The sequence below is a fragment of the Ascaphus truei genome, chromosome 2, assembly GCF_040206685.1.
Source record: "Ascaphus truei isolate aAscTru1 chromosome 2, aAscTru1.hap1, whole genome shotgun sequence".
In the NCBI taxonomy this organism is placed as follows: domain Eukaryota; kingdom Metazoa; phylum Chordata; class Amphibia; order Anura; family Ascaphidae; genus Ascaphus; species Ascaphus truei.
This window is the reverse complement of record NC_134484.1, coordinates 349,974,925-350,046,206: the sequence shown is the minus strand read 5'-3', so window position 1 is coordinate 350,046,206 and position 71,282 is coordinate 349,974,925. Positions and strand designations below refer to the sequence as shown.

Sequence of the window (71,282 nt, the reverse complement as noted above, 5' to 3'; positions counted from 1 at the left end):
GAACAACTAAAAGTATCACAGACCTGCAAAACATACCTGTGTGCAAAAGGTGTTTAACCTTTCTCATGCTTAAATTGACACCTTTGAATTGTATGCAATTACAAAGACCTTTTGGCCCTGAAAGACAAATAACCCTTCAACTTGCCAATTTTCTCGTCAATTAAACTAGTTATCAGTGTTTGTTACACGTGATCCCAGGCTGATTTTACTTATACCTGGTATGACGTTTTTTTGTTCTATTCTAGATGTTTCTTAGTTCCCCACGTGGTTTTATGATCTCTTATTTCCCTTTACTGGACAATATATTGATTCTACTGTTAATGAATAACAGCCGGATACAGAATACTCCACACAATGAAGGATCGGTATCTTAGGTATTAACCCCCCCCCCCCAATGCCATGTGAGACTCAACTACATAATTCATATTTTATGAGTAACTGTGTATTAAAAAAGCATTTTCAATAGATATTTTCTGTGGTGAAATGGATGCAGAGGTTGATGATTTCAATCTCATACGCTTCAACTGCTTTTACATTACAAGCACACAGACAATTGAAAGTATATTGAAATTATATTAAAAACAGATGTTCACCGATTTTACTACTTCAATTGTGTAGATAAGTCATAGATAAAATAGTAATAATGTACTATTTATTTAATTGGACAAACTCAGCTTTTGGTTAGCACATAGGACATGCACATTTCAAAGCTAAAGGAGCAATCCAGGAAATATCCTCCATGTGTGTTTTAAAAAAAAAAATACATTCTGTAGTATTAGATAATACTTACTACATTGTTTTTTTTTTAGCAACTCTTAATGCCATTTTAATTAGTTTTAATATACTGAGCATCCTTTGATTTCAATAGCAGGTTCAACTCACTTCCCCAGCAGTACAAGATATTTGCAACATTTTTCGTCTGTGATAATTTGTTGCCATTATTCCCAGCAGTTTGAGCTGCAAACTTTATGGTAGATATTGTTATCTAGAAATATCAGGATACATTGTAGCTGCTGAGTTACACTGACTGAAGGATTGATTGAAACTGAAAGGCGGCCATTTAGTGAACACTGGGAAGCAGGATCATTGCTGATCATTTGGAAGCTTAGGTAATTGTTTTTCAATAAAGGCAATCAAAGGCTAAATTTATTAAAACACTTTTAAAAACATTTTTTCTTAAAGTGCCGCTTGGACACAGAGCTCAAAAAGCCTTACACAGGGCTCAACATAGCCCTTTCAAATAAGTACATGTAAATGTAACACCAAATAAATAGAACATGACAAGAAAAAGGCATAATGTTGAAGTATAGTTTTTAAAAACTGTATATATAAGCATTGTATGGTTAGAGATTAAACAGAACATATTTGTAAAAATACAACAGTGTACATTTATTGGGGCATTATGTAATAAGCTTTGCATCCATTTTCTTGGTGCAAAATTGAAGCATGGAAATCTCATTAAAAAAAATTCACATTGTGCACCAAATTAAATTTAGTGTAAACCCTAAACCCTGTTTATACTCTTAGTGCCGAATGAAGTTTCTATGTATCAACGCCACACAGATGTTTCATTATGCAGGTTAACAAAATGTAATTATTGTCACAGTAGGGCTATTATACATAATATTACATTAATGATTATATATATATATATATATATATATATATATATATATATATAAATAAAAAGATACATACAGATATATACATATATATATATAAGTTATGGTGGGTGAAAAAGGTGATGAAAACCCCTCCACCGTAAAGCATCCTTTTTCACCCACCATAACTTATCTATTGTGTTGTGAAACCTATAAAGTGAAGATTGGAAAGTAGAATCGCCGAAGTCCAAAAAATTGCACCAAAAGCTCACCAAGTGGAGGGCTAAAAAAGTTTAATAAAGACTACATAAAATGAAAATGTGGAGACAAACAAAAAACTAATACATAACAACCCTACGCGTTTCAGGCACCTTAGTGCCCTTTCTCAAGGTACGTACTTCCGGCACTCGGGAACTCCGCACCACTGACGAGAGACCGTGCAGTGGATACCCAGGACGGCTTCGTTCCTTCTGCAGACAGGGCTGCGTATGAGGAGTGCTACAGGAGGGATTCATAGAGGCACCGACACAGGCTCTCTATACCCTGGATTTCAGGTAGCGGTTTCCATTGGAACTCCCCTTCCCTACACACGCAGTCCACAGTGTCTTCTCTATCTACCCCAAATTTCTTGTTACACCCACGTTGTGGAATTCCCTCGTTGCTTACCTCAGCAGTCCTACATTATTACTACTTATTATTGACTTTTTTTGAACTCTCTGTTTAGAGCTGTGAGTAGCTTTACCACTGAACAGTGTTGTGAAACCTACCCTGCCTTAAAATTGCAAAGCCAGTGTAACCAGCCTCACACTGATGAGACCCAAAAGGTCAAAACAGCTGTCTGTGAGTAGGTTTACTGGCTATGTAGCAAGCATAAGCCTATAAAGGTTCCATGTAAAATGGCTTTGAGGCAAAACGTGACACTGCATGCTCTTTTGCATGTCATTTCCCAGAAACCCTTGCTGCAGTGGAAACATTGTATGCTGGGTGATAATGGTGAAAAGCAGGGTTACAGACCTGTCTAAGACATGTAAATGTGCTCACAAGTGATCTTTTTAGTCTCTCTCTTTCTCTCCCCGCGGGCCTCCGGGCAAACATTTTTTCAGGGCCCCATTTATATTAATACTTTTTTTCTCCCTACCCCCATCCTCTTCCTGATCCTCTCTCTCATCATCTCTCCCCATCCCTCCTCATCATCAACCCTCATCATCTCTCCCCTTCACCCTCATCTCTCCCCCTCCTGATCATAATCTTCCTCTCTTCCCTCATCTCTCCCCCTCCTCATCTCTCCCCCTCTTCCACATCATCATCTCTCCCCCTCTTCCTCATAATCTCTCTCCCCCTCATCATGATCTCCCTCACCCACCATCATCATCTCTCTCCCTCATCATCACCACCATCAGATCTCCCATTCATCATCAAATCTCCACCTCATCATCATCAGCATCAAATCTCTCCCCCTCATCAGCATCATATCTCTCCCCTCATCAGCATCATATCTCTCCCCCTCCTCCTCATCATATCTCTCTCTCTCATCATCATCATCATCATCATCATCATCATCATCATCATCATCATCATCATCATCATCATCATGTCTCACCCTCATCATCTCCCCCCTCATCATCATCAGCTCTCCCCTTCATCATCAGCTCTCCCCCTCATCATCATCATCATCATCAGCTCACCCCTCATCAGCTTCATCTCTCTCCCCCTCATTATCATCATCTCTCTACCCTCATCATCATCAGCTCTCCCCCTCATCAGCTTCATCTCTCCCCCCTTCATCATATCATCTCTCTCCCTCGTCATCACCATAATCATCATCTCCCCCATCATCATCATCAGCTCTCCCCCTTATCATCAGATCTCCCGCTCATCATCATCATCATCATCAGCTCTCCCCCTCATCACCATCAGCTCTCACTCATCATCATCAGCTATCCCCCTCATCATCATCATCAGCTCTCCACTCATCATCATCATCATCATCAGCTCTCCCCCTCATCATATCTCCCCTCATCATCATATCTCCCCTCATCATCACCATCAGCTATCCTCCTCAACATCAGCTCTCCCCCTCATCATCATATCTCCCCTCATCATCATCATCTATCCCCCTCATCATTAGCTCTCCCCCTCATCATCATATCTCCCTCTCATCATCAGTTCTCCCTCTCATCATCAGTTCTCCCTTTCATCATCAGATCTCCCCCTCCTCCATACCTACCTATGATGGTAACTTGTAATAGAGACAGGAGGGGGGAGATGATATGCGGCGACCCCCTGGCGTTAAACAGAAGGTAAGCGGTAGAGGAATCAGCACTTGTTACACAGGCAGAGCAGGACAGCACGAGGTGAGGAGCGCGTTCTAGCAGCAGACACCGGAAGTAAGAAACACGTCAGGAGTGGACCGCTGGGGCGTGCTCCTCCCCTGCCATCCTGCTCTGCCTGCGTAACAAGCGCTGATTCCTCTACCAGCTTACCTTCTGTTTAACGCTAGGGGCCAGCCGCCTCATACCATCTCCCCCTTCCTGTCTCTAGGGGGGGGAGTGGACCCCCCAAGAGCGTGGGCTGCCCGGGCTATAGCCACGCCCCTGTATATATATATATATAACAGGTTTTTCCCCCACCTGAAGGGAAACTCAATGCTACCCAGTTTTCTTGTGCTGCTCACCTGCTAGGCTTACAGGATACTGAGTGTCCGCCGGTGTTAGTTGTGGACGGACAGGACAGGCTTTAGGAATTTTCACAGCTCTTCACTCGATGTTGCAGCGCCTCCATTCCCACAGGGCCTATAGGGATAGGTGCATTCCCCTGTGAAAAAAAAACTCACTCTCTCCCCGAAGAAACTGCAGCCTCAGGCAGGAGTATAAACAGTAATTTGTCTTTATTCTTCATAGTACACAGCAGTAAACCAACCTGTACACACCTAGTAAATTTAGCTCTGCAGCCCCTTTCGTACCTTTTTTTGCACTTTTTTACCCAGGGGGAGGGTCCTAGGTCTGAGCCCCTGATAGGGCAGTGCACAGGCCTTAAGCCCGCTCCCCTGTCACTCAAGGGAGTTGTTTATTGCAGTGCAACTCAGATTAACCCTAACACTGGTACCAGGGCTTATGTGTTAGGCAGGGCAGATTAGTGTTCAAGGGGATACATGGCTACATATATATTTAGTTTAAAATGTATCATTTGGGTATTCAACATGACACAATGTATCAAAATGAAGTTAAAAGAACAAACTATAGGGGTAGTGCCTAAGAAAGTTGTTAATTTGATAATATTATACTATCCCAATTTAATGTATCTATACCCGTAACGCATATCCCCAAAGGTGCTTAATGCTCCGATGTCCTGGCATTGTTCTTAAAAATAACGCATCCTTCAGTTTTAACAGTCGTTAGGTTTACTCACATGCAAACCATATGGTAAGGAGCAGCTTACCATTAACAGAGATCCTCAAACCTGCGTTAATGTTAGCACATGATAATAACACTGCGATATTTAGCTCCTTCCAAAAATCAGCCCTACTGACTTCCAGACGCTGATTATCATTGAGTTATTTCTTGGAATAGCCTAATATGTATGTATGTATGTATGTCTTTATTTATATAGCGCCATTAGTGTACATAGCGCTTCACATTAGTAATACACGTGACAATCAAAAGCAATGTAATGAGGATAGCACTTACCCCTTTCATTACAAAAAGTTACGTGTCATACAAATATCTATCTATCTATCTATCTATCTATCTATCTATCTATCTATCTATCTATCTATCTATCTATCTATCTATCTATCTATATTAGGGATCATATAAACGTCTGAAACACATCATAAATTAAATTATAGTTTTTAGAGAGTAAAGAGATATGTTGAGTGAACTAATATAGTATATAATGTAATAATTACTGTATTAAGTATACATGTACAATAATGTCTAGCCATACATATCTCAACAATATGAATTAATATTGTTGAGGTATGTATGGATAGACATTATTTTACACCCATACTTTATACAGCCATTATTACATTATATACCATATAATTAAGTGAAAAAGTTAATGTGTTTAAATGATAAATTGCTCAATATTATAACTAGATTTGCATTAGCTTTCGGTAACACACATGGACATTTCCATTAATAGCGCTGCCTTAATAACGCACCTTAAAGTTTGACCAATGCGCATGTGCAGTGAATTGGAAAACGATGTCTCAGCGCTACGATCATCCCCGTTCCTACAGGTAACATATGGATAGTGGTTTTGCTAATGGACTTTATATATGCATGTGATTAGCTTTGAGGATGTCTATTAAAGGAAAGAAAAATTAAGTATGCTACATAATTAGGTAACCTAATGTTATTTGCCCTTATTTAGCACACTTCTGAGGATCTACCCTGTTAATAAAGGAAAAATAAAGTTATTAAGGCAGCGTTATTAACTGAGATTTTCATGTGCTTTACCAAAAGCTAAAGCAAATATAGTTATAATATTGAGAAATGTATAATTTTTACAGTTATCTAATTATATATGTGGTATGTAATGTAATAATGACTGTATAAAGTTTGGTTGTTCAATAATGTAAATCCATACATACCTCAACAATATACATTCATATTGTTGAGGTATGTATGTATATACGTTATTGTGCACCCATATTTTATACAGTCATTATTACATTATATACCATATTAGTACTCACAAACATATCACTTTAATCACTAAAAAACATAATATAGTTTATGATGTGTTTCAGACGTTTATATGATTCCTAATACAGTATATATCTTTGTGTGACTTTTTGTAATGAAAGGGTTAAGTCCTATCCTCATTACTTTGCTTTTAGACTATTCCAAGAAATAACTCCATGATAATCAGGCTCTGGATGTAAGGGCAGCTTTTGGAAAGTGTTAAATAGCGCAGTGTTATTATCGTACGCTAACATTAACGCAGGTCTTAGGATCTCTGTTGTTAGTTAAGCTATCCCTAAGACCTGGAAAACTGCCAGAGTTGTCCCAATCTTCAAAAGTGGGCACAAAACACTGTCTCAAACTACAGGCCAATCTCACTTCTCCCAATTCTATCCAAAGTCGTGGAAAAATGTGTTCACTTTCAATTAAGCGATTACTATACCAAGACAAATTTCCCTAGCCAATTCCAATCTGGCTTTCAGCCCAAACACTCTACGGTAACTACCCTGCTAAAAGTTTGCAATGAAATCCAGTGTGGAATGGAACGGGGACAACTCACTGGTGCAATATTCCTGGATTTTGCAAAGGCTTTTGATACTGTTGATCATGTTATCTTGCTTAACAAACTCCAGTGCTCCGGAATAGGGAAGCATGCTTTAAACTGGTTTCATTCTTACCTATCAGGTAGATCCCAACATGTGTCTAACTCAGGCTCTAACTCCAACCCCCTGGATATCACCTGCGGTGTCCCGCAAGGCTCTGTTCTGGGGCCCGTACTCTTCTCTGTGTTCATCAATGATCTTCCCCCAGCTTGTATGGGAGCCTCAATACACATGTATGCAGATGACACAATCTTATATGCACACAGCCACAGCCTCTCCGACTTTAAACACATACTTCAATCTGACTTTCTGAGACTTGAAAATTGGATATCCCAAAAAAAACTGTTTTTAAACACTGACAAGACTGTAGCAATGGTACAGTATTTGGGACCAAGGCCAAATTTCTAAAGCTTCCAATGACTGAGCTCCAGATCAGAACCAACGCTAAAACCACCCTAACTCCCATTACTAGTTTTAAATACTTGGGAATATGGTTTGACTCCCATTTAACATTCGGGATGCACATTGATACCCTTACATCCAAAACATATGCCAAACTAGGTGTACTTTAAAGGAACAAATCCTCCCTAAGTCTGCGGGTCGGAAAGCGTATCGCACAGCAGCTGCTAATGCCAATTATCGAATATGGGGTCATAGTATATAGCTCATTACCCCAAACCCACCTCAGAAAACTTGACACCCTCTACAATTCAATATGTCGTTTTGTTCTCCAATGCAATACAAAGTATCCGGCTGCTCCTCCTTCTCTTACTGTGCACCCCAAAACTGGAACAATCTACCGAAGACTCTCACAGACACCGCCAGTCTAAGTTCTTTCAAAACTAAAGCTGTCTCACATTTTAATCTGGTCTGTAACTGTTACATACACCTATAATATATATTTTCTTTAACTGTGCATGCAGTGTCTTGTATATAATGTATACCCTGTTCATTTATGTAACTGTATTTGTAACCATGTCAGCATAATTTGTCAGCATAACTCTGTGCCCAGGACATACTTGAAAACGAGAGGTAACTCTCAAGGTATTACTTCCTGGTAAAACATTTTTAGAAATAAATAAATAAACTGCTTATTACTCTATTATTGTTTTTAGTGAAAATTAAATGATGGAAAAATAACGGCAGCTACCTAATTAGGTAAGATAATGTCATTTGCCCTTATTTAGCACACTTCTGAGGATGTGTATCAATCAAAAATGTATTTGATGCAGCACAGGTATTTCATTATATAGGTTAACAAAATGTATTACTTTTACAGTATGGCTATTTTAAATCAATATTGTAGCACATTCTAATCATATAAATATTAATAATAATATAACACTAATTATTTAAATGTACTAAAAGTAGCTATCAATAAAAAATACACATTATTCTGTCTTAATGCAAACGTGTCAATCGCATATTCAACATGACTCAACATGAAGCAATGTGTCAAACTTTAATTACAAACAACAAACTATGGGGGTTATGCACAAAGCAGTGATAAGTGTTTTTAAGTGAGATAACTGCATTTTGGCACAATTTATGGCGCAATTTTTTTAGCAATGACTGTGTTTTGATGATGAAAAGCCTTTTAAGCGTGATACTGCAGTGTTATCACTGCTTTGTGAATCGCACTGCACGCAATATTGAGAAATAAAGGCATTTATCTCACTTAAAAACACTATCACTGCTTTGTGCATAACCCCCTATGTGTCATATAAAGTCACATAACCACCTTAATATATACAATGTAAATGATGGATTGTAAAACTTTGTAGTACTAAAATGCTGACGCACAAAAAAGTGAAATTGATCTTAGTTCATAGGCCACAGACATTGTGATACTGGGGACACAAGGGGGGCTATTTACTAAAGTCTCCAGGCTGCAAAACCAGTGTAAAAGTATCGCACCAAAGGTTTTCTTTTCTTAGATAAAATATGGGGCCATTTCTTGCACTGGTTTCATCCCAGTTTTGCAGCCAGGAAACTTTAGTAAATAAACCCCAATGTGTCGTTCTCTTTGTTAAGGGAGTGGACCATGACTAAATCTGCTCATATACAGTATATATATATATATATATATATATATATATATATATATATATATATATATATATATATATATATATATATATATATATATATATATATATATAAAAGATATAGCAGTTGGCACACCTGTATAGAAACAGTCAATGGTAGGTGCATGTCCCATAAAAATAAAATAGGTATAAAAGTCTGGTGAGTAAGAGACAGCACGCAGGTGTAGTGATCAACACAATTCTATTGGTGAAGTGTGGTACATCTTAATCCCACACTTCACCCCAATACAATTGTGTTGATCACTACACCTGCGTTCTGTCTCTTACTTACCATACTTCGGATTGGTATTGTATATATACACATATATATATATATATATATATATATATAGTAGATCATAAAGAACAATAGGCACTCCATCTCAGAAATCAATAAGATGGGTGCAAATCCTGTATGGTATAATATATATATATTATATGTATATGTATAAATATACAATCCGAAGTCTGGTACATATATATATATATATATATATATATATACACACACACACACACACACACACACACACACACACACACACACACACACACACACACACACACACACACACACACACACACACACACACACACATATTTATATATATATATTGCAGAATAAATGAGTTCTTCAGTATTAGGTGATACCTTTTTTATTGGACTAACAATTTATATCATAGGACAAGCTTTCGAGAGTTCTCCTCTCTTCTTCAGGTCAAGCAGGTATCACCTAATATTGAAGAACTCATTTATTCTGCACTATCGCAACTGGACTAACACGGCTATTTTCTGCTTTATATATATATACCCCCACACACACACACATATATATATATATATGTACATATACAGTGTTCGACAAACCTATACATTTGCTCGCCCCGGGCGAGTGGATTTAACCCCCGGGCGAGTAAATATTGGCCCAAGCAGCACACGTTTGGTACTAGGTGGCGAGTAGATTTTTTTGTGTGGCGAGTAGATTTTTTGGTGATTTGTCAACCACTGTACATATATATACACACACATATATATATATATACACACACACACACACACACACACACACACACACACACACACACACACACAATGTTTTTTATTATTCTATATGCCAAGCCCTGAAGTGCCTGCTTATACTAACATTTTGTTGCTGTTTGCATCCAGGCAATATTTTCCTTACAGTGGTTTGTTGCCTCTACTGTTGGTCTGTATGTGTATATATCCTGTTTAAATAGAACCTTCCTTCTATATCTATTGGGCCTGTGGACCTGAGAATGCCCATGATTTCTACATTTTTATATATTAGTTGCTTTTAGTGCACCCAGGCAGCTGTGTCTATGTATGTGAGTGCCGTGTGTGTGTGTGTGTGTGTGTGTGTGTATATATACATAATGTGTGTGTGTGTGTGTGTGTGTGTGTGTGTGTGTGTGTGTGTGTGTGTGTGTGTGTGTGTGTGTGTGTGTGTGTGTGTGTGTGTGTGTGTGTGTGTGTGTGTGTGTGTGTGTGTGTGTGTGTGTGTGTGTGTGTGTGTGTGTGTGTGTGTGTGTGTGTGTGTGTGTGTGTGTGTGTTTATAAATTATAATTTCTGCGGAGGTATTATATCATAGAGATATGTATTATATTACTCTGTACCTTCCCCTTCGCAGTTACAAGACTATTGTTATCTTATCAGAAGCCTCCGACTGACCAAAGCCCGTGATGAACAAACTGCTGTCTTCTTGCGCCCCCATCTGCTTATGATCAGCAGAAATGACATCAGGTGAGGTCCTCTCCCTAGCAGCTGAATATTTCTCTCGGGTTGGGAATACACAGTTACAGAGTGATTATTCAACATGTTTGCCCTGCTGGATTGCAACTAAACGGGTTCTTGTTCTGTGAAGTAATATTTACACTGAAATTATTTCCAAATGGAAACTTGAATAAACCCCTTGTTTATAGCGTTTAAACAATTCAGTTAGTGAAGTTTAAACACACAGAACAAATCTGATGTCTTACAAGAAATCCTTTGTACTGTAATCAAGCTTACATATTTTCCAATTCAGAAGGATCACACATATATCAGACACGCACATGCGTGTATTAAAGGTGTTGCCTTTAATGGATGCATATTAAATGTTTCAAGTAGATATGATACATGTTTTAAGCATGTATGTTCCCTAAATAAACAATGTACCTTGTATATCCCCTTAATATAGATAGCCTTAGTGGAATAAATGAATCAACATCTATGCATGTGATTCTAATGACCTGGCCATGATGAGTAAGGCTACATTAAATACTTGGGACAAGGGACACTCAGATATTATTCTAGCGCCTGCATTTAATGCCATGGCTTCATATGGTGGTAAATGGGCTGTTTTTAGCACAATTCTGCCCCCACAATCACATGAAATATTTGCCATTTGAAATATAAACGTCTCTATTGGTGTGTGGGAACAAGTAGCTCATACTGTGAATCCCCAAGTGCAATGTCTTCAAATTGTGTATGCATATTGTTCTAATCATATAGCGATTGTTTTCATGATATATAACAAGTCCACAGTGGACTAGTGCACAGCACATAGGAATTTTACAGACACAGTCCCTGCCCAGATAAGCTTACAATCTATGTTTTTGGTGCCTGAGACACAGGGAGATAAATTAACTTTCCCAAAGTCACAAGAAGCCAACACCAAGAATTGAACCAGGTTCCCCTGATTCAAACAATGTCATTGTTGACAGAGTTGGTGTCTTTAGTCATTGGGCCCCTCCTATAATAATATATCATTATTACATGATTACATGATCACAGATGTTAAAATAATTATATTAAGTGCCCAATAGAAAATGTAATATTCTATTCCATAATATCATTATATCTAATTTCGGATTTGACCCAGTTTAGATGGTATTGCAAGATGTAATATATACAATTAAAATAAAAATACAGCTCAGATTTATCCCAAGACAGATTATTATCTGAATGTTTTTCTGCTGCCTAATTTCTTTATACCACAACATTAGATATTCACATTTAACAAATTCCTATACTGTATATATAAAATGGGCAACATTCAAATTAAAACATACACGTACCATCTAGCGACACGTATGTTTATAGAAGTTAATGTAACATTCAAAGATATATTTATATAACCATATACAAGTTGTAAAATTATCCACTTTTTTTTTTGTGGTTTTCCATTACTGCTGAACTATAAAAGTATTTAGATGTTAACCTGTCGCTGCCTTCATTCATTTGACATTTTTTAACTTCTCAAAGCTTCGTTAAGTTTCAGAACAGAACAGATATAAATAGAATAATCGGGGAAAATAGATAAATATTCTTAGAACAAAGCACTATATGAAAAGTTATTGTTAGCTTGGAGCAAGGATGTGGTAGAGAAACAAAAAAACAGGAAGGCAGATTTAAAACGTAGCAATTACCATCAACAGAGAGGACTGGTGACCTTGTAAAAGATTCAGTGATTAGGTGGTGCACCGTGTACTGGTGGGATCCTAGGAGATTTAATATTTCAGATTCCTCCTGCATTTTAATATCAATGAAATGATAAAAAGAAGAGTTGGAAAACGATCTCACCAACGCCATATGCGTAGCTAAACTTACCTGCAATGGCTATTGATGACTTAACTACAGTATGTGAAATAGCAGCAGCTCTGTAATACTTTAGGAGCCTGGCTTATGGTACAAAGGACAGAGCTTGTTACAGTGGTTGGAATTCTATTAGATTAGCAGAGGATGGGGTAGGAATGTGCAGAAAAGGGGTGTGCAGAAAAGAAACAGAGGTACTGCTAGACCTTAGTTCTAGGGTGGAAATGCCCACATTTACCAATTCACAAAGGCTCTACCAACAATATACATGGTTGCAATTATTTCTCCGAAGATGGATCAGTTGCATCAGAAACATTCACCTATATGCTATATGCCCCTTGGCAAATACTGTCAAATTAAGACACGGTTTCTCTTTTTTTGTGGGATCAGAATTACAACCCACAATGCTGCCAAAATGAGTCACATCCTGACATATACTTATCTAATAGAAGCAATGTGATATCATCTGTTTAGATCTTTTACACGTTCCTTAGGGGAAGTAAATCTCCATGACTTGGCAAGACCTTGAGATCTTTACTGATTAGTTCACCTGTATTTGGAGCTCTGGTCAAGGTCCAAAGGACAAGGAATTTGTCACAATGGCCCAACCCAAAGTACGAAGTATTTCTAGGTGTATTAAAGTTTTGACATTCAAGTACAACTGGGTTATTGTCAGTAAAAGAACAAAATGACAACAACCCTCCATCATCCTACATAGTAGAACAAAGACATTTATAATCTATCTACATACTGTATACATTTGCTTTATTTAAATAGTACCTATATTTGAAAAAAAAAAAAAAAGAGAGAGAGAGAGAGAGAGAGAGAGAGAGAGAGAGAGAGAGAGAGAGAGAGAGAGAGAGAGAGAGAGAGAGAGAGAGAGAGAGAGAGAGAGAGAGAGAGAAAACATTGTTTATAAAAAATACTCAGGTTTTGGTTCCATGCAGTGACGTTTGACCTCTGACAGCAGCACAAAAGTGTGAGGAGTGTCCACAGTGAGAGAAGATAGAATAGCAATCAGAAACTGTTTCCTCTGCGTTGGACACATGATCCCACACTCAGTGGGCTCCTCCTAATGGAGAGAAAAGGAAGAGGACAGAGTTGTCCTATTTGTCAAATCCTAGATGACTCATTGAACAATTTCGATTGTGTACTTCATTGTCACCGGTTTTTGTTTTTTTTTAACTTTGGAGTAATATTATAAACATATAAATAATATTGTGTGGACACCAAAAAGTCCCCACTATAGTGCATTTGGAATAAAATATTTAAAAAGTTGTAACAATGGCTAGAACCTGGGATTCATTTAGATATGATATTTAATAGTGCGAGGGTATCAAGAACAGGTATAGGACATTCTGTGGTAAACATTAACTATTGATCTTCCCTGTGCTGGATACCTTGCCATATAAAATGTATTTGTTTGTGAAATGCTTAAATAATAGTTGATTAATTTCAGGAAATAACTTGTCCAAACAGTTTGCAGAATTAGCCAATGCTATTTTTTTCCACCCAATAGAATAGTTTTTTGATGGAAAGTTCATTTCAATGTACAGTACCTATATGTTCTTTACCCTTCACAAAATGAACACATATAAATATAAAGAGATAGTGGTTAGTGGGTATTCCTATTTATTTCCAGCACCTTCTCCAAGGTGAACTTCCCTTTTGATCAAATGAGATTGAAAAAATTCCCTACATACACTTTCCAAGTGTACATTGTTGCTTTGGTGTACTGGTCATGCCTCTGGTTTCCGACCCACAATGAGTAAAAGACATGGCAATCTTTCATCAATGTTGCTGCAAAGTTTTCACATTCCCTATACTCTGTTATTCACATCATACTACAAAAAAAGTATGAAAGAGATGAAAGAACGCATAAAATATGAAGGATCTGTTGGCACAAGCGGATGTCTTAGGCTGCATCTATGGTACCTCAGATCGTGCGGATGCGTCCGCATGCTGAGCGAACAGACTGCCTTAAGGCAGTGTTCGCGTACATGCAGCGTGCGGGCGCATGCGCGCGGATTCAGGAGGGGGCGCGCGATGTGCGAGAAATCAGTTAAAACTGATTTCTCGCGTGACAGGGCGGTCACGTCAGCGGTTCGCCCAATGAGGGTGAACAAGCTCCATGACGTCACTAGGAACGCCCCCAGCAATGCCCCCCACGGCATGAGTACTATGGTCAGGGAAAGCACCTGCCTTCCCTCAGCCTCCGCGCGTCACCGCACGGGCTGCGGCACCATGTCCGCAGCCTTACAAAGACCACTAGAATGAAAGAAGAACATTTACTGTAATACATTGTAACCACCTAAAGCAAACAGGTCCTACAGGGAAAGGGAAAGATTACATCAGATGAAAGCTATATAAAATATAAAAGTACTACATCAAGTACATAACAAATGTGAACAGATCTCAAGGTGCTTATGCCCATGATGTACCATAAATATGCTGATCACAATTAAGTAAAAAATAATAAAGATATAAGGCAGCACATCTACTTCAAGTGAAAAAAGCAAAAAATTCCATCAAACTGGTTAAATGACGAATGTTATATGAAATACGTTTTAAAGTTACATAGTTACATAGTAAATGAGGTTGAAAAAAGACATACGTCTGTCGAGAAGGTTTCATGCCCTTGAGTCATCACTAAGGATGCCTTGCACCTATATTCCTCTGAGTGACATTGAACCATTATGAAAGAGTCCTGAGTGTTTTTTCCACTAAGCATGCTTGGTAAGGCTTGCTGCCTCATATCTTTACTATAAGTGTAGCAACAATAGATTCAATGGAATCGAGAGAGAAATCTCCAAAGAATAATGTGTGTGGGGGGCGGGGGGGTCCATTTGCTGCCAGAAAGAACAGCAATACAATGTACTTCTCTGCAATGTACTGCAGGCCGCAGAGGGGTTATTAACAGTGGAAAAAGAAGAGCGGGCACACAAGAGAAGGGCAAGTGATGGAGGAAGTCACACAAAGACTGGGATTGAGAAGAGGGTCACAAAATGTTTATTTTATTATACGTGGGTCAGAGAGTTTATTAATTTCCCGGGTGTGCCCTGCACCACATTACTGAAACTGACAAATACTTCATGCTTTGTAAAATGTTTTATTTATTGTGGGTTGCTTTGAATTTTAGTAATGGTAATTATATTTTAAATAGGTGTTCATGTAACTGAAAATGCTACACATCATTATAAACTTTCCACTGCCCCTCACCCAAATCTTCAACGTTTCCTAAAATGCTTTTTTAGTGCTCCATTTATACATGGCTCCTCCATATCTGATGCCCTTTACTCTCTGACCTCAAACCAAAAAATCAAATAAAAAATACTCCCGTGGCACATATGCAACATTTGTAAATAGACACAACTCTCAAAATTGTTATTTCAACATGTATAATATAAATATATATGCATATGTGATATTTCTTGTCTCAGGAAATGGCTCTGAACCTAAAGGTTAAGAAAGTTGCAACAGAGAAGTACAAATATTTTCAAAAGGAAAGGGAAAACATTTTCAATCCGAATATGCAACTTTATTGCTGCTGAGTTCTTCCCACTTGTGCTCATTCCAAAACTGTTCTCTCACAGGAAATGATTGCTAACTCTCAGCATCTTGCGCTGTTCTGCAATCTGACACTGTTTACAGTTAACTGCTCTGGTTCACAGAGCCTCACATTTAGTGGGCAGGGCAAAAAACTTCCTGCTCCCTGCTCAAAAAATATAAACCATTTGATCTCTTTCATCGACATACTATATACTGTACGCAATATTTCTGTGATTATAGATTCTGTTTTCATACAAAGTATTCCATCTATATTTTTAATATTCCAATTGACAATCCTAATTCTGCCGCTCGTCTCCTCTCCTTAACCTCCTTCTTTGGTGTCTCTCAGTAGAACAGGTCCTCTTACATATTGTGACGGTCTCCACTTGACATGACCATGTGTTTTCTCATCTATGCTCACTCTTTAATTTTTCTTACTCACAGTACCCTTCCTTTGATCACAATTTCCTCTCCTTCACCCTCACTCTACTTCCTGTCTCCTCCCTCTCACCAACCTCTTCTCACACCCACCAGAAGTTATGTAACATAGATATTTCTTAGCTTTCTACCTCTCTGAAAACCCTCCCCTCTCCTTTAAATAACCCCCCTCTGCTCTGACATGGCCACCTCCCTATAAATATAGTTCTCTCTCATCTACCCTTGACCAGATTGCTCCTGCCACAACTTGCTGCTTCTATCCCATCAAACTTCCACCATGGCATGCCAGCGAAACACGATCTCACCAGAGATGCTCTTGCAGGGCTGAACATCAATGGAGGAAATCTTGCTCTGCAGCAGATTTAAACGATTAAATATTAATTCTTTCAGCCTATAATGCTGCACTATTCCTTTCTCAACAAAATGACTTACCTCATATCTACCATGTCCTCCAATCCACACCAACTTTTTTTCCACTTTCAACTCTCTCCTTTGCCCATCCACGTCAGTTCCCTCCACTGCCTTTAAGGCTTGCTAAACAAGATAAAGTCGATGTTATTTGACATGACATAGCACTTTGTCCAGCCCCAAAACAGCCCCCGCCATGCTTCCAAAGCAATTCTAAGCTGCTTCCAACCAGTTACTGAGGAGGAAATCTCCCTTCTTCTCTCCTCATCCCCCTCTGCAACCTGCATGCTCGATGCTATCCCCTCACATCTCCTGTGCTCCCTCCCTCACAAATATTGCTACGCTAACTCATCTCTTAAACCTTTCTTGGAACACAGGTTAATTTCCTTCATCCTTAAGCATGCTTCTGCCATCCTGAAGAAACTTCTCTCGATCCTGCCTCCCCTTCCAGCTTCCATCCTATTTCCCTCTGCAATTTGTATCCATACTTCTTGAACAACTCATTTATAACTGCATGCTGGACTTTCTTTATATAATATCTTTTTTCTTGATACATGGTAGTCTGGATTCCAGCTTAACCACTCCCCTGAGACTGCCCTAAAAAAGTCACTAACGATCTAATCAAGGCCAAATCACAGGGGTAGTTCTCCTTACTTATTCTTTTCGACCTTTCTGCTGTTTTTGATACCGTTGAACATCCCTTCCTTCTGCACAATGTCAATTCTGTTGCCCTCTGTGACACTGCCCTCTCCTTGTTTACATCTGACACTTTGGGGCCTATGCATAAGCGGCGAAAAAAAAATCGCCAGGCTGTTTAAATCGCCAGTTTTGACAACGTTACTATCACGGTATGCAGATAGCCCTAAATACCTGTGGTAGCAACATTTCCAAAACTGGCGAGTAGCGGCGACGTGATGATCGCCTCTCTGAAAAGGGCTCACCCGGCAATTTTTTTCTGCTTCAGAGAGAGCCGGAAACAAAAAGAAAACAGCGCACAACGCCAAATAGTGAAGTAAGTAATAGAATGTATTACAATGTTAAAGGGGTAATAAATCTGGGTACATCAGATAGAAATAACATGTGCATTTAGTGCATAACACACTGGTTACCACTCTGTAGCTGTAAAACAGGACGGTCTGGCACTCAGCTGTCACTGCAGGAGCCTCTATGATGGTTCTGGGGCATGGGATCCTTCATGCACTCCTCACACAGCAGGACGCTGCTCACAAGGGGATTCCTTTCAAGCAGCCTGGTAATACTGCAGATTCAGACACTTAGTGGGACCGCTCCTCAACCGGTGATATACTGCCTCCAGGGGAATTCCCCTACAGTCCCCCGTCTCTCCTGTGTAGATTTGCTGCTTTTCCCAGCTGCTATGATCTTAGGGCAGTCCAGAGCTGTTGGAATTGCTCTGCAAACACTTCCGCAGCTGCAGGGGCTTACACAGCGTGCCACGATGCCGCTCCGTCACGTGGTGTAGCGGAGTGACGTCACAGTTCTCGTGGCAATGGAGGAATCAATAGGGAGGAAGAAGGAGAGTCCCTTACAGTCTCTTACCGGCGCAGAAATCGCTCAGTTAGCACGGTGGCAGCCAATATAAGCTGATAGTGATACAAATCCAAAGGATGAATATAGGCTAAATTATGGCATTAATACATCCAACATGTTTCGTAGATCTAACTACTTCTAGTATAGAAGTATATAAAGTATCTCCATTATTTATTTCTCGCACGTCACGTGACATGGACGCTTTAAAAATGGCGGCGACACTAACATCTGATGCCTCATACCAGGGCCTGTAACTCGGGAAGCAGGGGGTCCCTGTGGCAAAAATCAAAGCGCTTCAGCTCAGGATACCCCCGCTTCCGCACACTATTAATAAAAACTGCATTAAAGCAGCTTCATTACCTTAGGTATTGAAGGGGTTAAGGCAAATATCATGTTTATTGAGGGCAGAGGGGGTGAGTGAAGGGGGTACATATTCATTCTCTTACCCCTTCTGCCCCCAATAAACATTACAATATGTACTACCCACCAATACACAACCCACCCACCCCCTGTGCCCCCACATAAAAACATTTGTATTTTTTATGCACAGGATTGATGGCAGAAGCCAGTGGGGGTCCCCGCGAGTGTCTGTGGGCCTCCAGGTGGTTCTAGCGGGTGTTTGGAGCCCCACAGGGGTCCCCTGGTGGTCCCCTGGTGGTCCCCGCAGGTGTCTGGGTGTCCTCGGGTGGTCATCGCGGGTCCCCGCTGGCTTGCGGTACCAGTCATGTTGCCAAAAAAAAATGTGGAATACATTGCAATAAACAAACCTTCCCCCCCCAACACATACAGTACAGTAATGGGCAAAATTACTATTATCTAGATATGGATAATAGCTAATTTGTCCATTATAAAATCAAAGATTAGCCAGCCAGCATAAATAAAGTAAATAAAATGTTGAATTTACCCCTACCATCATGAAGGGCATCCTCATCAGCATACTGCAGGTCTATGTCCTTCTATTGACAGAAAGAATACAATAAATAATACAATCTAATGGCCCCTAACCCCTTAATCACCGTAACAGTTAATAACCGCTATAGTAATTAAGGGGTTAACCTCCATCCCCCGCTACCCACCCGTGAGGGCTAACCACCCACCCTGGACCCACTATACCCACCCTGTACCCATTGATTGGCACAGTGGTATATAATACCCATATAATATAGGCATGATAGGTCACTATATCATTCAATGGTCAACCTAATAAAAATAATTAAGGCCAAAAATACACAAAAATCACATAAATACAGAAGCACCTAAACACCCCAACAATAAAAGAACTAAATAGCCTAATAGAACACATCACAAATAATTATCTATCACCAAAATAGCAGAATTATTACAATTATGTTATTCCAAAACAATACAATTAAATAAACAACTATCCAAGCAAACTATTAAACAAATAAAACCATTTGCCAACAAAACAAATAATTAATTTACAACTCTAGCCAACAAATCAATTAATGAATTTAAACCAGTAGCCAACAAAACTAATAAATAATTAAAAATGCTAACCAATCCTAAAAAGTACTAAAAACAAGCCATCCAAATTCTAAACAATTTAATCCAAACAATAAACAGAAATAGAAAAAATAACAGTCAACAGAAAACAAGCATTTGCCAAAAAAAATGCGTTGGCTATAACTGTATTTATCTGTACCCAGGGGCACAGATTAATACATTATCAGTCAATGGGCAATGGAAAACATAGAAATAAAAAAATAAAATAAAAAAACCTGTAAAAATAAAATTACATACATTCAATATTTTTCTTACCTTTAGAAGCGTTGACCCTCCGAAACCCGGCATATCAGGAAGGTCTCCTACCGTGATGTCATCAAAGTCAATCCAACGCCATCCACCTTGAAGATCCGGAATAGGTAACAAAATTAGTCTTTCTTTTATCTTCTATCACCGTCTTCTTTCTTCATGTCATTATTTATTTATTTTCTTTAATCTTCTATTTTCATCTGTCAATCCAAAACCTAATGGTAAATCCAGAACAGGATGTTCTCTCGTCGTCTTCTTTCTGTTAAATGAGACGTACATGCCTTATTTATGGCCTGTGACATAACATTTTCAGGTCAGATGGTACAGCTCCAATCTGATTGGACGCTGTATTACGTGCCCACCTCCTTTTTTTTGTTAAGGATGTAACATCATCTCCAAGGGAGGTACGTCTCATCCTTAAAACCACATGGTTATATCACATGGTATTACAGCCAATGAGATTGAAGACAATCCCATTGGCTGCTGTACCATGTGATAGGCTACATTAGTTCAAAAGGCCTCTGGTATCAATCCTGTGTATAAAAAATAAAAAATGCTTTTATGTGGGGGCACAGGGGGTGGGTGGGTTGTGTATTGGTGGTTAGTACATATTGTAATATTTAATGGGGGGCATAGGAGGTGAGTGAAGGGCCAACTACCCCCTTCACTCACCCCCTCTGCCCCCAATAAAGCTGCTGTTGTTCCTTAACCCCTTCTTTGCCTTTGCGGTTAGCCGCTAAGGTAATGAAGTTGCATGTAAATGCATTTTTATTGCATGGGATTCATGCCGGGGGTCTCCGGTGCTGATATTTATGGGTATCAGCTCCGGAGACCCCCGGCATCAATTTGATGCAGGAAAATTGCATTTTTTTTTCTAAGTCCCTTCTCGACGCTTCTCGGTAGCCTCTCACCACCTTCCTGCCAACTTTTCCTGGCGGGAGGATTTTGAGAGGAAATCTCCATTCTAGAGCCATGATTAGCCACAATAAGCTAATCGGGGCTACTAGAATTGCACTTGCCGATAAGTGGCTTCTCGCCGCTCGTTTGGCAATTTTTTTCTTGGAGAAAAAAATGCAGAGAAGGGCTTTTATCTGCGACTTATCGGGTCTTACTGAATTGCAGTAGGCCTTTTTGGCAAAAAGGCCTCGATAAGTGGCTTATCAGCACTTAATGCATATGCCCCTTTATGTTTCCATTGCTGGCATATACTCCACTTTACTCCACTCACAGTTGGTGTACTCTAGGACAGGGGTGAGCAAACTTTTTATGCCGAGCCCACCTTTTCATTCATGAGATTTCTCGGGCCCCCCCTGCCTGATGTAATCAAAATCACATGGAAAAAAAAAACCTTTATTAAACGGTAAACAATGAATACAAATACGTCTAAATACTTACATATTTCAACAGCTCGCGCTTGCAAAATTAGACAGCGCCTATAGTGCCGGTGACGGCGACGTGTGACGTCACCGATCTCTGCAAGCAAAAGTTGTATTTCGCTTTGCGGCGGCGTCGTGGGCGACCAGGCTCCTGATTGGTTCAGGGGCTGTCACATGAGGCAACAGCAACTGAAAAATCAAATAATTACGGCTACCAAAAATCGCGTTGCCCCGTTGCTTTGTCGTCGTCACGTTTACTATAAGGGCACGCGGCGGAGACAATGCATTTGTTTTCGGGCGACGTCACGTTGCCGGCACACTAAGTGCAGCCTTAGGCTGCGTCCACACTGCCGCTGAGAGCGGTGCCATCACCAGCTGTAGGTTGCACAGGGTGTCCTGCATAATTTTGCAAGCACGAGCGGGGGGCGTGGATCGGGGCTATTTTTGTGTGTGTGTGTGTGTGTGTGGCTGTGTGTGTGTGTGTGTGCATTGACTGCTGCAGAACGTGCTTCAAAGTAAATTTTGTTTGTCTCCCAAAGCGCCAAGCTTGGGAGAGTGTAAGTGCACAAAGGCAATCCTTTTGGGGGGGGGGGGGGGCATTCATCCACCTCCCTTCCCTCTCCCCCCCCCCTTTTTTTTCCTTCCTCTCCCTTTTTTTCCTTCTCCCATTTGCCTTTTTATTCTCCCTGCTCTTTGGCTTGCTGCCCCCAGTGTCATCCAAACTCCTACCTACAGTATTATGTATTTTTTTTTTCCGTTTTCAATTGTGTTTTCACTTTTTTTTTTATTATTTCCGTACATTTATAGTATGATTGATAAAGTGGCAGCCTGCCCGTTCACTTGCAGAGGATCGCAGCGAAGCAGGTTGCCAGCGGAGGAGAGCAGGAACACAGCGCTATTGCAGGGCAGGCACCGGAAGGAGGGGCGTTTGACATCACAGCGCTGGGTTGTGCTCCTCCCCCGTACCTCCGAAGCCCCCCGCATGTGCACACACACACCATCACGTGGCCGCCACCTGCACTATCCTTTTCGGTCGCCTGCGCACAGCTTCTTCGCCTGCCCACACACGCACAGACTCTTTGCCTGCCCACCCGCGCACAGCTTCTTCGTCTGGCCGCCCGCACACAGCTTTTTCGCCTGCCTGCCCGCAGCTTTTTCCCCCCCCGGCACACACCAGGTTTCACCACACGTCACCTGCGCCCCCCATAAAGGGGGCTTGCCCCCCCGTTTGCTCACTGCTGCATTCAATCATAACACACACACACAATCACAACACAGACACAGCACACATACTCAATCATAACACACACACACACACAACAAACACTCAATCACAACAAACACACACACTCAATCACAACACACAGACACAACACACACACAACACACACGCAATCACAACACAGACACACAATCACAAAACACACACACACTCAATCACAACACACACAGGCACAACACACACAATCAATCACAACACACACACACAACACACAATCACAACAAACACAGACACAACACACATACACACAATCACAACACCCAAACACACACAGCACACATACTCAATCACAATACACACACTCAAACACAATCACAGACACAACACAAACACTCAATCAATCACAACACACACAACACAGACACAAAACACAATCATAACAGTCACACACTTTCACGTGGGGGGGGGGGGGTAGTACTAAGCATGCTCCGGTCCCGCGGTCCCCCGTGTGCTGCTGCAAACTGGAACGGGGAAACAGACAGGAGGAGGAGGGGCTCTCTGTGTGCAGGGAAGGCTCCACCCCCGCAGCAAGCAGAGAGCACAGAGAAGCCCCACCCCCGCAGCAAGCAGAGAGCACAGAGAAGCCCCACCCCCGCAGCAAGCAGAGAGCACAGAGAAGCCCCACCCCCGCAGCAAGCAGAGAGCACAGAGAAGCCCCACCCCCGCAGCAAGCAGAGAGCACAGAGAAGCCCCGCCCCCGCAGCAAGCAGAGAGCACAGAGAAGCCCCACCCCCGCAGCAAGCAGAGAGCACAGAGAAGCCCAGCCCCCGCAGCAAGCAGAGAGCACAGAGAAGCCCAGCCCCCGCAGCAAGCAGAGAGCACAGAGAAGCCCAGCCCCCGCAGCAAGCAGAGAGCACAGAGAAGCCCAGCCCCCGCAGCAAGCAGAGAGCACAGAGAAACCCAGCACCCGCAGCAAGCAGAGAGCACAGAGAAGCCCCGCCCCCGCAGCAAGCAGAGAGCACAGAGAAGCCCAGCCCCCGCAGCAAGCAGAGAGCACAGAGAAGCCCAGCCCCCGCAGCAAGCAGAGAGCACAGAGAAGCCCCGCCCCCGCAGCAAGCAGAGAGCACAGAGAAGCCCAGCCCCCGCAGCAAGCAGAGAGCACAGAGAAGCCCAGCCCCCGCAGCAAGCAGAGAGCACAGAGAAGCCCAGCCCCCGCAGCAAGCAGAGAGCACAGAGAAGCCCAGCCCCCGCAGCAAGCAGAGAGCACAGAGAAGCCCAGCCCCCGCAGCAAGCAGAGAGCACAGAGAAGCCCAGCCCCCGCAGCAAGCAGAGAGCACAGAGAAGCCCAGCCCCCGCAGCAAGCAGAGAGCACAGAGAAGCCCAGCCCCCGCAGCAAGCAGAGAGCACAGAGAAGCCCCGCCCCCGCAGCAAGCAGAGAGCACAGAGAAGCCCCGCCCCCACAGCAAGCAGAGAGCACAGAGAAGCCCCGCCCCCACAGCAAGCAGAGAGCACAGAGAAGCCCAGCCCCCACAGCAAGCAGAGAGCACAGAGAAGCCCCACCCCCGCAGCAAGCAGAGAGCACAGAGAAGCCCCACCCCCGCAGCAAGCAGAGAGCACAGAGAAGCCCCACCCCCGCAGCAAGCAGAGAGCACAGAGAAGCCCAGCCCCCGCAGCAAGCAGAGAGCACAGAGAAGCCCAGCCCCGCAGCAAGCAGAGAGCACAGAGAAGCCCCGCCCCCGCAGCAAGCAGAGAGCACAGAGAAGCCCCGCCCCCGCAGCAAGCAGAGAGCACAGAGAAGCCCAGCCCCCGCAGCAAGCAGAGAGCACAGAGAAGCCCAGCCCCCGCAGCAAGCAGAGAGCACAGAGAAGCCCAGCCCCCGCAGCAAGCAGAGAGCACAGAGAAGCCCAGCCCCCGCAGCAAGCAGAGAGCGCAGAGAATCCCCGCCCCCGCAGCAAGCAGAGAGCACAGAGAAGCCCAGCCCCCGCAGCAAGCAGAGAGCACAGAGAAGCCCCGCCCCCACAGCAAGCAGAGAGCACAGAGAAGCCCCGCCCCCGCAGCAAGCAGAGAGCACAGAGAAGCCCAGCCCCCGGAGCAAGCAGAGAGCACACAGAGAAGCCCAGCCCCCGCAGCAAGCAGAGAGCACAGAGAAGCCCAGCCCCCGCAGCAAGCAGAGAGCACAGAGAAGCCCAGCCCCCGCAGCAAGCAGAGAGCACAGAGAAGCCCAGCCCCCGCAGCAAGCAGAGAGCACAGAGAAGCCCAGCCCCCGCAGCAAGCAGAGAGCACAGAGAAGCCCCACCCCCGCAGCAAGCAGAGAGCACAGAGAAGCCCCGCCCCCGCAGCAAGCAGAGAGCACAGAGAAGCCCAGCCCCCGCAGCAAGCAGAGAGCACAGAGAAGCCCCGCCCCCACAGCAAGTAGAGAGCACAGAGAAGCCCCACCCCCGCAGCAAGCAGAGAGCACAGAGAAGCCCAGCCCCCGCAGCAAGCAGAGAGCACACAGAGAAGCCCAGCCCCCGCAGCAAGCAGAGAGCACACAGAGAAGCCCAGCCCCCGCAGCAAGCAGAGAGCACAGAGAAGCCCCGCCCCCGCAGCAAGCAGAGAGCACAGAGAAGCCCCGCCCCCGCAGCAAGCAGAGAGCACAGAGAAGCCCCACCCCCGCAGCAAGCAGAGAGCACAGAGAAGCCCAGCCCCCGCAGCAAGCAGAGAGCACAGAGAAGCCCAGCCCCCGCAGCAAGCAGAGAGCACAGAGAAGCCCCACCCCCGCAGCAAGCAGAGAGCACAGAGAAGCCCAGCCCCCGCAGCAAGCAGAGAGCACACAGAGAAGCCCAGCCCCCGCAGCAAGCAGAGAGCACAGAGAAGCCCCGCCCCCGCAGCAAGCAGAGAGCACAGAGAAGCCCAGCCCCCGCAGCAAGCAGAGAGCACAGAGAAGCCCAGCCCCCGCAGCAAGCAGAGAGCACAGAGAAGCCCCGCCCCCGCAGCAAGGAGAGAGCACAGAGAAGCCCCGCCCCCGCAGCAAGCAGAGAGCACAGAGAAGCCCCGCCCCCACAGCAAGCAGAGAGCACAGAGAAGCCCCACCCCCGCAGCAAGCAGAGAGCACACAGAGAAGCCCAGCCCCCGCAGCAAGCAGAGAGCACAGAGAAGCCCCGCCCCCGCAGCAAGCAGAGAGCACAGAGAAGCCCCGCCCCCGCAGCAAGCAGAGAGCACAGAGAAGCCCAGCCCCCGCAGCAAGCAGAGAGCACAGAGAAGCCCAGCCCCCGCAGCAAGCAGAGAGCACACAGAGAAGCCCCGCCCCCGCAGCAAGCAGAGAGCACAGAGAAGCCCAGCCCCCGCAGCAAGCAGAGAGCACACAGAGAAGCCCAGCCCCCGCAGCAAGCAGAGAGCACACAGAGAAGCCCAGCCCCCACAGCAAGCAGAGAGCACACAGAGAAGCCCAGCCCCCGCAGCAAGCAGAGAGCACACAGAGAAGCCCAGCCCCCGCAGCAAGCAGAGAGCACAGAGAAGCCCAGCCCCCGCAGCAAGCAGAGAGCACAGAGAAGCCCAGCCCCCGCAGCAAGCAGAGAGCACAGAGAAGCCCAGCCCCCGCAGCAAGCAGAGAGCACAGAGAAGCCCAGCCCCCGCAGCAAGCAGAGAGCACAGAGAAGCCCAGCCCCCGCAGCAAGCAGAGAGCACAGAGAAGCCCCGCCCCCGCAGCAAGCAGAGAGCACAGAGAAGCCCCGCCCCCACAGCAAGCAGAGAGCACAGAGAAGCCCCGCCCCCGCAGCAAGCAGAGAGCACAGAGAAGCCCACCCCCGCAGCAAGCAGAGAGCACACAGAGAAGCCCAGCCCCCGCAGCAAGCAGAGAGCACAGAGAAGCCCAGCCCCCGCAGCAAGCAGAGAGCACAGAGAAGCCCAGCCCCCGCAGCAAGCAGAGAGCACAGAGAAGCCCAGCACCCGCAGCAAGCAGAGAGCACAGAGAAGCCCCGCCCCCGCAGCAAGCAGAGAGCACAGAGAAGCCCAGCCCCCGCAGCAAGCAGAGAGCACAGAGAAGCCCAGCCCCCGCAGCAAGCAGAGAGCACAGAGAAGCCCCACCCCCGCAGCAAGCAGAGAGCACAGAGAAGCCCCGCCCCCGCAGCAAGCAGAGAGCACAGAGAAGCCCAGCCCCCGCAGCAAGCAGAGAGCACAGAGAAGCCCAGCCCCCGCAGCAAGCAGAGAGCACAGAGAAGCCCAGCCCCCGCAGCAATCAGAGAGCACAGAGAAGCCCCGCCCTGCAGCAAGCACAGATTAGCAGCAGCACGGAGCTTGAGATTCTTTGCCCTCCCGCACACAGTGTCTGTCAGCCTGCCCCCAGGTTTTGCCGCACGCCGCCTGGGCCCCCCTAAAGAATCTTGCTCCCCCCAAGGGGGCGCGCCCCCCAGTTTGCGTACCGCTGCGAGTCTAGGACTCTGTTATAGGACCTCTACTATTCTCCATTTACACTTGGTTGTCACTACCACCAATGCTGATGATACCCACGTCTCCACCCACAACTACACTATAATCCCAATACCCCAAATTAGATGCCCTGGTATAATTCTTTACTGCTCCCTCTCCTTTGTCCAACACATTTGACACGTCTCCAAATGATGTAGTGTCCACTTCAGCTAATATTGCTAAAGTTCGTCCCTTCCTCATGGAACAATCCACCAAAATTCTTACTCATGCACTTTTTAAATCCCAACGGCCCTACTGCAACTTACTTCTAGTTGGTCCCCCCGCACCGTCTGTCTCCTATCCAGTCCCTTCTAAATGCTACTGCCAGGCTCATTTACCTCACTAACTGCTCTTTTTCTACTGCACCTTATACAAATCACTACTTTGGCTACCCATACCCTACAGAGTAAGATTGAAGACACTTGTGATCACCAAAAAGCTATACATAACACAGCTCCTCTTTACATCTCTGACTTAATTTCTAAGTACTTTCCCACACACAGTGTATACTCTGCTCAATCTACGTCTCTCCACCTCCCTTATTACTTTCGCTCACTCCCACCTCCAAGACTCTTTCTATGCTGCATCACAACCCTGGAAATCTTTACCATGCACATCACTCTCTCCTACCATACATACATTTAAAGGTCCCTTAAAAACACAGTTTTTCACGGAGACCTATCCAACACTCTCCTGTCTTCTTTGTTTTACTTTCATCCTAGAACTGTATACTCATGGCCTGAGGTTGATAGCCAAACCATTGCTAAGAAACTCACACACACTATTCCTCGTTTCTCCTCCAATCCTCTCCTTCTGGATGGTAAACTCATTAGGGCAGGGACATATAAACATATGTACAAAGATTTAGCAGCCACGCCACTTTTTTGGTCGGGCACTGCCTCCCGCCCTTGGCCCACGGTACGTGGTTTCCCACGGCACAGACGGCAGAATACAGGTGCTGATGGTTTTGCCATCTCTTCTGATGGGGGTGGAGAGGAGAGAGTCTCAACAATTGGGATATCCCTGATGTGGTCAGGGACACCAGGGATTTACCTGGGGTACATAGCACTGAGGGGTATGGAAAGTGTCCAAGACCAGGTGAGCACATTTTCAGAGCCTGTTAACTTTGCAACACTGGTAATGACAGCTGTAGTGAGTTTTCTCATTGCCAAGAGCACTGTGATGCCTGCTCCCGCTGTCAGTGTGATTGCTCCTTTCTTTGAGCTCTGGCATCAATATGGCAAGATGATCCAAGATGTCTTCAAACGCTTCCCGCTGCATTTTAATTAGCAGACTGGTGCTCCAACAGTACTGCAGCATTAGAGACAGATGTTGGCTGTGTGGGTTAGCCCGAGAGGCAACTGAATGGACAGTCAGTTGAGCAGCAGGTGGGGTAGCCACAGCTTCATCTGGGGGAGGACAGACACAGTTTTAGCTGGTTTACCATGATCGTCTATGACCTCTGTGAGCAAGAGGGTCACTGTGGGCTGTTCCATCTCTTCAGCCTTGGCCTCTGCAGCCACAGATGCAGCCTGTTTGACCAAATGCTGATTGCATTTGCATGATGTTCCTGAAAAATATTAAATTATTTAATCAAATACATTAATACAAACCATGAGTACATGAAAACATATTTGGATACATCTGCATAGACCAAACAGTCATTTTTTAACATGTCTACTTACTTATATAACATTTTAGCAGTACAATATATAGAGGCCTTGATCCACAAACTGCTGCCAAACTTTATGTAGACACCCCATTGGGAATAGTATATAGCAGTGTTTCCCAACTAGGGTTCTGCGACACCCCGAGCTTCCGTTACAGGATCAAAAGGGTGTTGCTGGGTTTCCCCGATCTCCCAGAGCATGACAGTGTCTAGGGAGCTGGGCAGTTTCCTCCATTCTGATTGGCTGCTGCTGGATAATGCATAATGCAACCAATCAGGAGGTGGTGTGGCCAAGCAGAGGAGGAGGAAGCAGTTTAGGCCCCGAAAGAGGTGAGACTGTGTGTCTGTCTGTCCTGGTGTGTGTGTGTTCGGTCCTGTTGTATCTGTCTCCTGTGACTAGCTGTGCCCTGTGACCCCCTGCCCCCTGTCTCTTGCGACTCTCTGCCCCTGTCTACTATGACTCTCTGACCCCTTGTCCCCTGTGACGCCCTGACCCCTCTTTCTCCTGTGACTGTCTCTGTCCTGTGTCTTCAATGACTGTATATCCTGTTGTAGGGGGGCCTCAGCAACTGAACCCTGTGATTAGTGGCACCCGAGAGAAAAAAAAGGTTGAAAACCACTGGTATACGGGGTTAACAGCTTTAATGGGTTAACTATGTGGGATCACTCAGGTTACTCCCCTCCCAATATTGTGATGCAGGATGACTATGCTTAAAGGGATAGCCACTTATTTGTATGTCTTGGGACCAGTAATGTTACTATAGTGATATAGAAGGGTACCTTATATTCTAAAAGCAGGTTCCTCAGAGTTCAGACTAAAGCCTCACGGTGAGTCCTGTAAATAGGTTTGTGTGTATAGTTATGTGTTTTAAGGATGTCCTGTCACCATTTATTGTTTTCAGTTAAGGAATCTGCCCTATATAGTTAGAGCCCATAGTAATGGCCCAATATTGTTCTCTGACCAGAAGAAGAGTGAGCATGAGCTCAGCAGGGAGTTCTCAGAGTAGAAGCCCCAGAGCATAATCAGATCGGCCCCACGGAATGTCCTTAGTAAACTCCCTATCCGGCAAGTACCGACTAGAAATGCCATGCACCGAAACGGGATAGTGATCCCAGAGAATAGTGTGTGTCCCCCAACAAGGGTCAACCTGAGATAGGGCCTTATTGAAGCTAGGCAGGAGTTTACCAATCTAACTAATAGAACACAAAACCCCAGCAAGCTCTTTTTGGGAACCCCTGAGCCCCCACAAAATATATGTATGTATTTAAGTGTCAAAATGGAGAGCTATTGAGCGTGGCATATGTATACAACAGATGACAGAGAAGCCCAATGCTACATCCAACATGACAGAAATACAATAAAATACTTATATATTCTCTTGAAAAGGGGTCATTTAGTTTAACCCTTTGGCCAAAGCGTTGTAAACTTGTGAGCCACAACAAGGCAGACACCCGTTCGCAAGTCCTAACACTACCAGATAAAATACTAATATACCTCTATTAGGATTAAAATTCTCATTTACCTCTATTAGGAGGGAGAAAAACCATTAGATCTATATCCAGCAGAAGGAAAGGACCTACTAACTTGGGAAGTGGGGAGGGGAGGGGCGGGCTTAAAACCTGGGAAGGAGGAGCCACCAGCCCCCAACAGTTGAAACAGCTGAGAATAGGTTAACAGAACACAAAACCCCAGCAAGCTCTTTTTGGGAACCCCTGAGCCCCTACAAAATATATGTATGTTTTTAAGTGTCAAAATGGAGTGCTATTGAGCGTGGCATATGTATACAACATTACTTCATGTGATGTAACACCTTCATGATTGAACATGTTACATACAAATGTCATGATTGAGTCATTGTTTTCAAGCAATTACTCATATTGTGTCGCTGCGTGGCTTTCACTGTGGATTCAGGAATATTGTATATTTGATGATTACATCACATTTCATAATGTGTGTAACACATCTGAATTAAAATTGAATGAATTGCTGAATTACTACAATTCATATGTTCACTATACTATACAACACACATGTCATCATTTACAATCATGTGACTAATTAGTCTGCCTATTTAAACGATAGAAGGAGCGACTTACCTTACAGGGTGAAATGGATGTGGCACCAGATTTTGTGTTGTTTTTTTGCGAGGAGGAGGAGGGACATTATGTTGCAGAGGAGAGAGAGGAGAGAGAGGAGAGAGTGGAGAGAGTGGAGAGAGTGGAGAGAGAGGAGAGAGAGAGGAGAGAGAGGAGAGAGAGGAGAGAGAGGAGAGAGAGGAGAGAGAGGAGAGAGAGGAGAGAGAGGAGAGAAAGAAGAGAGAGACACACACACACAGATACACACACACACAAACACACACACATACAGAGAAACTCACACACACAAACACACACACACACAGAGACACACACACACACACAGAGACACACACACACAGAGACACACATACACTTCTACCACCCCGTCGGACAGCTGATAGTCGTGCGCGGGGGCTGGGAGGAATGGGAGATACAGCCGACGGCACTTCTACTGTCGCACCGCCCAGCTTATAGTCGCATAGGGAGGGGGGGGCAGACAGCTGTCAGTTATGCTGGGGAGGCAATGGGAGAAACAGCCAGCACTTCAACAAGCTGCCAATGACACCAGCTTTTGGTAAGCGCCCCTAGAAGTATGTTGTTTTTTTTAAACATCGATTCTAAGATGCATCCCAATTTCACACGGGTAAATGGGAAAAAAGGTACGTCTTAGAATCGAGGAAATATGGTATGTGTGTGTGTGTTTGTGTGAAGATCAGTAAGTGCTACATAAAACAATTACCAGATATATAAAAAAACACTCTAATACAGCGGTGCGCAAACTGGGGGGCGCAAGATTATTAAGGGGGGGCCGCGGGCTGGGGGCGGGCAGAGCTGTGCAAGGGCGGCCAGAAGCTCCGTGCTGAGGCTGGTTCTCTGCTCTGTGTCTGTGTTCGAGGGGGCGGGGCTTTCCTTCCCTGCACACAGACATCCCCTCCTTCTCTTCCTGTCTGTTTCCTGCACCTGTTTTCAGCAGCATGGGGGGTTGTGGGATCGGAGCATGTGCCCCCCCCCCCAGGTGAAATTGTGTGACATGTCTGATTATGTGTGAGTTCGTTGTGATTGAGTGTGTGTTGTCTGTGATTGAGTGTGTGTGTTGATTGAGTGTGTGTTGTGTCTGTGTTGGTTGTGATGTTCAGTTGGCTGTGATGTGTGTGTTGTCTGTGTTGGTTGTGATTGAGTGTGTGGTGATTATGTGTGTGTGTGTGCGTGCATGTGTGTGTGTGTGTGTTTGTGTGTGTGGTGATTGGTGATTGAGTGTGTGTGTGGTTGAGTGCATGTGTGGTGATTGAGTGTGTGTGTGTGTGTGTGGTGATTGAGTGTGTGTGTGGTTGAGTGTGTGTGTGTGGTGATTGAGTGTGTGTGTGTGGTGATTGAGTGTGTGGTGATTGATTGAGAGAGAGAGTGTGTGTGTTGTGATTGGGTGTGTGTGTTGTGATTGAGTATGTGTGTTGTGATTGAATGCAGTGATGCACAACAAACGGGGGGCAAGGAGGCGCAAGATTATTTAGGGGGGCGCAGGCGGCGTGCGGCAAAAACAAAAAAACAAACAAAATACAATAGAAAAAAACCTCCTACGCGTTTCAGGCTCTAAAAGCCCTTTCTCAAGGAGTATGGTAGTGTAGTGTGTAGGTGTAGTGTAGGTGGCAGCCACGTGATGGTGTGTGTACGCACGCGTGGGGGCTTCGTAGGTACGGGGAGGAGCACGCTCGAGCGTGGTGAAGTCAAACGTCCCTCCTTCCAGTGTCTGCCCTGCAATAGCGCTGTGTTCCTGCTCTCCTCCGCTGGCAACCTGCTTCGCTGCGATCCTCTGCAAGTGAAAGGATAGGCTGCCACTATATCAATCACACTATGAATGTACAGAAATAATGTAAAAAAACTGTGAAAACACAACATTGAAAACGGGAAAAAATAAATAATACTGTAGATAGGAGTTTGGATGACAATGGGGATAGCAAGCCAAAGAGCAGGGAGGGGAAGGAAGAAAAAAAAGGGGGGGAGAGGGAAGGAAGGTAGCAAAGAGGTGGATGAATGCCCCCCAAAAGTATTGACTGTGTGCACTTACGCTCTCCCAAGCTTGGCGCTTGGGGAGACAAACAAAATTGACTTTGAAGCGTGCTCAGCAGCAGTCAATACACACACACAGCCACACACAAACACACACACAAACACACACACAAATAGTTCCAATCCACGCTTGCAAAATTATGCAGGACACCCTGTGCTCATTCTTGGAGAGTTGGTGATGTCACCACTCTCAGCGGCAGTGTGGACGCAGCCTAATTTTGCAAGCGCGAGCTGTTGTAATGTGTAAGTATTTAGACATATTTGGATTTACATTGTATACCGTTTAATAAAGGTTTTTTTTGTACATTTCATGTACATTTCTACATGTGATTTTGATTACATCAGGCAGGGGGGGCCCGAGAAATGTATGGATGAAATGGGGGGCTCGGCATGAAAAGTTTGCTCACCCCTGCTCTAATACATGGAACATGTGATAGATAATCAATGAAAGGAGGTGCTAACCAGTGGCTATACTTTCCCTAATTAAATGCAGCCAATTAGTTCTTCAACCCCACACGAGTCGAGAGGAAATGGAGAGTGATGATGACCTAGGAGCAAAGAAAAAAGGAACGGGGAGCGAGAACATCGAGTATGTCTGGACTTGGCTTCTATAGGAGGGTAATGAATGCACTTACAATTAAGTAGAAAATAAACACTTTTCTCCAGAAACACTGGATCTGGAACAATGATGATATCAGCGTGGGATGGAGCCAAGGATTCTAATCCAAGATGTCGTCTTACTGCAGGATCCCTACTATTTTAACAGTACTTGGTACCAGGTCTCAGTGAAGCATCAAAGGGAAAGATAACCATGGAGAGCAGACATAGTGAAATACTGTTTAATAAAATGCATAACAACCCTAAAGCATATAGGTTATCAACTCACACGTTGGTAAAAAAAAAAATGCAGGCAGTGAGAGAATTGGGGCAGACTGAGGGGGCTATGCACTAAGCAGTGATAACTGCTTTTAAGACCAATAAATGGCTTTTAAGTCCGATCCTGCCTGCTGCGCGCCTCACTAAGCAGTGATAACAGTGCTTTATCAGCCTAAAAAGGCATTGTTTCAGCCATGGAAAAAAAATACGTCCGATTAGGTCGTTTTTTGCCAGTTCGCGTGATTCACTAAGCAGTGACAAATGAATCATACTTTAAAAGCACGCCAGATTTTGCACAGCTAAAGGCTGGCACAAAAGAGCTGGAGACAGCCTGAAAAGCATTGTTTACCTTTTTTCAGCACACCATTAATACAAAAATCAGGCGGGTGTCCCCGGGTGATTCCCGCGGGTGTCCAGGGCCCTCAGTGATCCCCGTGGGTGTCCAGGGCCCCCGGGTGTCAGGGGGTCCCCGCTGGCCTGCGGTACCAATCCTGTGCCCAAAAAAACCCCCAATACATTTCATTAAATACATTCCCCCCCCACCCCCTAACACAGTACAATAATGGCCAAAATTAATACTATTCAGATATGGATAATAGTGCATTAGACCATTAAAAATACAACATTAAGCAGCATAAATAAAATAAATAAATCTTGCACTCACCCCTGCCAGGCTGCCACGATGAAGGCCGTCCCCATCATGTCCTATGTTGCCACAAACAATACAGTACATAATAAACAACAAACTAATTTCCCTTAACCCCTTAATCACCTTAGCAGTTAGTAACCGCTATAGTAATTAAGAGGTTACCAATCCTCTGCCACTACCCACCCAGGAGGCCTAACCACCCACCCCAGGCAACTACCCCCACCCTTCACCCATTCATTGGTACAGTGGGCACATCATGCTCACATAATATGGGCATGATTTACCACTATAGCAAGAAATGGTGAAGGAATTAAAAAACAGGCCCAAATAAAACACATCACATTGCAAAATAAAACACATTACATTGCAAAATAAAATACATTGCATTGCCAACTAAATAGATAACAAAGGCCAATAAAACAATTGAATGGCATAGTGGGTACATGATGCCTATATAATATGGGCATCATTAAACACTATGCCAGTCAATGGTCAACCTAAAATACACAATCACAAATAAGATCCAATGCAATCAAAACAATCAGAAAATAAAAACAAATAAAGAAGTAAACAGAACAAAATTACCACCAATCAATTAATCCAATCCAAAATAAATACCAGAATTAACAATTAAAATACCAAAACAAAACCATGTATAAATAAAATAAATCTCCAAATAAACACAATCATTCAAATTCAAAATAGCAAATGAACCACTATTAAAAAGCAAACACCAAACAAAACACATCAATAAATAAATGAAAACTCAAATTAAACACCATAAGACACAATCAAAATACCAAAAAGAAGCCACTATTAAAAAGCATTCAGCAACCACCCCCCAAAATAAACAATTTAAAACACCACTAAAAATGCCATCATACTAAATTTAAAAAAAAATAGGCCAAACATTTCTAAACAAATAAGCAAAATACATTTAAAAATATAAAAGCAAGCATTTGGCAAAACAACCATTGCTTGTCCCTGTATGTATATGTAGCACTGTCTGCCCCCCTGCCCCCCCTCGGGAGATACACAGCCTAGGCTACCTAGTGTGTGGTGCAATACCTATTAGGGTCAGGAGAGCTGAGTCTGATCTGCGATGTAATGGAGATTAGGACAGGCTTAGGTTTGTTCTCTTGGTGTTCAGCGCCTCCAGCCATAGTGGGTTCCAGGGTATCCAGAAGTCAGCTCCCACTACTGCATTCTCTCCTTCCTGCCCAAGGACTGATACTTAGACATGAATATCATAACAAGGGTCTTTATTGTATGGCAGGCATCCACTGCAGATCTCAATACAGTGATGCAGAGTCTCAAAGGTCCTACACCTCTGGATGTGAGGGCCCCTGATCTTACAGGGCCTCTGTGGCTGAATCTGATGTTCCCCCAGCCAAAGGCTGAGGGTGAGCATGCTCATCCTGCCATAGGAGAGACTGACAGCTCTCTGCTTCCTCTCTCTTCCAGAGCCGGAGCAGGACTGAATTAAATTGGCCACTCCTTCCTAGGAGGAACAAGAAGGGATGGGCTCATGGTCTATACCTATACCAGACAGGCTTACACAGGCTATGAGTCACCACCTTACTTCTATCACTCATAGGAAGAGCATGAGGGGGGTCAAAAGCCCATAGATTTAACCTGTTAACAGGGAGGGGAAAGACAGACAGAAAAGACATATCCTGTTACATATACTGTATATATATATATATATATATATATATATATATATATATATATATATATATATATACTGCACCGACACACTTTATTCGAGCAAATACCCAGTATGTACCTGGCAGATACCTGGAATGCGCCGCTCCTCACCTCTGACAAGCCCCGTTGCGTTTGCCTTCCCAGCCTGGGTTCATGCCTGGCTGACGGGCGGCTGATCTGTTAAATGATAATGATTAGGATTTAATAGGCTGCAATGCTTCGCGTGTCTACCAGATGGCATAAATTCATGAATTGTAATGCAGTATATATATATATACTGTGCAGTATTGCAGCCAGCGGGAATAAAATGCTTCAATCCCTGCATGGAAAATACCTCAATGCACTCGGGCAGAAAACAGTCACAAACCTCAATACACCCGGGTATACCCGAATTTGTGGGACTAGCCGAGCTCGAATAAAGTGTGTCGCCAGTGTATATATATATATATATCCAGTGGTCGAAAAATCACCCAAAAATCTACTCGCCGAACAAAAAAAAATCTACTCGCCACCTAGCCCCGCCCCTAGTCCCGCCCCTAGTCCCGCCCCCAGCCCCTCCCCCAGGCCAATGAATAAATTCCTAGTAAGAACAACATTAGTTTTTGACATAAGTTTATTTATTGTAATACATTATACTACAATTAGTCCTTGTTACGTGTGTGTGTGTGTGTGTGTGTGTGTGTGTGTATATGTCGAATTTAGAAAAAAAAGCCAGATGTGAATGACTAGTTCCTGAACCCCATAACTAGTGCCTGGATGACCCCGCTTCACAATATCTAATGCAGCAATCCCACCTGGGATCTTACCTGATCCACAGTCCCTCAATGTCCAGGTACCCGCATTCCCGCAATGTTATACATTGGAGGGGAGGTGTTCCCTACCTGTCTTCTGGGTTAGAGGGGATTCCGATGTCTTCCGTGTGAAGCTCGAGAGTCAGATCTGGAAGAAAGCAGTGTAGGTTATTTTGGTGTAGTATAGGGCAGTTAAGATATATAGGGTAAATAAGAGATCCAGAGTGTGAGAGAGAGTGTGGGTGAGAGACAGACAGAGAGAGTGTGAGAGAGAGACAGAGACAGACTATGGGGGTCATGCACTAAGCAGTGATAAGTTGTTTTTCTGGGTGCTATGCACAAAGCAGTGATAAGTGCTTTTAAGTGAGATACATGCTTTATAGCGTGATACTGCCTGTTGTGAGATTCACAAAGCAGTGATAACACTGCAGAATCGTGCTATAATGGCATTTTTCCCACTTAAAAGCACTTATCACTGCTTTGTGAATCTCATAGCAGACAGTATCACGCTATAAAGGCATGTATCTCACTTAAAAGTCTTATCACTGTTTTGTGAATCTCACAGCAGGCAATATCACGCTATAATGGCTTTTTATCTCACTTAAAAGCACTTATCACTGCTTAGTGAGAGGGTGACACACTCAGACACACACTCACAGACACACACTCACAGACACACACACACTCACAGACACACACACTAATAGACACACACACACTCACAGACACACACACATACTCACAGACACACACACACACTCACAGACACACACTCACTCACAGACACACTCACTCACAGACACACACACTCACAGACACACACACTCACAGACACACACACTGGGTGGGTATTCATTGGAAGGGAGGTGGCCCACCTGTTCATCCAGGTTTTGTCCTCCACATGCCAGCTGCGGGCAGCCAGACAAGGGGGGGGGGGTCGGGCAGCCAGACGGGGTGTCTGCAGCCAGGCGGGGGGTTCGGACAGCCAATCGGGGGGAGGGGCAACTGGACAGGCAGGCGGGAGGTCGAGCAGACATGCGCGGGGGTCAGGCAGCCAGGCGGGAGGTCGGGCAGTGGGGGGGGGATCATGTGCATGCTGCAGCCATGGCGACTAGAGTTCGAGCTGCCAGCCTGCTTCCCCGCTCCCATTATCTGCGCATGTGCCAAAGGAGCGTGGGACGGAGGGGAAGCGCCTGGGCAGCAGCCGCGGGACCCCCCCAGCCTTCCTCCCGCCCTGAGCAGCAAGCGGTGATCGGGGGCAGGGGGGGTTGGGGCTGACCCAGAGCTGCCAGCCAGCCCTCTTCCCCGCGTCACACCAATCAGGGAGAGGGATTATTTATTTAAAAAAAAAAATTGGAGCAGAGGAATTCATAGAGCCACAGCACGGCTCGCCAGCGGCCTAAATCCACTCGCCACGGACGTGTGGTTATAACTATTTGTCGAACTCTGTATATATCCATAAAGAGACATACATAAATACAGTGGCAAGGAATGGTCATAAAAAAAATCCAATAACAAGAAAAATACAATGAAAAAACCTGAAAAAGAAAAATAACATATATTCCATTTTTTCCCTTTGCTTAGATGTCTTCACCCTCCGATTCCCGTGGCTCTCGAACCAATCCACGATCCCAAACAGCAACGGGCCACAGGTAAAAAAAATCCAAAGTCCTTTTCTTCTTTCTTTTTCTTCATCTGCAAATTGTAATCCAATTTTTGGGTCTTTCGGGGTCTACTGTGGTCTTCGGTGTTCTTCTATCTTCTTCTTGTTTTTAATTCCTTCACCATTTCTTGCTATAGTAAAAAATCATTATATATTATATGAGCATGATGTACCCACTGTACCAATGAATGGGTGAAGGGTGGGGGTAGTTGCCTGGGGAGGGTGGTTAGGCCACCTGGGTGGGTAGTGGGAGAGGGTGGGTTAACCCAGGGGTGCGCAAAGTTTTTCTATTGCGCTCCCCGTGTGCCGGCTCTGGAGCTCGCGCCCCCCCTCCCCAGTGACCTGGCGTCAAATGAAGCGCTTTTCAATGCCGACACGTCACATGCACCGCAGCATCATTTGACGCCATGTTGTCATGGCGACGTGACCAGAAGCCGGCTCAATCAGGTAAGTTGAGGTTGGAGAGAACTCACGTGGTCCCCTGGCATATAATTAAAATGCCTCAGGGAAAAGTGCAGGGTCTTTGCAACCCGGCCGCACCCCCAAGTTTGTGCACCGTTAGGTGAACCCCTTAATTACTATGGCGGTTACTAACCGCTAAGGTGATTAAGGGGTTAGGGGACATTAGATTGTATTTTTTTATTGTACTGTATTGTTTGTGGCAATGGAGGACATGGACGGTGATGAGGATGAGGATGGCCTTCATCGTGGCAGCTTGGCAGGGGTGAATGCAAATGTCATTTAGTTTTTTTCAGCTTGTTAATGTTGTATTTTAAATGAGCAAATGCACTGTTATCCATATGTGGATAATATTAATTTTGGCCATTATTGTACGGTATGTGTTAGGGGGCAGGGGAGGGAGGGTGCTGTATTTATAAGTATAAGTATATATATATATATATATATATATATACTTATAAATACACCACCCTCCCTCCCCTGCCCCCTAACACATACAGTACAATAATGGCCAAAATTAATATTATCCACATATGGATAACAGTGCATTTGCTCATTTAAAAAATATATATATATATATATATATATATATATATATATATATTTTTTTTTTTTTAAATCAATGCGGTTCAGCTTAGGAGACCCCCAGCTCCCGCACAATATTAATTCAAATTATATTAAAGCAGCTTAATTACCATAGCGGATAGCCGCTACAGTAATTAATTATGTTTTATTGTGAGGTGTGTTTTGATACTAGTGGAGATGAGCAGGGGGTCTCCTGAGCTGAACCGCATTGGTTTCAGCCTCGGGGACCCCCTACTTCATGAGCTATAGGCCTGCAGGATTTAAATCCACCGGTCACATGACACGGGAGCTTTAAAAGCACGGGGGATGCTGGCACCCTGTAACGGGGCCTATATCTCATGAAGTAGGGGGTCCCTGAGGCTGAAACCGATGCCAATAGGGCTTAGAATCTCCCTGCTGAGGAGATTTTGATACATTTCGCGTGCTGAAGGAGCCCATGTTAGTCTGGACCAGGAAGAGCTAGGGGAAGGAGGTGACTGCAGGGGTCTGTGACCCACTGCATTAGGCCAGCAGCCCCCTAGGCCCAAGTTAGGTCCTGAGCCCCCTCACAGCTTGTGGTGCTACAGGGACAGGCCCTAGGTTAGGGACCTTGTCACATTAGTACCAGTGTTAGATAGGGACACAGCGGACGCTGCGCTCCCCGAGAAGAGACTTGGGCTCAAGTCTGTGCCCGTAGAGACAGAGACTATCTCCAGGGTGGGATCGCCCCTGGCGGACCCTCGTGCGAGGAAGCACCGGATCACCGACGGGATCACCAAGCGGCAGATCCTTTTCGAAGTTGCTTGCAGACCCGAGGGCAGGAGCACTCGGCAGGTACCTTCATAAGTGCACCAACAAATCACCTATCCATATTTATATTCTCACATAGTGGCAGCGCTGACCACGGGACAAAGGGGTTAACTGTGGACACGGTGTGGGGTACACGGTGGTGGGTGAAAGGTACACTCCTAGTGGAGTGAAAGACACTTTGGACTGCGTTATAGGTTGTGGAGTTAGCCCCTAGGGGAAGTAGTGTTATAAGTAAAGTGTGTGATTATTCCTGCATATATATAAACTGGTTATATACATCACATATACATGTGGGTTCTGTGTAAGCAACCTTCTACATTCCTAGAACCCTACACAGGTGGAGGCGCTGCAAACCAGATCGAGCTGAAGGACTCACCCCAGGTTCCCAACAAGCGGAGGCTCAGGCCTCTTGTGAACCTACAGGTATATGCACCACACCTGGTAACACATAGGTTTCCACCCACACACACTATATCTGTGCTTGGGATAGAAGGAATATCCGTTACAAAATATTAAAGAAAAATATGATTTACTAAACAGCACTAATAATCAAACATAAAACACAAAAAATATTAAAACAAACCCTGACATCCTTCTGTGATAGAATATGTATCAGACAGGGGAAATCCCCTATGAAGATACTGATGGTCCCCTAATACCCAAGGCAAGGGTAGAAAGCCTATAAGCACAAAATATATGTAGAACAAGGGTAGAAAGCCTATAAGCACAAAATATATGTAAAACAATAACCCCTTGAACCTAAAAGGCTGGCCTCACCCCATGTTCATATAAAACCACACAGCAAGTATAGATGACACATGCACCAAATTGCCTAATGCATGCTGATGTCAATACATATGTTATATACATGCACCGTAAATGCAGTTGGTATAATCAAGACAAACCAGGCACAGTACCAAAAAGAAACTGTTAGTATGGGATCAACAATGGTTCACAGTTCACATCAGTTACCATAGTCCATGAGACCATCCACTGTGAGAGTAAAATATCCAAAGGGTAAAGATCTTCCAATTAAGGGGTCCGTCCGCAGGAGAGTCAGGGAAAAACAGGAGCCCCAACACGTGTTTCACCCTCGCTTCATCAGTGTTATGATTGTGCTAGCCACAAACCGGGACCGGACCGCGGGGCTGAGGTGGGGTTATATAATCACCGACCTTAGTCCACGCAGACTGATCCGGAGTGCGCATTTCATAGTCGTACATAGCAGGGTCAGGATTGGAGAAGGCAGCATCGTCGTTATTCAAGCAGGAGTTCGGCAACAGGTAGTCAAAAGTTCCCCGCTTCAGCTTAGGAGCGCGGGAGTGGCCTCTGCGCGAGGAGCGGGCTCGGCCCATGACGCCGGTCTCAGCAGGGGGAAACAGCAGGCTGGCCGAAGTACACCGCGGGGCAGCGTCGGGGAAAACCAACGCTTCAGCACAGAAGTCCAAAGCAGGCCTCTGCATGGAGAATAGCAGCAGGCTTCAGGAAACAAAGGGTAACCTCTGCTAGGGGCAAAAGCAGCAGGTACCAGGAACCAGTGCTGGCTAAAAAACGCTTCAGCACAGGAGTCAGGATCAGGCCTCTGCGTGGAGAGTAGCAGTAGACCTCAGGATGCTCAGGAAACACAGGCCTCTGCATGGATATTAGCAGCAGGCCTCAGGGTACTCAGGCCTCTGCATGGAGATAGCAGCAGGCCACAGGATACTCAGGCCTCTGCATGGAAAGTAGCAGCAGGCCTCAGGAACTCAGGAACTACTAACGAGAGTAGAGAGGTTAGTACACAAGGAGACAAGCCAGGCGCTTGAGGCAGAGACAGTAACGTCCAGAGAAGGATTATGCTCGGCAAAGAGGGATTGTGGGAATGCAGTACTTAAAGGCCAGCGGGCCAATCTAAGGAGGAGGGTGTGAGGGCACTGCACCAATGACTGAGTACAAGGCTAGGTTTCAGTGATAGCCCGCACAGCTGCTGTTGATTGCAAAGAGGAAATTTAGTGAGACCAACAGCACCCTGCAAGGCTACGAGAAAAGCCGTGGATTCCTCACAATCAAGTCCCCTCTGGCTCCCCGGTTCCTTGTCTCCATCTCCCTTACCTCTGCCAGGCTGGGGGCTGCTGCGGGGGTGAGTGCATCTCCGGGGGCACCCGGCGACATCAGTTACAGGGCGCCACCATGTTTAGAGTATTCGCGTGTAACGGATTTTCTGGCCTAGCCTGACCCACCCAATCTCACATTGGCCCCTGTGGTCTAACCAGTCCCCATTACAGTGTAGTGTCTGGTGGTGCACCTGTTGGCAACAGGACTCCTGAGTCTCCCGCATGATGTTGTGTGGGGATTGCCAACCCAGACAGGCAACTGAGGTAGTGTGCATGAGTCCTACCTAGATCCAGTGCAGCGCCTCCACCTCATCAGGATCCCAGCGTCTGCTTGTGGATGGTCCTGGTGAGGAACTCCTCTGTGATGCACTCCTCTGTGTAATCACTCCACACTTACACACGAGGGTATGATTTAACAAGATCATCTTTATTGACTTACGGCGGGCCAGCTGCCCCTCACAGCGGTTGTACTCAGCCACTCATGTTCACCGCACTTCCCTTTGAAAGGTGTCTGTTCCCAAATTGGTGGATTCCCTATCTCCCCTTAGAGAGATATTCCCTGTGCCAGGTCCCTGGTCACAGTCTCATGAGCTGCATTCTCCCAAGTCTGTACTCAGACTTGCTCCTTCTACAACCAACCAACTGAACTCTTCTCATAACCTCTTTCAAAATCTAACTTTTGAGCAGTGCTGTGCCTTATGTATCCTCTGGGGGCTGGCACAACTCTGACATCACTAATCATGGATTCAGAGCATGTGACCACTCCCATCCATACATAGGGCACCTCACCAGGGTGTGAGGGCAAACCTCCATAATTACTGCTGGCATGCCCATAACTTACCAGGCCTTACTGTCAGCAGGAGAGATGACTGTAATCCATTTTACAGCATGGTTACATTCTCCCCCTGGTGAATCCCACCGACCCCGGCTGGGACCTAAATTTGAAGTACCTTTCTTCAGGAAGCACTGTAAAATGAATGACACACATAATTAGTCACAACATTGACAGATTTCACAAACATATTGCGCCAAGCAAGCCCTGTCCAGCAGCCAGTAACTTACGCAATAGCCATCCTGTTCCCCCTAATAATAGTGACGAGGATCGGGTTTTTTAACTTACCGACCCCCCATATCCAGGACGGTCACACTGTAATCACGTGGCAACCCCCTTTCAGGTCGATACACCACTTTATGCTTATAGACATTCCTGCCTATACTCCACACCCGCATAAGGTGCGCTATCCTCTCCTCAGCTCTGCTGCCCTTAATGGCAACCCCCTTATTTACCATATACTCCTCTATGGTCTCTCACAACCATCTGTCCCTATTGTCCTCGATCTCCTGCATGAGGAACTGCATTAGGCAGTGAGGCATTTAAAGTGAGCTTTTTAAGTGATAAAAACAGTTAGACTACAGTTTGACTAGAGGTGACTGGGGACTGGATCTACTGCACACACTTTTACTCAAGACAACAAACGGTAAGCTATTCAGATCACACTATGATCCCATGCTTGTTAGCCTGCATAGTTTAACCCCCCACGCCTTTACAACTTCTTTCACTGCAGCCTCTCCCAAAACTGACTGCACAAAACACTGAAACCCTGAATTGACCCTAGCATTGCAATGCAGCAAAACACTTGAAAAGGTACAGGCCCACCCCTGCTGTTTAGTCTGCACACACTCACTCTGCTCACAACAGCACCTCTGGCATCATGAACCTGCTATGTCTTCTAACTTTTTTCTTTCTCCTGGCCTCATGGAGATGTTACTCCCTCTATCCACTACAAACTCCTCCATCCTTGCCCACACCCAACATCACCATACACCCTGGACTACTCAAAAGCCTTGCACTATCTACTGAATGTTGGTGGAGAACTCTAAAAACCAGCACACCAACCACTGCTCACTCTAATGGAAAACACCACAAATTTACAACTTGCAAACAACTACCCAAATTTCTACTCATACTATTACTCTCTCTAGCAGGTGATATTGAAACTAACCCAGGTCCTCCCATTTCAGCTCTGTCCCATGCTCCTGAGAATTCCACCTTTAAATTCCAAAAAGGGCTATCTGTCGCCCATATAAACATCCGGAGCCTGCTGCCCAAACTGGACGAACTAAGGGCATGGTGCCTTATGCATAAACCCAAAGCCATCGTTCTTACAGAAACATGGCTATCCTCTAAAACCCCTGATGCAAATATCGCCATTCAGGGATACTCCATTTTTAGGAGAGATAGGTCAAAGAGAGGAGGAGGGGTGTTATTTTATATTGCAGACACCTTACAATTTACACTGTTACATTGCCCACCAAGTCCACCCTCTTTTGAAACTCTAGTTGGCAAAATCTGCCTCCCCTTTTCTAAGCACATCTTGCTTGCTGGCATCTACCGCCCCCCTAAAGCCCCTCTACAATCCTTGACTGATATCACCCAATTTCTTGCCTCCATTTCCTCTCTGAATGAGAAGAGTGAGCTGCTAGTTCTAGGGGATTTCAACTTCAATTGGCTTGACCCTAAAAACCACAAAATCCAGATACAACTCAAGTCACTTAACCTATCGCAACTCATTTCCCAACCCACACGAATAAACCTGAAGTCGCATAACCATTCCTTGCTAGACTGGATTCTCTCCTCAAACCCCAGCAGAATCCAATCCTCTGGCATCCTTCCTGACATTTTCAGTGACCATGCAATAGTGTACTGTGTAAGGAAAATTAAACCGCCCCATTCAAGCCCTAAAGTTCTCCTCACTAGAACATTTAAAAACTTTAACCCACAACAGTTTCTGGATGACCTTACCAACTGCCCATGGCACAGAATCGATTTAATTCCCGACCCTGATTCTGCGCTCGACTATTTCCAATCCGAGTTCTTAAAACTCTGCGATACCCATGCTCCACTACGCAAAATAAGGGTACGGGGGGCCCACCTTCCATGGGTTACACCTGACCTTATAGCACTCTACCAGTTCAAGGATGCCTTGTGGAAAAGCTACAAAGTAACTGGCACTACCAAGGATCTCAATCACTACAGATGCCTGCGGAACGTGTGCACAAGGCAAACAAGGTATGCAAAAGCACAATATTACTCTGACAATCTCCACCAAAATACATCAAACCCAGCTAACTTCTGGAAGGTTATCAACAATATATTCCAGCCTCCTAACCATCAACAACCAAGTAATATCACTAAGGGGGATATTACTCTGACAAACCCCACTGACATTGCAAATGCATTCAATGATTACTTTGTGGGGTGTGCCACTAACTTATTAGCGAAACGCAGCACAAACCCCAAACCTGAATCTCATCCTGGGAGTACCCCTATAGTCCCACCCCCTCCCAACACTGCCCACAATTTTCAATTTAGCCCAGTATCTGAAGAGGAGATTACACAAGCGCTCCTCAAACTAAAACTAAGCAGCCAATGTGGACCCGACTTACTACAATCTAGGTTCCTACGACTTGGTGCCCCAGCCATTGCCAAATCAATTGCGTCCATAGTCAACTCTATCCTGTCTGCAGGCCATATCCCTAAGACCTGGAAAACTGCCAGAGTTGTCCCAATCTTCAAAAGTGGGGACAAAAACACTGCCCCAAATTACAGGCCAATTTCACTTCTCCCAATTCTATCCAAAGTCATGGAAAAATGTGTCCACTCCCAATTAAGCGATTTCTACACCAAGACAAATTTCCCTACCCAATTCCAGTCTGGGTTTCGTCCCAAACACTCCACCGTAACTACCCTGCTAAAAGTTTGCAATGAAATCCAGTGTGGAATGGAACGAGGACAACTCACTGGTGCAGTATTCCTAGATTTTGCAAAGGCTTTTGACACAGTTGATCATGTTATCCTGCTTAACAAACTCCAGAGCTCTGGAATAGGGAAACATGCTTTAAACTGGTTTCAGTCCTACCTATCAGGAAGATCCCAACATGTGTCCATCTCAGGCTCTAACTCCAACCCCCTGGATATCACCTGTGGTGTCCCGCAAGGCTCTGTTCTGGGGCCCCTACTCTTCTCAGTGTTCATTAATGATCTTCCCACAGCTTGTAAGGAAGCCTCAATACACATGTATGCAGATGACACAATCCTGTATGCACACAGCCATAGCCTCTCTGACCTTCAACACATACTTCAGTCTGACTTTTTGAGACTCGAAAACTGGATTTCCCAAAACAAACTGTTTTTAAACACTGACAAGACGGTAACAATGGTATTTGGGACCAAGACTAAATTTGTAAAGCTTCCAGTGACTGAGCTCCAGATTAGAACCAACGTTAAAACCACCCTAACACCTGTCACTAGTTTTAAATACCTGGGCTTATGGTTTGACTCCCACTTAACATTCGGGATGCACATTGATATCCTGACATCCAAGACCTATGCCAAACTAGGGGTACTTTACAGGAACAAATCCTCCCTAAGTCTCCTGGTCAGAAAGCGTATTGCACAGCAGATGCTAATGCCAATTATTGACTATGGAGACATAGTATATGGCTCGGCTCCTCAAACCCACCTTAGCAAACTTGACACCCTCTACAATTCAATTTGTCGTTTTGTTCTCCAATGCAACTACAACACACATCACTGCGAAATGCTCAAAGAACTAGATTGGTCATCACTAGAGTCTAGGCGCAAAGTTCACCTTTCCTGTCTCACCCTCAAATACTTTCTGGGCAAGCTACCCAGCTACCTGAACAAGCTCCTCACTCCTACCACATGCAGTACCTATCACCTGAGATCAGACTCCAAAAGACTATTCATGGTCCCAAGACTCAACAAAGTATCCGGACATTCCTCCTTCTCCTTCCGTGCACCCCAAAACTGGAACAACCTACCAGAGACTCTCATATCCACCACCAGCTTACGTTCTTTCAAATCTAAGGCTGTCTCACACTTTAATCTGGTCTGTAACTGTTTCATACGCTCATAGTATATATTTTCTTTAACTGTGCATGCAATGTCTTGTATATAATGTATACCCTGCTCATTTATGTAACTGTATTTGTAACCATGTATTATTTTGTTTTACTCTGTGCCCAGGACATACTTGAAAACGAGAGGTAACTCTCAATGTATTACTTCCTGGTAAAATATTTTTATAAATAAATATGAGGGGTTCCGGAACGTAGGGATATTCCAAGCCATGGGAATACTTGTACTTGGCAGTAATAGCCCTCTCAGCCCGGCTGCACCAAGTCAAATTAGCATTCCCTGCCCTCCCTGGCAACACCCATGACAGGGGCTCGTCTGGGTCCACGGGGTCTGTCAGTATACTGGGACCCTTGGGCTCTATACTGCCGTGACAGATTTGAAACCACCGCTCTTGCATCTCCTTTTGCCGCTTCTCTGCGGTAAATTCTCCCTTAGCCCACCAGTAATCTACTACATCCTCCCTTTGTAGTAGGAACCGAGTGCGGTCCATCCATCCCACATAACCCTCGAATAATGGGGCCCACCACCGGGTCTCCCTAACCTTCTCGGGCTCTGACTCTAGGGATTCTCCCTCCTCTGTGTCCCCCCAGGAAGACACCCCCGATGTCCCAGTAGATTGGGACTTAGGCCACCCCACACGCTTTGGCCTCTCTTCTAACTTCACGATAGCCACGCTAGGGCTCCAACTAGACGTAGATGCCTCCCCCTAGTAGCCTCCACCAACCGACCCATCATCGGACGTATAACTCGCCAGTCTCTCCCCAGTCCATTCCTCACCGGTTCCCTGGGACCCTCCCGACATTCCCAAACTGGACGTGGACCCACGGGAAAAGGTGACAGGGACAGGGGCTTTATCTAGGTCATGGGTTTGGGCATACGGACGGGCAAATGGTATCCGCGGGGCTCCGACCCGCTCTCTACCCTTAGATTGTCCAGTATTACTGCGAGGACTCGGGCTGGCTGAGCCTCACCCTTCTCGACTCTCCTCGCAGCCTGACAGCTCTTTGTTGTCACAGGTGATCGGGAAGCACTGCCCGATCGCCAAGGCGTTGTTGTCATCTCTCCGGTCGTTCCGCTACCTCCGCCGGATGTGATATCACCGGAACCGTATTCTCGGCCATCTTGAGATGGATCCCCAAGCGGAATCTCTTCTTCCAGGACGACGTCCGGAAGTACCGCTGCCTTCTCTTGCGCCTCCTGGGCCTGACACCACCTCTCCTCCACGGATGCCGTCACCGGAGCCTGGTGAGAACAAGGGCTGCTCTTACTGCTCCGCAGGGTGGGCGTGGATCGCCCGTCACCGCTGGACCCGCCGGTCCCAGGAATGGAAGGACTTCGCCTCTCGGCCTTCCGCTTCACTGGCGACACCCGACTCCTCTCACCGATACTCCCGGTAAGTGGTAGTTTCCTCCCATTTTCTCCACAGGATACTGCCACAGGCCGGATCACTGCACCGACGACACCCTGGGTTCCTCATCGGAGGAATCCGCTTCCACTCTGCTCGGGGTCACCGTTCGCGGGTAGCCTGCATTGTAGGCAGAGGCACACCACAGTCTCGGTGCCCGCCACCCGAATCACCAGTAAGCCTCCTGGTGCTGAATAGGGTTGAGTGGAGACCATCGTAGTCGCTTCTTGTGGACAGGCCATTGTCTTAGTAGAAGTTACTTGCAGCAACGGTCTGTTCTGTACACTGGCTCCGCACGACTGACAAGCAGGGGTTGAGTTGCCAGCCACTCCCTTGACCAGCTCCACCCTCATCTGACAAAGCTGGAAACCACCCCCACTAGTAGCAATTATGGGCGGGTCCCACAGCTTAATAGGATGTCCTGTAATTGAGGCCACACCTTTCACAGTCCTGGAGGGCGCGGCCACAGCTTTCACGCCATTACCCCCAACAGGGTGGGGTTCTTTCTTTGGCGCCAATCCTGGCCAACTGTCTGCAACCTTTGCAAATGCAGTTTTCTCTTCAACGAACCCACGCGGTCTCCCAGGAAAGCGGGAGTCGCCATCTTGGTTTGCTTTTCCAATCACTTTAGCTACTGAGGTAGCTTTTTGTATAGCGCTCACCGGCTGGCAAGCAGATCCTTCCTTTCCACCAGCCACAATCACAATGTCCTCAACACTGTCCTCCAGGGTAGTACCCTGCGGTCCTAGGCAGGACCAAAACGGTGCGGCCACAGCCTTAGCACCACTCCACAGCAGGCTCGTGAAAGTCAATTCCTTAGCATGCTCTTCACCCGCACACACGCCATGTGCGCTCTCACCATTATCCTCCGTCCGCCATCTTGGACATTCCGCACCGCGCGGATCCTCCATTCTTGCGGTCGCCATTCTTTCACTGTACTTAGAATTATTGTACATGGAGCTCTTCTCTGCGGGGCAGCTACCACACCGGTACAATAAAGATTACCTTGATGCAACACCTTGTGTACCTAATGTAGGCTGGACTCGTGTTTGCACTACCTCAGGCTAGGCTCACTCAATCTGTGTCTGCTGTATCTCCTTCCTCCCAGTCTGTGCTCCCTTCGGTAAGTGGTCTTGAATGGGCTAGAGTACTCTGGGGCTTCCATGCAGTACTTGGGCGTCTACCTACTGTTGGCTAGCCTAGCGCAGACCCTCTCCAGAATTCCTGACCACGTTAACAGGCTATCCCTTTAGGCATCCTACCAACTAGCACTGCCTCAAGGTGACTAGGACAGCTATAGCCCGGCTCCAAACCCCCAACTCCTTTCAGGCCCCTAGGTCATCCCTGCGAACTGACAAACTCCATCAGCTCCCTGACTACCCCTAGGTCCGTCCCAACGCAGCACAAAGTGGCAGCAGACACTCTCCCTGTTTCCAAGTGACCTAGCAAAAGCCTGTCCTGTTGACAGGTATCTCAGCAGCGCCTCCAAATGTAATGGATTTTCTGGCCTAGCCTGACCCACCCAATCTCACATTGGCCCCTGTGGTCTAACCAGTCCCCATTACAGTGTAGTGTCTGGTGGTGCACCTGTTGGCAACAGGACTCCTGAGTCTCCCACATGATGTTGTGTGGGGATTGCCAACCCAGACAGGCAGCTGAGGTAGTGTGCATGAGTCCTACCTAGATCCAGTGCAGCGCCTCCACCTCATCAGAATCCCAGCATCCGCTTGTGGATGGTCCTGGTGAGGAACTCCTCTGTGGTGCACTCCTCTGTGTAATCACTCCACACTTACACACGAGGGTATGATTTAACAAGATCATCTTTATTGACTTGCGGCGGGCCAGCTGCCCCTTACAGCGGTTGTACTCAGCCGCTCATGTTCACCGCACTTCCCTTTGAAAGGTGTCTGTTCCCAAATTGATGGATTCCCTATCTCCCCTTAGAGAGATATTCCCTGTGCCAGGTCCCTGGTCACAGTCTCATGAGCTGCATTCTCCCAAGTCTGTACTCAGACTTGCTCCTTCTACAACCAACCAACTGAACTCTTCTCATAACCTCTTTCAGAATCTAACTTTTGAGCAGTTCTGTGCCTTATGTATCCTCTGGGGGCTGGCACATCTCTGACATCACTAATCATGGATTCAGAGCATGTGACCACTCCCATCCATACATAGGGCACCTCACCAGGGTGTGAGGGCAAACCTCCATAATTACTGCTGGCATGCCCATAACTTACCAGACCATACTGTCAGCAGGAGAGATGACTGTAATCCATTTTACAGCATGGTTACACGCGCATGTGCAAAGGCTCGCGAATGTGGTGTACGGTGGCCATGTGAGGGTTGGCGCGACAGTTCGCGCATGCGCAGGAGCATGCACTGGAGATTGCGCGATGCTCCGGCCATTACACAGTCACACATGCGCAGAGAAGAGTAGCGGCGACCATTACAATGTCGCGCATGCGCAGCAGAGATAGCGCACGCTGTCCTAATAGGAAAGAGGCTCTAAAGGAACTACATTATCCAGAAGCCCTTTCACCCATATCACCTGCTGCATTACAGCCAATAGGGCTTACAGATTCTCCTGCTGCAAAGGGAATACATGGTTGCGCGCTGGAGTTAGGAAGTTAGTAGGAGCTGGGACAAAGAGAGTGGAGGGTGTATATGAGCAGGGAGGCAAGTAGCCCCTGCACTAGGCCAGAAGTTTCCCCATAGGCCCCAACTAGGCCCTACTCACCCTCAGCTTGTGGCTGCTACAGAGATGCCCAGTAGGATAGGGACAGGGTCCTGTAGAGCCAGCTTCAGTGAGGGTCAAAGCCAGGAAGCGTGGCAGCGCTGTTCCACACTTGAGTGTGGCCCTCTGGGTACACGATGTTGGGGAGAATAGGGTGTGGGGTAAAGGCCCTGCGAGGCCACCAGGCAGTTGTACTATTAGTGTTACAGAGTGACACCGTTGCAAATGTTATTGTTGTTTTGTTCTGCATATACATATAACCCCTACGCCCCCACCCAATCGCAGATCAGGTCCCCTAAGGTATTCTTGGGTCTGGCTATATGTCTCTGTGTCGTGCATACCTGCTGGCAACAGGAGGGCCTCGATGACATGGGGGACAACAGGAACAGGTTACTGGGGTGAGTGCCTTCATTCTCGTTCAATGGTGCAGCGCCTCCATCTGTCGTAAGCTCCAGGGACGCGGGGTGGAATCCCTACCACAGAAATCCCTCTCACAGGGATGAGAGATTCCAGTCTCACACAAGGTTATCTTTAAAACCAAAACATACTGGACACCTAACAAGCTCCAATTAAACCCCCAAAATACCCACAACATATATATAAGCATATGAGTGTCAGAAGAGTGCTACTGAGCTGGCAATTGCATTAAAACCAGAGACATAACATAAAACACAGACAGAGCTCAGTTTTTAGCACATCTAGTGAGACTCATACACGGTACAGTGCCTAAATATATATGAATTAACTAATAAGTAAATGGTCATTTAGTTTGACATTTTTGGCCAAAATTGTTGTAAGCCCCTGAGCCAACGCCAAGGCAGACCACATATCAGGGGTCCCTAACGCTAATATAAATTCTTAATAACCTGTTTAATAACAGGAAGAATGATTTATAGTAAATCTGTCAATATTAGCTGTAAAGTTCTGTCTGACTGAAGCTTTTATTAACCTGTACATTACCAGGAAAAGCACTCTGTATTTGAGATGTCTCAGCCAAACTGCAAGCCAAAGTTCTGTCTGACTGAAGCTTTTATTAACCTGTACATTACCAGGAAAAGCACTCTGTATTAGAGATGTCACAGCCAAACTGCAAGCAGGCAAGTTCCCCTGAGTGGAAGATGCTATGGAGTGAGCCCATAACCATTTAAATGTGGGAGGGGGTGAGCTTAAATTAAGTAGGAGGTTGCCAACCTCCAATCAGCTATGACTAGCTGGACAAGAATTGTAAAACATACTGGACACCTAACAAGCTCCAATTAAACCCCCAAAATACCCACAACATATATATAAGCATATGAGTGTCAGAAGAGTGCTACTGAGCTGGCAATTGCATTAAAACCAGAGACATAACATAAAACACAGACAGAGCTCAGTTTTTAGCACATCTAGTGAGACTCATACACGGTACAGTGCCTAAATATATATGAATTAACTAATAAGTAAATGGTCATTTAGTTTGACATTTTTGGCCAAAATTGTTGTAAGCCCCTGAGCCAACGCCAAGGCAGACCACATATCAGGGGTCCCTAACGCTAATATAAATTCTTAATAACCTGTTTAATAACAGGAAGAATGATTTATAGTAAATCTGTCAATATTAGCTGTAAAGTTCTGTCTGACTGAAGCTTTTATTAACCTGTACATTACCAGGAAAAGCACTCTGTATTTGAGATGTCTCAGCCAAACTGCAAGCCAAAGTTCTGTCTGACTGAAGCTTTTATTAACCTGTACATTACCAGGAAAAGCACTCTGTATTAGAGATGTCACAGCCAAACTGCAAGCAGGCAAGTTCCCCTGAGTGGAAGATGCTATGGAGTGAGCCCATAACCATTTAAATGTGGGAGGGGGTGAGCTTAAATTAAGTAGGAGGTTGCCAACCTCCAATCAGCTATGACTAGCTGGACAAGAATTGTAAAACATACTGGACACCTAACAAGCTCCAATTAAACCCCCAAAATACCCACAACATATATATAAGCATATGAGTGTCAGAAGAGTGCTACTGAGCTGGCAATTGCATTAAAACCAGAGACATAACATAAAACACAGACAGAGCTCAGTTTTTAGCACATCTAGTGAGACTCATACACGGTACAGTGCCTAAATATATATGAATTAACTAATAAGTAAATGGTCATTTAGTTTGACATTTTTGGCCAAAATTGTTGTAAGCCCCTGAGCCAACGCCAAGGCAGACCACATATCAGGGGTCCCTAACGCTAATATAAATTCTTAATAACCTGTTTAATAACAGGAAGAATGATTTATAGTAAATCTGTCAATATTAGCTGTAAAGTTCTGTCTGACTGAAGCTTTTATTAACCTGTACATTACCAGGAAAAGCACTCTGTATTTGAGATGTCTCAGCCAAACTGCAAGCCAAAGTTCTGTCTGACTGAAGCTTTTATTAACCTGTACATTACCAGGAAAAGCACTCTGTATTAGAGATGTCACAGCCAAACTGCAAGCAGGCAAGTTCCCCTGAGTGGAAGATGCTATGGAGTGAGCCCATAACCATTTAAATGTGGGAGGGGGTGAGCTTAAATTAAGTAGGAGGTTGCCAACCTCCAATCAGCTATGACTAGCTGGACAAGAATTGTAAAACATACTGGACACCTAACAAGCTCCAATTAAACCCCCAAAATACCCACAACATATATATAAGCATATGAGTGTCAGAAGAGTGCTACTGAGCTGGCAATTGCATTAAAACCAGAGACATAACATAAAACACAGACAGAGCTCAGTTTTTAGCACATCTAGTGAGACTCATACACGGTACAGTGCCTAAATATATATGAATTAACTAATAAGTAAATGGTCATTTAGTTTGACATTTTTGGCCAAAATTGTTGTAAGCCCCTGAGCCAACGCCAAGGCAGACCACATATCAGGGGTCCCTAACGCTAATATAAATTCTTAATAACCTGTTTAATAACAGGAAGAATGATTTATAGTAAATCTGTCAATATTGGCTGTAAAGTTCTGTCTGACTGAAGCTTTTATTAACCTGTACATTACCAGGAAAAGCACTCTGTATTTGAGATGTCTCAGCCAAACTGCAAGCCAAAGTTCTGTCTGACTGAAGCTTTTATTAACCTGTACATTACCAGGAAAAGCACTCTGTATTAGAGATGTCACAGCCAAACTGCAAGCAGGCAAGTTCCCCTGAGTGGAAGATGCTATGGAGTGAGCCCATAACCATTTAAATGTGGGAGGGGGTGAGCTTAAATTAAGTAGGAGGTTGCCAACCTCCAATCAGCTATGACTAGCTGGACAAGAATTGTAAAACATACTGGACACCTAACAAGCTCCAATTAAACCCCCAAAATACCCACAACATATATATAAGCATATGAGTGTCAGAAGAGTGCTACTGAGCTGGCAATTGCATTAAAACCAGAGACATAACATAAAACACAGACAGAGCTCAGTTTTTAGCACATCTAGTGAGACTCATACACGGTACAGTGCCTAAATATATATGAATTAACTAATAAGTAAATGGTCATTTAGTTTGACATTTTTGGCCAAAATTGTTGTAAGCCCCTGAGCCAACGCCAAGGCAGACCACATATCAGGGGTCCCTAACGCTAATATAAATTCTTAATAACCTGTTTAATAACAGGAAGAATGATTTATAGTAAATCTGTCAATATTAGCTGTAAAGTTCTGTCTGACTGAAGCTTTTATTAACCTGTACATTACCAGGAAAAGCACTCTGTATTTGAGATGTCTCAGCCGAACTGCAAGCCAAAGTTCTGTCTGACTGAAGCTTTTATTAACCTGTACATTACCAGGAAAAGCACTCTGTATTAGAGATGTCACAGCCAAACTGCAAGCAGGCAAGTTCCCCTGAGTGGACCTATTTTGATCTGGTTTGAAACTGATTGGCCGGCGAAGCCGGCCAATTCAGTTAAACAACAATTCTACTTGTTACCAAGTAGAACAAAGAAAAAACCAGTCAAACAAAAAAGTAAATGAATCCAACAAGTACACTGCTAAAGTGCACTTAAAACAGAAGGGTTAATTCTGAAGAACCCTTGATGGGGGGTACCGAGCAAAGCACCCCGCCTAACGCCCACTGGGAGGCAAACTCTGAAACCGTCCCAGTGGACTCGGCGTACAAGTACTCTGCCCGAATACGGGAGTGCACCAGCGCCCGGAACATGGCCACGATGTTTGTTGGGACCCTCCCCTCCAAACACTGCTTCCTGGTTTTACAAATGGCTACCTTAGCCAATGCCAGGAGCAGGTTGACCAGGAGATCCCTAGGCTTATCGTTCCGGGACACTGGGCACCCAAAAATAAAAAGTTGAGGGGAAAAACCCAGCCAGAACTGCAGGAGAAGGCTCCTCAAGAAAGACATGAGGGGCTGCAGTCTAGCGCAACTCGAATAAATGTGATATACGGACTCCCGCTCGCCACAGAAGGGACAGGCGGCGGGGGAGTCCGTGAAGTGTGCCAAATACTCTCCTGTGCTCAGTGCACCGTGGAGGACCCTCCAACCCAAATCCCCGGCGGGACCGGGAACCAAAGATGAATAGAGTTCCCTCCACCGGGGTCTCTCGCCCTCGTTCGCAGGGAATACCCGCCTCCAGATGGTGTCTGGGCGGGTGACAAGGGCGAGGTAATGCACTATATGGAGCACAAGAGAATACAGGACTTTCCTCGGCATGCCGCGGAAACACGCCGGGGACATATCCCCCAACTTGCTGAGGTTGGGGGAAAGAAGAGCCCGAGGGGGTTGCCGTGGCTTCGGTTCCACGCAAAAATCCGGAGAGCTGAAGTTGATAGGCTGACAAGGCTCTCCGGTCTGCAATAACCCCTCAATGAAGGTGCGTGAGTCGGGGTGGATGGCATCCGTAATCTCCTGGATCAAGCGACGAGGGACGCGGGCAGTACGCAGACCCATACGGGGCGCGAGCACCTCTGCTCTTACCCAGTATCGCCGCCCATAGTCCAGGAGATCCCCGACTCTGGTCACCTGCGCCAGGATTAGCCGGCGGCAAATAGAGGGTGAATCCAACATCCGAGCCCCCACTGCCGGATTATACAGCAGGGGCTCGGCGAGGAAATCAACCCCCACCGCCTGTTCCTTCCTGGTCGCGGAGACCAGTTTCCAGGCCTTAAGTAAGTCCCGATAGTATGCCGGCAGCACCGAGAGGTCTCTACCTAAACCCTCGGGCCTGATGATAAACAGTTGCCGATCATACCTCATATTGCGCAGCTGGCGAAAGAAACTGGTTGCCAGCTGGCACCACTGCGGAGACGGATCTGCGAATAGGTATCTCTGCAGGTATTGGAGGCGGAAAGTGTGTAACTGGGAGCGGACACACACCACTCCCTGTCCACCCTCCTCCAAAGGGAGACACGCAACTCCCGCAGAGACCCAATGCTTCCCTATCCAAAGAAAATCCATCAACTTCCTCTGGATCTTGTTGATAAATTCGGGGGTCGGACCCATGGCTATCAGCCGGTGCCAAAGCTGACTGGCCACCAGCTGATTAATCACCAGGGTTCTTCCCCTGAGGGAAAGCATTCTCGACAGATACACCCATGACCCCAGACGAGCAACGACCCGTTCTTCAAGATCACTGAAGTTTTCCGGGGCCGGGACCTCCGCAGCAGACAGGTAGACTCCCAGATACTTGAGAGTATCGCCCTCCCACAAGACATTCCGAAACGCGGGGGGCAAGGAGTCCACCTGTAAGGGACCCACCAGAATGCCAGAGCACTTGGACCAGTTGATCCGAGCAGAAGAGGCCGCGGTATAGACCTCTTGGCACGCTTGTGCCCGCTCTAGATCATCTAGGTCCTGGGCCACGAGGAGCACGTCATCGGCATAAGCCGACAGGACTACCCGCATGTCAGGTTCCCGCAGCACCAGCCCGGTGAGCCTCCTCCTCAGTAGGCAGAGGAAGGGCTCAATGGCCAGCGCGTACAGTTGCCCAGACAGGGGGCACCCTTGACGTACTCCCCGACCAAACACAAAAGGTGCCGTCAGGGACCAGTTGATCTTCACCAGACACTCTGCAGAGGCGTACAGCATCTGGAGAAAGCCCACAAATTGTGGGCCGAAGCCAAACGCCTGCAGGGTCTGCATAAGGTAACGGTGATCCACTCTGTCAAACGCCTTCTCTTGATCTAGGGACAGGAAGGCGAGTGATAGACCAGTCTTTTGTGCGTAATGCATCAGGTCCCGGACCAGAAAGATGTTGTCATGAATACTCCGGCCCGGGACAGTATAGGACTGGTCGGGGTGAATCACCTCTGCCAGCACGGACTTGAGCCTCAGCGAAAGCGCTTTGGCTACGATCTTATAGTCCGTGCTGAGCAGTGATACCGGTCGCCAGTTGGAAATCTGGCGGAGATCCCCCTTCTTCGGCAGCAGAGACAGTATTGCCCGCCGACACGAAAGGGGCATCTCACCGGTCTCCAGGGCTTCGGCTAGGACCTCGGTGAAATCAGGTCCCAGCATCTCCCAGAAAAACCGGAAGAACTCCACAGTCAGCCCGTCTAGACCCGGCGTTTTTCCGCGGGACATGAGATTGAGGGCTTCAGAGAGCTCGGCCATGGTCAAAGGTAACTCAAGCAGCTCCCTTCCATCCTCACTGACCGTGGGAAGCCCCTCCCATAAGACCCTGCATTTATCTGGCTGGATTGACTCCGGAGAGAAAAGATCTACATAGAATCTCCGGGTTCTGTCCCGGATGCTCTCCGGGTCAGTCAAAGGAGTACCGTCCTCTGCCAACAAGCAGGTGATATGTCTACGGTTTCCCCTCTTTTTCTCCAGCGCGTAGAAGAGTCGCGACCCGCGATCCATCTCGCGAAGGAAGTGGATGCGGGATCGCACATACGCCCCCCGAGCTCTCCGATCTTCCAAGTCCCGGAGAGCGTACTTCCTCTCCACGTACATACTCTGCAGGTATTGGTCTCCTTCCACAGACAGCCTCTTCTCGAGATCGAGCACCTCCTCCCTGAGGGCCTTGATCTCAGCATCGCGCTGCCTGCTGGCACCTCTGGTATACTCCTGACACACGAGGCGCAGATGAACCTTGCCCACGTCCCACCACTGCTCTAACGTGGCAAAGTCTGACCTGCAACCTCTCCAGGCCATCCAAAAGTCTCGGACCGACGTCTCAAACCCCTTGTCCTCCAACAAAGTATTGTTGAAGTGCCAATATGCGGCTGAAGGTGCTGCAGGTAGCAGCGTCACCGTCACGGACGCACAATTGTGGTCCGAAAACGGCGCCAGCCTAATGGCACTGGACTGGGCTCGCGACAGGCTGTGGCTGGAAATATACAGCCTGTCTATCCGGGACCAGGACATCCGTTCACCCCTAAACACCCTAACATGTGTGAACTCAGTGGATGCCTCAGGATGTTGTTCTCGCCAGACGTCTACCAAGGAGTAGCGGGTGATGACCTCCCACAAGGCCGACGCAGAACACGGGTGTGGCTCCGGACCATTCCGGTCTTTCCGAGCCTCGAGGGTACAGTTAAAATCACCCCCGAGCACCACGTATTCGTTCGTGTCGACTGTCTCCAGGTATTCAGACATTCTGACGAAGAACTGCCTTCTCAGGGGTCCGGTGGCAGGAGCATACACGTTCAGGAAATTAAACGTGTAGTCCTCGTGTCGGACCCTGATATGCAACAGGCGACCTGGAACAACCGTTTTGGCAAGCAGCAGCTCAGGTTGAAAGGATTCAGAGAACAGGGTCACCACCCCACAAGATGTCGAAGTGAGGTGGCTGAAAAAGACCTTGCCTCGCCACTCCAGATGCCAGCTGGCTTCAGCCTCTGGAGTGGTATGGGTTTCCTGCAGGAAACTCACAGAATACTTTCCCTTCTGTAAAAAGGAGAGTACCTGGAACCTGCGCAACCCGTCCTTACAGCTGTTTACGTTAAGCGTACCGATGCTCAAAGCCATTGGTAGTCAAAGAGTTTTTCCGTCCCACAGGCGCTCAGGGTGCTATACCCCGAGAAGCCTTTACGTGCTCTCGCATCAATTTGTAGAACTTTAGGGCACGAACATGTTCATTAGACCCTGAGATTCTGGCCTTGCGGTTGGCCCTGGTGTATACAAAAAGAGAGTGGAGAATGAACGAAGCATCCTTCCACTTCTTGAGGGCCAACTTCACCTTCTTTTTTCCTTGCTTGTGAAGGGTATCTCCTAGGAACTCATCTATCTCCTGGGCAGGGATAACGGGGCTCAAGGAGCCCACCGACTCTGCGGTGCCAGAGGATGCCTCACTGAGCCCCAACTCCCCAAGCTCCTCTTGGCTGAAAAACTCAAGACCCCCGCCCCTCTCTGTGGGAGCCTTTCTCAGCCCTAGAGTGGGTCCCCTCTTTGGTGTTTCCACGAGGGGGTCCACTATATCCTCCACATCCAACCCCTGGGTAGAATCTTCAGGGGTATCTGGAGGCGGTATGATGGAGGCAGCGGTCTCCCGAGTGTCCTCGGGGGCCACAGAGGCACCCAGTGCCCTCCTAATCTCCTCTATCGCCGTGTGGATAAATGGGATGCCACAGGTGTTCTCACCAACCGCGGGAGGGCACTCGCCAACCGCGGGAGGGCACTCGCCAACCGCGGGAGGGCACTCGCCAACCGCGGGAGGGCACTCGCCAACCGCGGGAGGGCACTCGCCAACCGCTGGAGGGCACTCGCCAACCGCGGGAGGGCACTCGCCAACCGCGGGAGGGCACTCCTCAGCATGCACCCCAAGGAGAGAGTCCAGCTTGGCAGTCATCTCTGACAAAGACCAAAACTCTCTGCGAAGAGGGCTCACGTCAGACACCCTCCAAGTGTATCCTGAATTGCTCGCTAAAGCCTCCTCTCCTACACCTGCCTTCCCCGCTCCATCCTCTAAATCCTCAACCATGGGGGTCAGCCCTAGCCAATCCCCTCCTTCCGGTGACATAAAACCTGACTCGGCCTCAGGCGCTTCACCCAAAGGTGGTACAGCCGGAGGGAGATTCTGGTCGACCCCCGAGTCTCCGAAGACAGCTACTTTCGGTGTGATAGGTTCACCGAAGCACAAGTCCCCGGGGGATGTTCTCCAACTGGGAGGAGTGTTGGAAGGCTTCCCAACGTCCATTTCTAGGGGCAAAGCCTCATGTTGTTGAGCACTTTGACCTTCCACCCCAGGGACGCCGGGTACCTCCTCTTCCCCTTGTATTCCCTCCAGATCTTCGAGGGGGGGGGGGGGGCTGCATATTTATGGATTCCGGCTCACACTGGCTAATCCTAACCAGTGGGCCGGACAGGGCCACCCTGTGCGGAATTGCTGTTATATTCCGCTTCGGAGACTTCTGAGGGTGAACGTAATACGGTTCACCCTCCTCGCCCTCCTCAATCACCCTCTTGTTTTTGTTTTTAAAAGGCTTCTTCCTGGGGGGTGCTTCCCCAGAAGAGGGTGCCACTGTCTCTCCAGCCGGAGCTTCCTCCTGCTCCCCCGCACCCTGTACGGTGCTTACATTGGGGGTAAGGTGTTCTTGGGGGGGGACAGTGACAACAGAGGGTGACTGTTCTGGGGTGACTCTTTTCTTCTCCCTCTTTTTTGGGGGGAGAGGTTCAGATGTCACTGTTTGAGATGGAGCAGTGACATCTTCTGTGGTCCCAGGGGGGACCTGGGCTCTCAAGGGCTTTTCCTTCTCCCTCTGTTCTTTGGGGAGAGGTACAGACGTCACTGTTCCAGATGGGACAGCGACATCTCTTGTGGTCCCAGGACGGACCTGGGCCCCTGAGGGCCCCGCTGTGGTGGGCACAGCGGTACGGGGTGTCTTGGCAGAGGGAGGGGTGGGTGTAGGAGTTGGGATAGGTACTCTGTTCCCTTTGAGGCAACTCCTGCGAGTATGCCCCAGCTCCTTGCACAAATAGCACCTTACCCCCTCCGTGCCATAGTACACGGTGTATGTTATGCCCTCGTAGCGCACCCCAAAAGAACCCTCCACAGATTCAGTGCTCCCCGGCAGCAGCAGTTGTACCTGCCGCCTAAATGAGAGCACATGCCTCAGCGCCCTATCTCTACAGCCCAAAGATAATTTTATTATGGGGGACTTAATGTCTCCCAGGGCTTGCAGGTATGGCTTCATGAGGCTATCTGGGATGAAGGGGGGCACATTTGACAGAATGACCTTTGTGCCTAACCCCTCCATTGGCTCTATAGGGATGTATTTCCCCCCTACACTGATGCCTTTCTGCACCAGGGTGTGAGTGGCAGCCAGCGTACGGAGGAAGAAAATGCCCCTCCCATACATTTTGCTGGCCGCCACCACAGCAGAGGGACCCACCACATCAGCCACAGCCCTCACATATATCTCCATGTTTAGGCCAGGAGACATTGGGCACCTCACCCCAAGCTTCCTGCTCAGACAGGGCGTGGCCCCAGCATTGTTGTTGCTGGGGCCTTCGCCTGCAACTGCCACATGCGCCCATGTTGGAACTGGGACTGCAGGGGTTACGCTGCTAACAGGTGCTGGGGGAGGCGTGGCCAGGGCACTGGAAGGACCAGGCCTAGGGCTGTGACTAAGAGTGTTGCTCCTAGGGGCCACAGTTTTTGGTGTTTTATATCCGGGCGTCGCCCCCATTGCCGCACTTGTCCTATTCCCCTTTCCAGGCATGATAACAAATAAGCCTCTAAGTCAGGGGAGGGTATTGCTTAGGGAGAGAGGTACAGAGAGGAAACTGTCTCTTTAAGAAGAGATCTCTCTGCAAGGGGAAAAAAACAGCAGCTTTTTAAAAACCTGCTGCAGTTTTAAATCTTTTCCCCCTTATTGGTTACTCTCTCTCTGTTGTAATAAGCAATCACCACAATTTTACAGGTCTTTATAGAAAAGACACAGAGCTCTCAATTGCAAGTGAGAAAGGAATCAGGCTTAAGAAAACAAAAGAGTGAAATTGGAAGTTTAAACAACCAGTAAAAACCTCCAGTAGTGAGGGAGGAGAGAGGGGGTAAGACTGCAGTTTTCCAGACAGCTAAACTGCAGCTATGCTGGGTTAAAACACTGCAGCCCCTGGGTGAAAACCAAAAACGGTTTTTAATCCTGAAAATGCACCCAAAAAACCCTCTATAAAACTCCCAGTATACTCACAGTATACTCCCCCACAGATCCACAACAAAATATAACAAATATAGAAAGAATAAAGCCGATTCCTTACCAAATGCCTGGGAGCTCTGCACATACGCTTCTGAATGGAAGGAGAAGCAGGATCCAGCCAGGAAAAAGCACTCACAGCCAAACTGCAAGCAGGCAAGTTCCCCTGAGTGGACCTATTTTGATCTGGTTTGAAACTGATTGGCCGGCGAAGCCGGCCAATTCAGTTAAACAACAATTCTACTTGTTACCAAGTAGAACAAAGAAAAAACCAGTCAAACAAAAAAGTAAATGAATCCAACAAGTACACTGCTAAAGTGCACTTAAAACAGAAGGGTTAATTCTGAAGAACCCTTGATGGGGGGTACCGAGCAAAGCACCCCGCCTAACGCCCACTGGGAGGCAAACTCTGAAACCGTCCCAGTGGACTCGGCGTACGAGTACTCTGCCCGAATACGGGAGTGCACCAGCGCCCGGAACATGGCCACGATGTTTGTTGGGACCCTCCCCTCCAAACACTGCTTCCTGGTTTTACAAATGGCTACCTTAGCCAATGCCAGGAGCAGGTTGACCAGGAGATCCCTAGGCTTATCGTTCCGGGACACTGGGCACCCAAAAATAAAAAGTTGAGGGGAAAAACCCAGCCAGAACTGCAGGAGAAGGCTCCTCAAGAAGGACATGAGGGGCTGCAGTCTAGCGCAACTCGAATAAATGTGATATACGGACTCCCGCTCGCCACAGAAGGGACAGGCGGCGGGGGAGTCCGTGAAGTGTGCCAAATACTCTCCTGTGCTCAGTGCACCGTGGAGGACCCTCCAACCCAAATCCCCGGCGGGACCGGGAACCAAAGATGAATAGAGTTCCCTCCACCGGGGTCTCTCGCCCTCGTTCGCAGGGAATACCCGCCTCCAGATGGTGTCTGGGCGGGTGACAAGGGCGAGATAATGCACTATATGGAGCACAAGAGAATACAGGACTTTCCTCGGCATGCCGCGGAAACATGCCGGGGACATATCCCCCAACTTGCTGAGGTTGGGGGAAAGAAGAGCCCGAGGGGGTTGCCGTGGCTTCGGTTCCACGCAAAAATCCGGAGAGCTGAAGTTGATAGGCTGACAAGGCTCTCCGGTCTGCAATAACCCCTCAATGAAGGTGCGTGAGTCGGGGTGGATGGCATCCGTAATCTCCTGGATCAAGCGACGAGGGACGCGGGCAGTACGCAGACCCATACGGGGCGCGAGCACCTCTGCTCTTACCCAGTATCGCCGCCCATAGTCCAGGAGATCCCCGACTCTGGTCACCTGCGCCAGGATTAGCCGGCGGCAAATAGAGGGTGAATCCAACATCCGAGCCCCCACTGCCGGATTATACAGCAGGGGCTCGGCGAGGAAATCAACCCCCACCGCCTGTTCCTTCCTGGTCGCGGAGACCAGTTTCCAGGCCTTAAGTAAGTCCCGATAGTATGCCGGCAGCACCGAGAGGTCTCTACCTAAACCCTCGGGCCTGATGATAAACAGTTGCCGATCATACCTCATATTGCGCAGCTGGCGAAAGAAACTGGTTGCCAGCTGGCACCACTGCGGAGACGGATCTGCGAATAGGTATCTCTGCAGGTATTGGAGGCGGAAAGTGTGTAACTGGGAGCGAACACACACCACTCCCTGTCCACCCTCCTCCAAAGGGAGACACGCAACTCCCGCAGAGACCCAATGCTTCCCTATCCAAAGAAAATCCATCAACTTCCTCTGGATCTTGTTGATAAATTCGGGGGTCGGACCCATGGCTATCAGCCGGTGCCAAAGCTGACTGGCCACCAGCTGATTAATCACCAGGGTTCTTCCCCTGAGGGAAAGCATTCTCGACAGATACACCCATGACCCCAGACGAGCAACGACCCGTTCTTCAAGATCACTGAAGTTTTCCGGGGCCGGGACCTCCGCAGCAGACAGGTAGACTCCCAGATACTTGAGAGTATCGCCCTCCCACGAGACATTCCGAAACGCGGGGGGCAAGGAGTCCACCTGTAAGGGACCCACCAGAATGCCAGAGCACTTGGACCAGTTGATCCGAGCAGAAGAGGCCGCGGTATAGACCTCTTGGCACGCTTGTGCCCGCTCTAGATCATCTAGGTCCTGGGCCACGAGGAGCACGTCATCGGCATAAGCCGACAGGACTACCCGCATGTCAGGTTCCCGCAGCACCAGCCCGGTGAGCCTCCTCCTCAGTAGGCAGAGGAAGGGCTCAATGGCCAGCGCGTACAGTTGCCCAGACAGGGGGCACCCTTGACGTACTCCCCGACCAAACACAAAAGGTGCCGTCAGGGACCAGTTGATCTTCACCAGACACTCTGCAGAGGCGTACAGCATCTGGAGAAAGCCCACAAATTGTGGGCCGAAGCCAAACGCCTGCAGGGTCTGCATAAGGTAACGGTGATCCACTCTGTCAAATGCCTTCTCTTGATCTAGGGACAGGAAGGCGAGTGATAGACCAGTCCTTTGTGCGTAATGCATCAGGTCCCGGACCAGAAAGATGTTGTCATGAATACTCCGGCCCGGGACAGTATAGGACTGGTCGGGGTGAATCACCTCTGCCAGCACGGACTTGAGCCTCAGCGAAAGCGCTTTGGCTACGATCTTATAGTCCGTGCTGAGCAGTGATACCGGTCGCCAGTTGGAAATCTGGCGGAGATCCCCCTTCTTCGGCAGCAGAGACAGTATTGCCCGCCGACACGAAAGGGGCATCTCACCGGTCTCCAGGGCTTCGGCTAGGACCTCGGTGAAATCAGGTCCCAGCATCTCCCAGAAAAACCGGAAGAACTCCACAGTCAGCCCGTCCAGACCCGGCGTTTTTCCGCGGGACATGAGATTGAGGGCTTCAGAGAGCTCGGCCATGGTCAAAGGTAACTCAAGCAGCTCCCTTCCATCCTCACTGACCGTGGGAAGCCCCTCCCATAAGACCCTGCATTTATCTGGCTGGATTGACTCTGGAGAGAAAAGATCTACATAGAATCTCCGGGTTCTGTCCCGGATGCTCTCCGGGTCAGTCAAAGGAGTACCGTCCTCTGCCAACAAGCAGGTGATATGTCTACGGTTTCCCCTCTTTTTCTCCAGCGCGTAGAAGAGTCGCGACCCGCGATCCATCTCGCGAAGGAAGTGGATGCGGGATCGCACATACGCCCCCCGAGCTCTCCGATCTTCCAAGTCCCGGAGAGCGTACTTCCTCTCCACGTACATACTCTGCAGGTATTGGTCTCCTTCCACAGACAGCCTCTTCTCGAGATCGAGCACCTCCTCCCTGAGGGCCTTGATCTCAGCATCGCGCTGCCTGCTGGCACCTCTGGTATACTCCTGACACACGAGGCGCAGATGAACCTTGCCCACGTCCCACCACTGCTCTAACGTGGCAAAGTCTGACCTGCAACCTCTCCAGGCCATCCAAAAGTCTCGGACCGACGTCTCAAACCCCTTGTCCTCCAACAAAGTATTGTTGAAGTGCCAATATGCGGCTGAAGGTGCTGCAGGTAGCAGCGTCACCGTCACGGACGCACAATTGTGGTCCGAAAACGGCGCCAGCCTAATGGCACTGGACTGGGCTCGCGACAGGCTGTGGCTGGAAATATACAGCCTGTCTATCCGGGACCAGGACATCCGTTCACCCCTAAACACCCTAACATGTGTGAACTCAGTGGATGCCTCAGGATGTTGTTCTCGCCAGACGTCTACCAAGGAGTAGCGGGTGATGACCTCCCGCAAGGCCGACGCAGAACACGGGTGTGGCTCCGGACCATTCCGGTCTTTCCGAGCCTCGAGGGTACAGTTAAAATCACCCCCGAGCACCACGTATTCGTTCGTGTCGACTGTCTCCAGGTATTCAGACATTCTGACGAAGAACTGCCTTCTCAGGGGTCCGGTGGCAGGAGCATACACGTTCAGGAAATTAAACGTGTAGTCCTCGTGTCGGACCCTGATATGCAACAGGCGACCTGGAACAACCGTTTTGGCAAGCAGCAGCTCAGGTTGAAAGGATTCAGAGAACAGGGTCACCACCCCACAAGATGTCGAAGTGAGGTGGCTGAAAAAGACCTTGCCTCGCCACTCCAGATGCCAGCTGGCTTCAGCCTCTGGAGTGGTATGGGTTTCCTGCAGGAAACTCACAGAATACTTTCCCTTCTGTAAAAAGGAGAGTACCTGGAACCTGCGCAACCCGTCCTTACAGCTGTTTACGTTAAGCGTACCGATGCTCAAAGCCATTGGTAGTCAAAGAGTTTTTCCGTCCCACAGGCGCTCAGGGTGCTATACCCCGAGAAGCCTTTACGTGCTCTCGCATCAATTTGTAGAACTTTAGGGCACGAACATGTTCATTAGACCCTGAGATTCTGGCCTTGCGGTTGGCCCTGGTGTATACAAAAAGAGAGTGGAGAATGAACGAAGCATCCTTCCACTTCTTGAGGGCCAACTTCACCTTCTTTTTTCCTTGCTTGTGAAGGGTATCTCCTAGGAACTCATCTATCTCCTGGGCAGGGATAACGGGGCTCAAGGAGCCCACCGACTCTGCGGTGCCAGAGGATGCCTCACTGAGCCCCAACTCCCCAAGCTCCTCTTGGCTGAAAAACTCAAGACCCCCGCCCCTCTCTGTGGGAGCCTTTCTCAGCCCTAGAGTGGGTCCCCTCTTTGGTGTTTCCACGAGGGGGTCCACTATATCCTCCACATCCAACCCCTGGGTAGAATCTTCAGGGGTATCTGGAGGCGGTATGATGGAGGCAGCGGTCTCCCGAGTATCCTCGGGGGCCACAGAGGCACCCAGTGCCCTCCTAATCTCCTCTATCGCCGTGTGGATAAATGGGATGCCACAGGTGTTCTCACCAACCGCGGGAGGGCACTCGCCAACCGCGGGAGGGCACTCGCCAACCGCGGGAGGGCACTCGCCAACCGCGGGAGGGCACTCGCCAACCGCTGGAGGGCACTCGCCAACCGCTGGAGGGCACTCGCCAACCGCGGGAGGGCACTCGCCAACCGCGGGAGGGCACTCCTCAGCATGCACCCCAAGGAGAGAGTCCAGCTTGGCAGTCATCTCTGACAAAGACCAAAACTCTCTGCGAAGAGGGCTCACGTCAGACACCCTCCAAGTGTATCCTGAATTGCTCGCTAAAGCCTCCTCTCCTACACCTGCCTTCCCCGCTCCATCCTCTAAATCCTCAACCATGGGGGTCAGCCCTAGCCAATCCCCTCCTTCCGGTGACATAAAACCTGACTCGGCCTCAGGCACTTCACCCAAAGGTGGTACAGCCGGAGGGAGATTCTGGTCGACCCCCGAGTCTCCGAAGACAGCTACTTTCGGTGTGATAGGTTCACCGAAGCACAAGTCCCCGGGGGATGTTCTCCAACTGGGAGGAGTGTTGGAAGGCTTCCCAACGTCCATTTCTAGGGGCAAAGCCTCATGTTGTTGAGCACTTTGACCTTCCACCCCAGGGACGCCGGGTACCTCCTCTTCCCCTTGTATTCCCTCCAGATCTTCGAGGGGGGGGGGCTGCATATTTATGGATTCCGGCTCACACTGGCTAATCCTAACCAGTGGGCCGGACAGGGCCACCCTGTGCGGAATTGCTGTTACATTCCGCTTCGGAGACTTCTGAGGGTGAACGTAATACGGTTCACCCTCCTCGCCCTCCTCAATCACCCTCTTGTTTTTGTTTTTAAAAGGCTTCTTCCTGGGGGGTGCTTCCCCAGAAGAGGGTGCCACTGTCTCTCCAGCCGGAGCTTCCTCCTGCTCCCCCGCACCCTGTACGGTGCTTACATTGGGGGTAAGGTGTTCTTGGGGGGGGACAGTGACAACAGAGGGTGACTGTTCTGGGGTGACTCTTTTCTTCTCCCTCTTTTTTGGGGGGAGAGGTTCAGATGTCACTGTTTGAGATGGAGCAGTGACATCTTCTGTGGTCCCAGGGGGGACCTGGGCTCTCAAGGGCTTTTCCTTCTCCCTCTGTTCTTTGGGGAGAGGTACAGACGTCACTGTTCCAGATGGGACAGCGACATCTCTTGTGGTCCCAGGACGGACCTGGGCCCCTGAGGGCCCCGCTGTGGTGGGCACAGCGGTACGGGGTGTCTTGGCAGAGGGAGGGGTGGGTGTAGGAGTTGGGATAGGTACTCTGTTCCCTTTGAGGCAACTCCTGCGAGTATGCCCCAGCTCCTTGCACAAATAGCACCTTACCCCCTCCGTGCCATAGTACACGGTGTATGTTATGCCCTCGTAGCGCACCCCAAAAGAACCCTCCACAGATTCAGTGCTCCCCGGCAGCAGCAGTTGTACCTGCCGCCTAAATGAGAGCACATGCCTCAGCGCCCTATCTCTACAGCCCAAAGATAATTTTATTATGGGGGACTTAATGTCTCCCAGGGCTTGCAGGTATGGCTTCATGAGGCTATCTGGGATGAAGGGGGGCACATTTGACAGAATGACCTTTGTGCCTAACCCCTCCATTGGCTCTATAGGGATGTATTTCCCCCCTACACTGATGCCTTTCTGCACCAGGGTGTGAGTGGCAGCCAGCGTACGGAGGAAGAAAATGCCCCTCCCATACATTTTGCTGGCCGCCACCACAGCAGAGGGACCCACCACATCAGCCACAGCCCTCACATATATCTCCATGTTTAGGCCAGGAGACATTGGGCACCTCACCCCAAGCTTCCTGCTCAGACAGGGCGTGGCCCCAACATTGTTGTTGCTGGGGCCATCGCCTGCAACTGCCACATGCGCCCATGTTGGAACTGGGACTGCAGGGGTTACGCTGCTAACAGGTGCTGGGGGAGGCGTGGCCAGGGCACTGGAAGGACCAGGCCTAGGGCTGTGACTAAGAGTGTTGCTCCTAGGGGCCACAGTTTTTGGTGTTTTATATCCGGGCGTCGCCCCCGTTGCCGCACTTGTCCTATTCCCCTTTCCAGGCATGATAACAAATAAGCCTCTAAGTCAGGGGAGGGTATTGCTTAGGGAGAGAGGTACAGAGAGGAAACTGTCTCTTTAAGAAGAGATCTCTCTGCAAGGGGAAAAAAACAGCAGCTTTTAAAAAACCTGCTGCAGTTTTAAATCTTTTTCCCCTTATTGGTTACTCTCTCTCTGTTGTAATAAGCAATCACCACAATTTTACAAGTCTTTATAGAAAAGACACAGAGCTCTCAATTGCAAGTGAGAAAGGAATCAGGCTTAAGAAAACAAAAGAGTGAAATTGGAAGTTTAAACAACCAGTAAAAACCTCCAGTAGTGAGGGAGGAGAGAGGGGGTAAGACTGCAGTTTTCCAGCCAGCTAAACTGCAGCTATGCTGGGTTAAAACACTGCAGCCCCTGGGTGAAAACCAAAAACGGTTTTTAATCCTGAAAATGCACCCAAAACCCTCTATAAAACTCCCAGTATACTCACAGTATACTCCCCCACAGATCCACAACAAAATATAACAAAAAAAGAAAGAATAAAGCCGATTCCTTACCAAATGCCTGGGAGCTCTGCACATACGCTTCTGAATGGAAGGAGAAGCAGGATCCAGCCAGGAAAAAACACTCACAGCCAAACTGCAAGCAGGCAAGTTCCCCTGAGTGGACCTATTTTGATCTGGTTTGAAACTGATTGGCCGGCGAAGCCGGCCAATTCAGTTAAACAACAATTCTACTTGTTACCAAGTAGAACAAAGAAAAAACCAGTCAAACAAAAAAGTAAATGAATCCAACAAGTACACTGCTAAAGTGCACTTAAAACAGAAGGGTTAATTCTGAAGAACCCTTGATGGGGGGTACCGAGCAAAGCACCCCGCCTAACGCCCACTGGGAGGCAAACTCTGAAACCGTCCCAGTGGACTCGGCGTACAAGTACTCTGCCCGAATACGGGAGTGCACCAGCGCCCGGAACATGGCCACGATGTTTGTTGGGACCCTCCCCTCCAAACACTGCTTCCTGGTTTTACAAATGGCTACCTTAGCCAATGCCAGGAGCAGGTTGACCAGGAGATCCCTAGGCTTATCGTTCCGGGACACTGGGCACCCAAAAATAAAAAGTTGAGGGGAAAAACCCAGCCAGAACTGCAGGAGAAGGCTCCTCAAGAAGGACATGAGGGGCTGCAGTCTAGCGCAACTCGAATAAATGTGATATACGGACTCCCGCTCGCCACAGAAGGGACAGGCGGCGGGGGAGTCCGTGAAGTGTGCCAAATACTCTCCTGTGCTCAGTGCACCGTGGAGGACCCTCCAACCCAAATCCCCGGCGGGACCGGGAACCAAAGATGAATAGAGTTCCCTCCACCGGGGTCTCTCGCCCTCGTTCGCAGGGAATACCCGCCTCCAGATGGTGTCTGGGCGG

The 71,282-nt window shown here is 47.3% G+C and overlaps 1 long non-coding RNA gene across 1 annotated transcript; it reads left to right on the top strand.

The window, feature by feature from the left end:
* The first annotated feature begins 10,639 nt into the window (after window positions 1–10,639).
* On the top strand, window positions 10,640–38,828 carry LOC142488716 (uncharacterized). Its single transcript, XR_012799604.1, has 3 exons — window positions 10,640–10,743; window positions 20,305–20,402; window positions 38,759–38,828. It is a non-coding gene; the product is annotated as an uncharacterized LOC142488716 (long non-coding RNA).
* The last annotated feature ends 32,454 nt before the right edge of the window (window positions 38,829–71,282 follow it).